Source organism: Pimephales promelas, chromosome 7, assembly GCF_988280905.1.
Source record: "Pimephales promelas chromosome 7, fPimPro1.hap1.1, whole genome shotgun sequence".
NCBI lineage: Eukaryota > Metazoa > Chordata > Actinopteri > Cypriniformes > Leuciscidae > Pimephales > Pimephales promelas.
The window spans coordinates 489,494-544,264 of record NC_142775.1 but is presented as its reverse complement, the minus strand read 5'-3'; the positions used below and the strand labels follow the sequence as shown (position 1 = coordinate 544,264).

General features: G+C 46.1%; 2 protein-coding genes and 1 pseudogene across 4 annotated transcripts; 2 read left to right on the top strand and 1 right to left on the bottom strand.

Annotated features, from left to right (window-relative positions):
- Positions 1 to 1,165: 1,165 nt before the first annotated feature.
- On the top strand, positions 1,166 to 51,275 carry LOC148978151 (uncharacterized). 3 transcript variants are annotated; one of them, XM_089133572.1, is made up of 27 exons: positions 1,166 to 1,461; positions 5,207 to 5,274; positions 5,353 to 5,464; positions 6,854 to 7,006; positions 7,084 to 7,314; positions 7,603 to 7,745; positions 8,141 to 8,336; positions 8,415 to 8,715; positions 13,492 to 13,673; positions 13,973 to 14,154; positions 14,228 to 14,351; positions 17,506 to 17,649; positions 17,716 to 17,853; positions 17,972 to 18,103; positions 19,390 to 19,584; positions 19,671 to 19,754; positions 31,539 to 31,677; positions 33,646 to 33,728; positions 33,834 to 37,461; positions 45,601 to 45,680; positions 45,760 to 45,877; positions 46,584 to 46,673; positions 46,928 to 47,007; positions 47,087 to 47,204; positions 47,910 to 47,996; positions 49,694 to 49,854; positions 51,143 to 51,275. In XM_089133572.1, the coding sequence occupies exons 1-26, from the start codon at positions 1,390 to 1,392 to the stop codon at positions 49,819 to 49,821; spliced, it is 7,008 nt and encodes a 2,335-aa protein (XP_088989698.1). In that variant the 5' UTR covers positions 1,166 to 1,389; the 3' UTR covers positions 49,822 to 49,854; positions 51,143 to 51,275. The 3 variants fall into 3 exon arrangements, with proteins under 3 accessions (XP_088989698.1, XP_088989697.1, XP_088989696.1); XM_089133571.1 differs by having other exon boundaries at positions 49,691 to 49,854; XM_089133570.1 differs by having other exon boundaries at positions 47,907 to 47,996; positions 49,691 to 49,854.
- On the bottom strand, positions 21,485 to 24,327 carry LOC148978152 (uncharacterized). The gene is made up of 2 exons (XM_089132869.1): positions 23,052 to 24,327; positions 21,485 to 22,871 (listed from the first exon to the last, which is right to left on the bottom strand). The coding sequence occupies exons 1-2, from the start codon at positions 23,883 to 23,885 to the stop codon at positions 21,855 to 21,857; spliced, it is 1,851 nt and encodes a 616-aa protein (XP_088988995.1). The 5' UTR covers positions 23,886 to 24,327; the 3' UTR covers positions 21,485 to 21,854.
- LOC148978150 (peptidyl-prolyl cis-trans isomerase A pseudogene) lies at positions 50,646 to 53,188 on the top strand (annotated as a pseudogene).
- Positions 53,189 to 54,771: the final 1,583 nt, after the last annotated feature.

Below are 54,771 nucleotides of genomic sequence, written 5' to 3'. Positions count from 1 at the left end.
TTGTGGTGAGCGACAACGGCCCATGTTACAATTCCAGGGAATTTCAGGACTTTGCTGCTCACTATGATTTCAGACACATCACTTCAAGTCCTCATCATGCTCAATCTAATGGGAAGGCAGAAAAAGGAGTGCACATTGTGAAGCAATTGTTGAAGAAAGCATCTGAAGGAAAGTCAGATCCATATCTAGCTCTTCTGAGCTATCGAGCAACTCCTCTGGAACATGGTGCATCTCCTGCAGAGCTCTTAATGAATCGCAAGATTAGAACGACACTTCCCTGCAAACATGACACAAAACGAGATACGTTGAACAATGCAGCAATAAAACAGAAACGGAAGGATCTTCAAAAGAGACAAAAAAGGAACTATGACAAACAAACCAAAATGCTGAAGGTGTTATCAAGAAATGATACCGTGCGAGTGGAAAATGCAAACTGCTGGGACAAAAAAGCTGTTGTTCTGGAAGAAGTGAATCCAAGATCATATGTTGTCAGAACAGAGAATGGACAAGTGCTTAGGAGAAATCGCAGAAGTCTTCTTAAGACGCAAGAAACGAGCCAAACACTGACTGACACTGAAGGAGAAGTAGTTCTGGCTTCACCTGAAAATGTAACACCACCAAGCTGTCAGACTTCATCTTCTTCCATTCCCCTGGACAATGGTCATTCAGCAGAAACAAATGCATCTCCTATTTTAAGAAGATCATCACGCATAATAAAGAAACCTGATCGACTTAATTTGTAAATTACCCTGTTCAGTTACAATTGAACTGTGCCACACAAATGTGTTGTTTTGAATATTTCAGTTTATTGTCAAATGGATAATTGAGTTGTGTTATATTATCCCCAATGTTAATTGCATTTCAGTTTATATTTTTCTTCCTAAAGGAAAGGGGATGTGGTGATTAGGTGTGTTTTATATGTCTATCCGCTAGATGGCAGTAAAACCAAACATACAGTTAACAGATACCCTTTGGTAAATAGAAGAAGAAACTCTAGGAAGGGGCACAAAGAGCTAATCACATGTTCGTGGAATATTCTAAAGAATAAAGAGGCTACACGCCAGTTCCAACATTTATTTGTTTGGAGTGTTTAATCAATAAACACCACATACACCTGACGCAGATTTCTTTCTTCTTCATTTTCTAGAACAAGAGTTCAAGAAACTGACTGTATTTGTGTGTAATTAATTGAGAGGAAGTAGCCTACTCCGCCATCTTACTCCGACGAAAGTGATGTAAACACACCTGTCGGGGTGTGTTCGCAGGAGGACTTGAACTTTACACACACCATGTCATTAGTGATCGTGTGTTGTTGAGCAGACATTGATCATCTAACTCGTGTTTGAATGAATCTCAGCTAAACCCGGAGAAGGAGAGCTGGACCCAGTCATGAGGAGGAATAAAGCTGAGGTGGAGCGATACATCTCTAGAGTCCACAGCTCCTCTCTCTCTCACACAGAGGTGAGTCAAGATGCCAGGGATAAGACGGCGATGTCTTCATTGGGTTTTATATAGTATGAACTGTCCTCGAGTAGTTCCTTGTTTCAAAGTCATTCAGCTTCGCATGTGTTGTCAGAAACGCCTCAGTGAAGTAGGCTCTGTTTACACACACCTGTCCACTTCAGGCGTTACTGATCACATCTGATTGATCTAAACTATTTGATTTACACATGGTCACATAAATGTGTCCCCGCAAATATACATCCGACCTTCAATTCCTGCGCTATAGGTTATGCAGATTTAATGGAGTACACGTCACCGAAAGCAACATATAGCCTACGAGCTGGAATTTATTTATCAACCGCTAATTAAAAACTAAAGACCGAAAGAAGAACAGCACTGATGAAATCATTTAGTTTCTTTACTCTTAATGATGACTGTCTTGAACATCAGTAGCCTAACTTCTGACTTTCACTTTCATTTCCTGCAGTTTGCTGAATAGATACCTAACCCGTGACAATAATGTATTCGTACACTTGACGAAATGACAACCATCAAACCTGTTCATCCATCAAAAATGTTTTTGAAACAAAAAAGCCTGTTGAATTGCACAACTTGGGAAAAAAGTGCTTGGACCATGTTTGCATTTTAATGCATTTTAATTTTAGGGTTTGCATTTTTATTGGCTGAAGTTCAACATGGTTGAATATGCCGTGAATTCGTTTCAATTTGAAACATTTCAAACACATTTTCATTATTAAAAATTCAATAATCCATATTCACCTTTCATATTTCTCTTCCAAAATATGCAAACTGTTTAGAAATACAACCTATAATATTATATCAATGTAATATTCATATTTATTTTTTTCATGTATTAACTTATTAAGTTATTTCATCTGATGATATATGATGATACAATGAAAGATGCAAGTTAAACCCGACATTTAGAAATACATGATGCACATTTTGAGTTACAAAACAACCGATTCCTTTGCTTTGCTTTATTTCATGATATAGACAGAAAGCTCTTTCACATGGAAACATGTGCTAATAATGCAGTCAGAGTTACACCTTTAGACAGCAGAGGAGCATTTGCCTGAAAGTCACTCCCTTCTGTGTGCAAGATATTTATAAACTCTTAAGACTTTGGGTTTACTTCTTTGGAAATGAGACATTTATATAATTTTATATATTTAGTGTATTCTAACTCATATTTTTCTCAGGTTAATGAAACTGTGTGAATTTGTTTATGTGCATGAGATGAGAAATAATTTGATTGTGTTTTAATTGCGTGCGTTTTAACCAATACGATGTGTAAGACTGGAAGAACTGGAAGGGATGACAACTCTCTGAGAGAACACAATACATCACCATTTGAACTCATTCTTGTAAGAGTTTATAAATATCTACAGAAGGGTGTGACTTTCAGGCAAATGCTCCTCTGCTGTCTAAAGGTGTAACGTCTGAATGCAAACTCCCAATATTTACCCTGATATGTCACTAGACATTAAGAAATCGTGTTCATTTTAAATACTTCTATCACTGACAACAGTAGTCGAGCCAGGATATTGTCATTTAAAAAGTGTAAGTTGCAGCCCTCTGCTGATGTTGATGTTGTACACCCGGATAAAAGCGTCAGCTAAATGAATAAATGTAAATGTGAATCTGCTGGAAGTAGTGCCTTTTCTTTTCCCTGTTGGCTCGTTGGTTCATCCTCCACTCCACACTTTGTTTTTAAAAGTAATGCGCTATTGACCTCTTTTATTTTGAACAACTTCCTGAATCCTGAATCCCTAATTTGCGTGTTTCATCATCAGTGTGTGTGTGTGTGTATGTGACCGATAATAGGGACTTTAAAGCTGCAGTCTCTTTAGTGGTTAATGAACAGAACTGCATTGGTCTTGTGGAAGAACATTGTAGCCGAAGCTGCTTCTCTGAGTTTGGACCGGGCCACTCCGCAGCGGTGCCGACCCGACCAATAGCGGCTTTTCCACTGTCGGCCAGTGCGAGCAGGGCTTTTAGCGGGCCGGGCAGAGCTAATATAGCCTCGGACCTGGAGCACCAAGCCCACCGTCAGGTGCTTCACTACAAACCCGCCCTGCATAGGGATTCTAGCTTAACTGAACGGCCTCAGAGTTATTGAAGTGGTTATATGACTTTTTTCGGGTTGAGTTCTGAGTTCTGACCAGTTGTCTTTAGTCCAGGTGTCTGTTTCTCCTCCTCTCACCATAATCAGGTGTTATCTGTGGTCTCCAGCTCCAGTTTAGACATGATTTCTTATAAGAATGACACATCTAATACAGATTTCCATCAATTCATCTCCTGAGTTATGAATAGACACACAAATTACCCAGCAAGACACCGATAAATTGCAATTCTGTCACCATTTACTCTCCCTCATGTCGTTCCAAACCCGTTTCATTCATCTTCAGAACACAACGCTGTTTTTAATCAAATATGAGAGATTTCTATCCCTCTATTGACTGCAAGATGACTGAAACTTTGACACTTCAGAAAGTTAATGAGGAGGTCATAAAATGAATCCATGAATCCATGAAATGAATTCAGCAAGAACCAATGAGCTTCATTCTCGTGTTACGCAGCACGTTTGCACAAATGTTACACTGTCAAGTCAAGGGTGTGGAAGTATTGTGGCTTCTGGAAAACAGATGGATCAGTGGTAAGAGATGTTGCCATTTGCAAAGAAGACTGCTATAGACTATGAATAGTATACTGTCGCTCTCTCACGTCAGCCTCGTCCTGCTCGCCACAAAGGCTTCTTCTGTATTCTCAATAAAAGGCTTTTTTTGTTGTTGTTTGTTATTTGAAGCTTAATAGACATCATGTAAAGACATCTAGTATTGAATCGAACCGAATCGCGGGAAATTCTGAAGTATAGAAAATAATCAAAATCGTTGGGTTAAGAAATAGGTATCGTATCGAATCGTCATTAAGGATCCGATATACACCCCTAGTATTTTATCTTACTGTATTACTGGTATGTCTGCCAGAGTTGGCGCCAGAGCAGATCTACTGGAGGGGCATTGGGTCATCGGGAGGGCGCCGTTTGAGAAATATTTTGACACAAAAATAAACTAAACACGTTCGGTCGGTCGGTGAAGTCCGGCCGCTGCATCACTTATCACTCACACCACCGGCCTTGCACCGTCCTCTCGCGCCGCTCTCACGCCCCTCGTCCTGTTCGCCACAGCCAACTAACTAGACATTCTGTGTGAAATGAATTTCAAACTCTGGTGGCAGCTAACATTAGTCTTGTAGACGGAAGAGTGATTTCTCTGTTTGTGCTGTTCCGGATTAATGGGTGTGGCAATGTGCAATGTGGTGCATTGTGGGAGTTGTTGTCTTACATACAAATGTGCCCTTCAGTTATTTTCTACCTTTTCTTGGTCAAGAGGGCACCAAATTCTAAAATTCTTTTACATTTCGACTACATATATGATCCACTTTCAATACAGATTAATGTTGAAATGGGTGAAATACTCCTTTAAGTGCACTAAACCATGAGTTCCAGCAACTTTTCCAAAAACTCATGAACTCTGTTGTAAACTCATTGAGGTTCATTCATTTAAATCTAATTAATGTATAATAGTTTCCTCTGCTCTGTAAGGTTATTTAATTTCAGCTTTAGGATTTACAGTGTTAAAGATTTAAGCTGAATTTTATGTTATGTTTTACAATTCATATACACATAATTACACAGATATTGTTTGATAGTGACCCTAACCTGTTTTGTGTCTTGCAGAAGTCAGTGAAAGGGTTTCTGTTCGCCAAACTGTACTTCGAGGCTAAAGAATATGAGCTTGCTAAAAGGTAGGCTAACTCCTTTACTCTGTCTTCTGTGTGTTATTCTGTGGAGTGATGTGTTTCTCTCACACCATTGGATCACAGGCATGTTTCGGAGTATTTGACGGTCCAGCCGAAGGATCCTAAAGCGCTCCGGTTCCTCGGGCAGCTGTTCGAACAGGACGGGGAAACGGACAAGGCTGTGGGATGTTACAAGGTTCGTTCCTTCGTTTACTCTGACATGTTTCCCTACTGCATAGTCTTTGAATACACACTTCAGCTGTAGAGTTTAACGCTAATAATGCTGAAAATATATATATATTAGGGGTGTGCAAAGCAGCTGGTATTTGTATCTGTATTTGTATTTGTTGAGGGGGGAAAAGTATTTGTATTTGTGTTCGAGTAAGGCCACGCCCCCTTGTCGGGCCATAGACCTTTCTCACAACTTCCGTATTAGTGACTGGAAATACGCAATTGTCGTGGTAATCTTCTTCCGCTCCGGTCAGAACAAATAGCTCAAGCAACTAGTAACAGTTGTTTCGTACCGTTCTTTTTTGTTATTCCCAAAAACAGCCATATTTGTCGTTTCATTCCTTGCCTCGTCAGTTCCCTGTTGATGAAGTTCGACGGAAATGGATTCAGGCAATCTGGCGGGATGATATTGATCCTGTGATCTTTTGTACTTCTCATGTCACCATTCACTAACCCGCCATTGTTCATGTTTATTATTTATGTATTATGATTTATATATTATGAAGTTCATCAACAACTGGACCATGACAAGTTTAAATTTTTTCTAAGTTGTGAAGACTCTGGGACTCTCGGGTATGTTTTTCTGATGTGTTGACGGTTGACAGGAACTCCGCTTCAACAACGATTATGTATTTCCGGTTGTTGTGTGAAAGGTCCATTGGATGTGCAGTTGCTGCAGCTCAGCCTATGAATGAGCCAGACCTCAATGTGCTAGCTGTGCAAATGCATTTTACATTAAAGCTTCCTTTTCCTCCATTTACAGAAGATTTCCTTTTGTTTAAAGGCGCGGGTGCCTCTGCAGTCTGTGTGTTGATAATCAGTGATATAGTGTGTTGCTGCATGTTTCAGAGTGAAGCGCAGTACTATGTTCATTTACACGCGTTCAGCTCATGATTTGGTGTTTCCAGCGTCTCAGAGCGGCTTCACAGTGAGGGAATGCAGTGAACTCCAGCTGTACATGAGCTGCCAGTCCAAACCAGCCCTGGTTCATCAGCTCAAGCTTTTATTACATTTTAATAACTGAATAATAGTAAAAAAAAAAAACTAAAAAAAACCCTTTAGATATCAATCTACATATATGATAAACATGTGTTGTGTTCATCTTTAGTAACTCTATCTTGAAACGGCTCTATGTTGAAGCGCTTACAAAACACCTGAACCAGAAACTATGAGACCTGTGTTACAGTAACCCGTGTTGGTTTATCTCGAGAGATCGTCTCTCCTCGCATTCAGTTATAACACAGTTAGTCCGGGTGAAGCACATCAGGATTATTCTGCCCTTTGTTTCCAAGGTTGTTCTAATGCACTTTAAAAGTTTAAGCATGTAAAGCTGATGTTTGTTTCTGAACTCCAGCATTCATTCGATCTGAATCCGGCTCAGTCAGACCTGGTTCTGAAGCTGGCGGAGCTGCTGTGCGGGAAACCGGAGCCAGACAACCGGGCCGAGTTCTGGGTGGAGAAAGCTGCCAAGCTGCTGCCGGGACATCCCAACGTCTTCAACCTGAGGGTCAGTGTGCACTTCCCATCCCGTCCACATCCCATCCCATCTGTCCTCTGAGTTCACCCTCTCTCTCTCTGATGCAGGAGAAGCTTCTGAGCTCACGAGGACAGAACGGCTCCGTCCAGCTGTACGAGCTGCTTCAGTCTGAGCTCAAGCTGCGACCCGACGACATCTACATCAATGGCCGGCTGGTGCGTCTGTACAGCGAGGGCGGCCGGCTCGAGGAGGCGGTGAAGCACTGTCTGGAGGTGGAGAAGACCGGCCTTCTGAGGGGCCAGCTGGAGTGGTACGAGCTTCTGGTCAAGACCCTTCAGGTCAGTGATCACCTCATCTCCTCTTATATTACACAAGCTGACTCTTATATGTTGCTTTTTGTGAGTTTACCCAAAACTCTTCATTCATTTTAACCCATAGTACTATTCTTCATCTTTTAAAACACACATATTCTTTTTTTTGGTACAATCTATATTTGAAGCAGCGAGTTCTTTTCAATTGGTGCTGTATTTAGTGTTCTGTCTGTTTTGATGTGACGTTGAAAGGTTTGAACCAATCAGGAGAAGTTGATGATATCGAGAGAGAGTGATCAGTCTTCTGTGTTTCAGGAGTATCTCCGCCAGCCGCGCGTGGTGTCGAACGAGCAGGTGTCGCGCAAGTTTCACAAGGAGCTGCTGCTGGCGCTCTGCAGCCGCGTCCGACTGACGCTGAAGGAGAAGAGCTGCAAGGAGAGCGCTGATGCTCTCTGGAGGTACGCCACAATCACAACACTGCACACGCATGCGCCAAGACTTCACAAACTCAACATATAATCTTATAATCCCTTTAATGTGTGGTGAAGGATCGCTATAGAACCGATCATCTCTTTCTCTAACTACTAGTTACAGCAGCAAATGAACATCAGAAGGAACAACTTACTGAAATCAATCATGTCTCATGCAGTCGCTCAATCAGTGTTTCAACCACGGAAAGACGTCAATAAAACAACTTGAGAGCAATGTCACGTAACACCCCATTTACCTCAGAAAAGCCATTCAGTGAACATTCGCGTCTCTGTCGGGCAAGCCGATGAACGAGTCTGGGTTTGGCTGACTGCATTGTTCGACTCGCGCATTCATGAAATGTTCACTCCATGTTTTTGTCCAGCTTGGACCGTTTGATGCAGTCTCTGAAGGACACGGCCACGAAGACTCTGGACGAGCTGTCGGAGGTGTTCACGGAGACGAGGGCTCAGCTGTACCTGTACGCCGGGACGCTGCTTCTGAAGACGGCGCAGGACAGGGCGCGGGAGTGGAGGGCCGTACGGGATTTTGCGGCTGTCTGTTACCTCGTGGCCTATCAGGTATGATGTGTGCTTCCTCTGCTTCATGCAGCTCCTGTGATCGGCCACTGTATGATGTAATATCCATGATTTCCTCAGGCTCCGAGACCCAAAGTCAAGAGGTTGAATGGTGAGAAGCTATCCTATGAGCCTTTGGAGCTGCTGGCCTCGGACCGCCAGAGTCAGGCGGGTCACATGCTGTTGAATCTGAGCCGGGACGTGGAGCAGCTGCTGAAGGAGGTGGTGGAGGCGTTCGGGAACCGGAACGGGCCGAGTCTTCTGTTCGACATGCTCTTCGGCTCAAAGGAGCACGACCAGCTCTCCTTCATCTGCAACGACGAGATGCACATGGTCAGCGCACACGCGCCCAGAGCCAAACATCTGGCCAAGTGGGACAGCGGTGAGTGTCACGCACTCTTGATCCAGTCCGGTCTAGATCAGCAAAAAAAGGGGGGAGATAAACATTGTTGTTTGATTAACATTGACATAGACAGCAGCATGTATTTATAGGCTGCTCTTACTTTAAAGGGTTAGTTCACCCAAAGATCTTAATTGTCATCATTTACTCACCCATATTTCGTTCCAAATATTGCACAGCACGTTTGTGGACAAAAGCCAAAAGCACAAGGTCAAAAGCCCTTTCAAATAAATTGCCATTGGACACGTTGTAACAACTGCTTTTAAAATAAAACTTTTGATCCTGCATAAAGAGTTAAGGGACCAGAGACATTCACCTTTCAATGAGCCATGTGTATTACACCACAAATCACCATACAGTCAGGAAACATACAACATACATAGCCATTCAGTTGCAAGAGAAACATCAAAATAGGTCAGACTTTTATAGTAGTGTTTTTAGCTACCAAGAGCTCAGTCCTAAGAGTTATAGGAGCAAGATGAAACAGTACACAAGTGCAATGTTGATGAGGCCGCATCTGCCTGAAACCGAGTTGGCTGTCTGTAATTTGAACAAACTGTAGCTTGTGAAATGAACAATAGATGACAAGGTTGTTGTTGGCAAAACGAAGGCAATTCATCTCATTTTTGGTAAATGTCCTAGCTGTAGTTGAGCTGCCTCCTCAAGCCTGCACGTTGAACCCTGTTTGAGTTAAGGAACCTCAGGTTCCTCAAATCAGGGTAAAAAACACAAGACAGCATTGGTGAGAAAGCTTCTTCATGTGTCACGACCGGCTCAAAGCCGTAACAAATGAGTGGAGGACGTAGTGAAGTTGGTCTGGTTGTAAGTGCCTTTATTAACTAAATAGAAAAATATCATAGCAAAGGAAAACAAACCCAACACAAAAAGGTACGGGAGCTTCAACTCTCACAAGAGTCTTGCAGGTCTTAAGATCTCGAAAGCTCTCTCAACATTCTCAAAGCCTAAGCTTTCATACATGTGCATATCACTCGCTAATCCTACACAGGTGCACATCATTTCCATCTTTGTTCAGCTCCTTCTTCACCACAACAGACTTTTACATCGACCGCATTACTGCAGAAGCTGCATTGGTCTGTCTGTCAATCTTCCATTCCATCCTTCCCTCACTCATGAACAAAACCCCAAGATACTTAAACTTACATGTGGGCAAGCCACCCTTTTCTGACTAACGTCCATGGCCTCGGATTTGGAGGTGCTGATTTTCATCCCAGCCGCCTCACATTCGGCTGCAAACCATCCCAGTGCATGCTGAAGGTCCTGGTCTGAAGGGGCCAACACGACAACATCATCCGCAAAGAGCAGAGATGAAATCGTGTGGTCCCCAAACCTGACACCCTCCGGCCCCTGGCTGCACCTAGAAATTCCGTCCATAAAAATTATTAACCAAACCAGCGACAAAGCGCAGCCCTGCCGGAGTCCAATATGCACCAGGAAGAAGTCTGACTTACTACCGGCAATGTGAACCAAGCTCCTGCTCTGGCCATACAGGGACCGGACCATAATCCCGGAGCACCCTCCACAGGCCACCATGAGGGACACAGTCGAATGCCTTCTCGAAATCTACAAAGCACATGTGGTTTGGTTGGGCAAACTCCCATGAACCCTCCAGCACCCTGTAGAGGGTATAGAGCTGGTCCAGTGTTCAACGGCCTGGACGAAAATCACACTGAAAACCTCTCCTGAATCCGAGGTTCCACTATCGACCGTATTCTCCTCTCCAGTACCCTGGCATAGACTTTCCCAGGGAGGCTGAGAACTGTGATCCCCCTATAGTTGGAACACATCCTCCGGTCCCCCTTCTTAAAAAGAGGAACCACCACCCCGGGCTACCATCCCAGAGGCACTGGCCCTCATTTATCAAAAGTGCATACACCAAATTTCCAGCGCACACCTTGCGTACACCCAAAACCACGGTGACTTTGAGATTTATCAATATGGTTTTGGCGTACGGCACGCTCAAATCCTACACCAGCTCAGGAGGTGGTGTACGCACGTTTTGAGTTAGTGAGGAAATGCGCAGAAAAATTCCTAACACCACATAACGCACTGACAAACTAAAAGATATCATATATTATGACCCAAAAAACAAACAAACAAAAAACCAACATAGTAATTATAAACTTCAGTATTTATTTCTGTGCAATGTGGACTTAAATGTTTAATTTGTGTGACTTTACCAAAGCATTTGATTTGTAAGCATATGTAGGCCTATTCCTTTAGTTGCGAGCCTGTGTGCTTTACCCTGACGTTTTAGGATTATCCCCGGCAGGTGCGCACGGACTGGGTTCGGTAATGAAAGGCTTTCAGTGACCAAAATATAATTCAGACTGACAAAATAATAAAAATACATTCTTCTTCTTTTAAATGATAATAATAATACAAATAATAATAATGGCATCATTCTTCAGAATAACAATAAGCGTCATTAATACAAATAGTAATAATAATAATAGTAAGAAGAAGAATATTACAAATTGTCATGCAATTATTAATGTGAATGAATGGTACTTCACATCACATCATCATCATCATCACTATACAGGTGACGTGATTCGAAACTGAATGCTGATTCAAAAGACGTGCTGTAAAATAATGCATTGTGATGGGTCATTTCGGCTCCACGTCGTAGAAGTTTCTCTTCTTTGCCGTGTCCATGGCATAAAAGGAGGGCGTGGGGGAAGTGGAGACTTGAATATTTGGGGGCGTGTTATTCTAATGACGGTCGTTTTCGGCCGCGGGATTTATCAAGGGAAGGCATTGTGTACACCTGGATTTCAAAGGTACGCACAGCTTCATAAATCAGGCGGTGAAAGGAGTGTAAGCATAATCTTAAGCCAACATATACGGCCGTTTATACGCAAGAATGATAAATGAGGGCCACTGTCCCCAATGCTGCAGAGGCGTGTCAGCCAAGACAGCCCCACAGCATCCAGAGGAGTTTCTTGACTACCTCAGTGACCTCAGCTAGGATGATGGACGAGTCTACCTCTGAGCCCTCAGCCTCTTCTTCCTCAATAGAAGACGTGACGGTGGGATTGAGGAGATCCTCGAAGTATTCCTTCCACCGTCCGTCTCTCAGTCCTTGGGATCCAGTCGTGGCTCCGCCGGAGGTGGAAGTTAAAGATCTCTCTGACAGAAGACCAAACGTTCCCAGCAAACCCTTACAGTACGCTTGGGTCTGCCGAGTCTGTCCAGCTTCCTCCCCCACAATCGGATCCAAATTACCACCAGGTGGTGGTCAGTTGACAGCTCCGCCCCTCTCTTCACCCGAGTGTCCAAGACATACGGGCACAGGTCAGATGAAACGACCACAAAGTCGATCATCGACCTAGGGTGTCCTGGTGCCATGTGCCATGCTTGAACATGGTGTTCGTTGTGTACAAACTGTAACTAGCACAGAAGTCCAATAACTGAACGCCACTCGGGTTCAGGTCGGGGGGGCCGTTCCTCCCAATCACGCCCCTCCAGGTGTCACTGTCTTTGCCCACGTGAGCGTAGAAGTCCCCCAGTAGAGCGACAAAGTCCCCAGTCAGAGCACTTTCCAGCACCCCTCCCAGAGACCCAAGGAAGGCCGGGTATTCTGCACTGCCGTAGGCCTCCAAAACTGGAGAATACCTCCAAACTCCTCCCGTAGGCTCACACGCCAGTGAGAGACCTATCCCAACCTGTAGGTGCAGGGAAATGGCCCTCTCGTTCACCGGGGTAAACTCCAACACATGGCGGCTGAGCTGGGGGGCTATAGGCAAACCCACACCAGCCCGTCACCTCTTACCATGAGCAGCTCCAGAGTGGTGGAGAGTCCATTCTCTCTTGAGGAGTGTGGTTCCAGAGCCCAAGCCATGGATAGAGGTGATCCCTCGGAACTTCTCAATCTCACGCGCAATCTCAGGCTCCTTCCCCGCCAGCGAGGTGATGTTCCACGTCCCTAGGGCTAGTTTCCGTGTCCAGGGATCGGGTCGTCGAGGCCCCTTGGGGCGGGAAAATTTGGTGCCCCACGACCTTGTTCAGAGGTTGAAAGGTCAAAATAGCGAAGGCTGAGGGAGAGAGTAGGGTTAGGGCTGAAAATGTTTTACCTTTGCTCTAGAGTCCAGAGCTTCCGGTAAATCGCTAAGGGGGCCCCCATGGACCACCATGCCGAATTTGGGGCCCCTGGAAGTTATCTATAAAAATCCCATGCCCCCATTATTCGAATGGGTTTGCCATAGTGGGTTCGTCTATTATGCCATACTGTAGTGGGTTCGCCTAGCATCCACAAAGCCACTTCCACAACCCATCAAATTTATCATGAAATGTACGCCGTGGAAATGTCTTGTGCTTCCTTGAGAAACATGAGGTTCATTCTCTGGAGTTACGCAGCACGTTTGAGCTTTGTCAAGAACCAATGGGGTTCATTCTCGTGTTATGAAGCACGTTTAAGCTTCAGCAAGAACAAATTAGTTTTTTTTTTTTTTGGTGAACTAAACCTTTAAGACAGAATGCACGGATTCAATACAATGACACACATCCAAATTTCTTTCTCTACTTAGTCAGTTAAAACCGACTGTAGTTGAGGATACTCGAGTTGTCTTTCGCGTCTCCTTGCACATGAATGTTTACATTTACAAACACGCAAATGATCAACTTTTGTTCAATGATGGTTAAACTTTGCAATAATCCACTGGTCATATGAGTGGGGCATACAGAACTGCGATCTGTTACAGCGCTAGTGCTGACAGCGGGGTGTGTGTGTTCACGCAGGTGCGGTGCTGTTGCACGCGGGCGATCTTCAGCACCTGGCGTGGCTCGGCCTGCAGTGGGCGCTGATGGAGCAGAGTGTCAACCTGCAGCGCTGGCTCAAGCAGCTCTTCCCTCGCCTCACGCTCGAGACCTCCAAACTAGACACCAACTCACCCGAGTCCATCTGCCTGCTCGACCTGGAGGTGCGTCCACCCCTCTTCTCATCCTCAATGAGGCATTGGGGAAACATTCACCTACATTTGGCTTTTATGAAACATGCACAGTCTTTTTGTATTTGTTGTTGCATAATGTAGGTATTCATTTATAACTGATAAAGCCTTTCAAAATTCTACTTTAGATAATGCAGTAATTAATGCCTGTGATTTGTATAATGCTGTAAATATCTCCCTAACATGCATATTTGGACTGTGGAAGTGGGTCGATCTCAGAGTTACGGCTCGGTGCTTCATCAGATCCGCTGTGTATATGTGATGTGTTGCAGGTGTTCTTGTGCGGCGTTGTGTTCAGCAGTCAGACGCAGCTGCAGGAGACGGCACGGATGTCCTCGTGCTCCTCACCGCATCAGCCCCGGTGTTTGCCTCTGCACATCATCAGGCTCCTGTCCTCCGCCAAGCAGCGCGAGTGGTGGGACGCCGTCTACCGTCTGATCCACAAGAGAGCGCTGTGAGTAACTACCCTGCTGTGAGTGTGAGCCTGACGCACGACTCTGTGTCTGACTGCAGTGTTTTCTGGACAGGCCTGGGACGTCGGCTAAACTGCGGATGCTGGTTCAGCGCGGTCTCGGCACGATTCGCGCCGGAGAGAAACACGGCCTTCAGCCAGCGCTGCTCATCCACTGGGCTCAGCATCTCACTGATGTGGTACGTCTGCTCGCAGCCGTTCTAGTGATGCTCGTTCTGAGCCAGGAATTTATGGGCCGCTCCGGGCTGATAAGGGTTTTAGGGGGATAACCGTTGTTCCCTTTCGTCCTGGGAACTCCAATGTGTCGTCGGGGAGTTCCCTGATGAATTGGGATCACGCAAGGGAGCCTGATTACCTCTGATAGAATTAACAACGAGCCAATAACCATTGGCATGCAATCTTTGCATTCCGCGAGCCGCCCACAAGCGCGGATATAAAAACAGAAGCAAACATTGCATAGATGCTTTTCGCTTTGGAGCCTCTCAGAGCTTACCTGCTGTTCTGAAGAAGACGAGCCTGGTGAAAATGCGTTCGGGGTGCTGGTGTGATGGTGCTTCGGTGGTCTTCGTCTCGAGTGCAGCACGCGGTTGCAGTTTCCTGTGGTGTTTCTGCAAGTTTCCTGTGATCCCTCGGCGCTTCGGCACTGAAGAGCAGTTTCTTTTTTGTTTTCTCTTACTGAAAGAGCTCCACAGTGTATTCGCGTCCTTTTCAGGATGTCGAATCGCCCGTGCGTTTCTGGATGCGGTCGATTTCTCCCTCAGGCTGATAGTCACAAGCACTGCTTCACGTGTCTGGGCTTAGCACACGCTGAGGCGGTGCTTGTGGATGAGTCATGCTCTCATTGCGGGAATACTCGCGATGCTACGTTCGAGACTGAGATCCCTGAGACATGGGGGAGTCCCTTCAGAGAATCTCCGATCTAGTTCGTCTGCTGGTTCAGTTCAGCAGATGGCTACTTCAGTGATTCATGTTGGTGAGCGTATGAGGATTACTGTGAGAAACGCGACAGGTGAAAGGTCATGTCGGGCGTCTCACGCCTCTAGCAGCACACTGCCATCTGCGCTTCCGGTGGAGCGGCCGGAGCCCCCTCGGCGGTTCCGGTTGTCTCTTTCGGTGCGCCACCTGAGGATCAGATGTCGATCGGGGCATCGGAGGAAGAGCAGTCTTCTGGTGAAGACTCTGCAGCGCTGCCCCCTTCGGGCGTGGTGGTGTCGGTGGCTGCTATGCTCGAATGGGCGGCCCCAAATGTCGGGCTTGCGTGGAACCCTCCACCGGGTCCCGAACCTTCGCGGCTGGACGATTGAGTTCGCGGAGCGGGTCGTGTGGCTGCCCCACGGCCTGCTCCAGTCCCTTTTTTCCCCGAAGTGCATGAGCAGTTGAGGAAGTCTTGGTCGGCGCCTCTGGCGCTCAGACGGCGGCAACCTCGCTCCTCCTTCCTCGCCACCCTGGATAGCGGGGCGGCGCATGGGTACGAGGGAATCCCCCCAGTGGGGTGGTCTGTCGCGATGCAGCTGTGTCCGAAGACCGCCTCCTCCTGGCGGGCTGCCCCTTCACTCGCCTCCCACGCCTGTAGGTTTACCTCTGGGCTGACCAGGGATGCCTACAGTGCGTGTGGGGACGCCGCCTCCGCCCTGCACGCCATGGCTCTTTTGCAAGTACACCAGGTGAAGGCGCTTCATGACGTGCAGGCGGGGGGTCCCGACCTGGCTCTGCTGCAGGAGCTGTGTGTGGCGATGGACTTCACTCTCCGAGCGACGAAAGTCACCGCACGTTTGCTGGGTCAGGCGATGTCGAGCTACGGGCTGGGCGACACCGAACACGTTCGCTAGATTCTATAGCCTACGTGTGGAACCTGTTTCCTCCCGAGTACTCGCTACGGCAAGTGGTGCGAGGTAATAGGTTGTATCGGCTTGCTAGGCCACTCCGTGCCTCAGCCGGATACGTGCATCTTCTGCTCCGTTGGTGCCCTACGTCGGTTAGCCTCTGGAGTTCCTCCATCACCCCTCCGTTGCCTGACGTGGCGGACCGCCAGGCACCAGGTCTACTACCTCTAAGGGAGTTGTAGTGTAGACTGGGTGTTATGTCCAGTGGTCTCTTCGGTGACCCATTATGCTACGTGCAGCCAGCCGTGTCTTCCCCTTGACAGACTCGTTCTGTCGTCCCTGTTGTGTACGCTCCCATTTCCCCTTGGATTGGGACTACCTCAGGGACTGCCATATGTTTCACTATCCCCCTTGGTTAGTACATATGTGTATTCCAGGCCTTCATCAGGCGGCTGGCTTCCGCAGCGTTCCCTTCCCCTTCCCCTTCTTCGGGTTGGGCACGCTTTCCCAGAGTTATCCAATTCCACTGATTGGGTCTTGCGGAACAGCAGTGTGACTTCCTAGCTAGCTACCATTATTTGTGAAACTGTGTGAGTAGCGTCGCTGGGCGCTGGAAGGGGCAAGCACCATGGCGTTTTATTAGGGATCCCAATTCGTCAGGGAACTCCCCGACGACACGTTGGAGTTCCCAAGACGAAAGGGAACGTCTCGGTTACGTATGTAACCCTCGTTTCCTGAGTACAGGGAACGGAGATGTGTCGTCCCTTCGCCATGCTGTTGTACCTTCGCGGAGGGCTGGACTCTGTTCGGCTCCTCAGCGAGAAGCGTCTATGCAATGTTTGCTTCCGTTTTTATATCCGCGCTTGTAGACGGCTCGCGGAATGCAAAGATTGCATGCCAATGGTTATTGGCTCGTTGTTAATTCTATCAGAGGTAATCAGGCTCCCTTGCGTGATCCCAATTCGTCAGGGAACTCCCCGACAACACGTCTCCGCTCCCTGTACTCAGGGAACGAGGATTACATACGCAACCGAGAAGTTTTCATTTAGGAAATAATGGATTTAAAAGGATTAAAAGGAATAAAGAAAAAGTAACAAAACAGCTAAATAATGTATTGTTTGTTAATCCATTGAAACTATTCACAAAAAATATTTTATTTTAAAATATGCACATATTCACTCCAAAAAAAAACTAACTCTTCTGAAGACGATAGCCTCTGTTAACCTGCCTCTGTTCTTAACTGACGTCATGTATGTGTAAATATGCCTCTGATTAGGCCAGTTATTGTCAGTAATAAAGTGCACATTGTTTCTCAGATAGTATGTCTGTAAACATCAGGAAGCAGCTCACATAGTCGATCAGGGGAATGAGGAGCGCAATGAATTAGTGCTTTTATGTGTTTGGTCAGCACATGATTCCCATGCTTCGTTCGTAGTGTTGATGACTTCGTCAGTGTGAGATTACTAGTACAGACTGAGCAGGCTTGTCTTGACATCGACGTGTTTGACAGGGGGAAAGGGTGAAGGACTATGCACGCCGCAGTGTGCACTACTGGAAAGTTGTGCTTCCCTTGCTTGAGAAAATCCGAAACAAACACAGTATTCCTGAACCTCTGGAGCCGATGTTCATGCACTTTCACAGTAAAGACATACAGGTATGTACTCTCTTCCTGCTTCTGTTTCATATGGTTGTTTGTCTCTAATGGTCTCTTTGTCTTCAGCCTTCTCAAGTGCGAGTATATGAGGAAGAGGCCGCCATAAGCTCTGCCACACTGCTTGACATCGAGGGCAACACTGACGAGGCCATCGCAAAGCTGGAGAAGCTCAACAGCACCTTGTCTAACTGGCATCTTGCTAAGGTAACCGCACTTTCTCTGGACGACATTCACACCGGTTCAGCATCAGAAGTAAAGAGATTATTATCAGTCTGTAAATGACCCTGAGCTGATGAGTTTGTGGATGTGTGTTGATGGGCAGATCTATCAGAGGCTGTCGGAGGAGGCGGGAAACAGAATGGACGAGACGCAGGGCAGGTGCACCAACTTCCTCCTGCAGTTCAGGAAATACCTCACAAAGGCTTATCAGGCCAGTCCAAAAGACATGGACAAGGTATGTTAAACACCTTTGATGTTTGCGCTGCTCACTTTACTCCAGGGTTCCTCAGATCTGACCCTGGAGGGCCACTGTCCTGCAAAGTTCAGCTCTAGCATCAAACAAACACACCTGAAGAAGTTAATTTAGTCAACTTTACATGCATTTACACAAGTGACCACTGCAGGAAACAGTGCTGATTTTAGTGCAGGGCTTACATTAGACCTGTCCGAAGATGCTTTTAAAAAGCACTGAACTCTGATTCTTCAACTATTGCTCATGTCTAGCAGCCATATCACTCTGTAGCCCAAGACTGGTTGCCCACTGAAGCTAAGCAGGGCTGAGCCTGGTTAGTACCTGGATGGGAGACCTCCTGAGAAAACCAGGTTGCTGCTGGAAGAGGTGTTAGTGAGGCCAGCAGGGGGCGCTCACTCTGTGGTCTGTGTGGGTCCTAACGGCCCACAGTAGAGTGATGGGGACACTATCACTATCAAAGAGCACCGTCCTTCGGATGAGAAGTTTAACCGAGGTCCTGACTCGCTGTGGTCATTAAAAATCCCAGGATGTCTTTTGAAAAAGAGTAGGGGCGTAACCCCGGCATCCTGGCCAAATTTGCCCCTTGGCCTTTGTCCATCATGGCCTCCTAATAATCCCTATATACTAATTGGCTTCATCACTCAGTCTCCTCTCCACCAGTAAGTTGGTGTGTGGTGGGCGTTGTGGCGCAATAAGGCTGCCATCGCATTATCCAGGTGGATGCTGCACACTGGTGGTGGTTGAGGAGATTCCCTCCCCTTCCATTTGTGAAGCCCTTTGAGGTCCCAGAAAAAGTGCTATATAAATATAACAAATTATTATTATTATTACTATTATTGTCTTTGCCTACATCAGGGTTGCGTGTGTCATGAGAAGTCTGACACTCATGTAGAGGAATAATAGTTTCTGTCACTTTTCGGAGACGGTCTGATGGAGAACCAAAGAAAACACTCAAGCTCATCAAAAGTCAAAAGTTTCAATTTTGTGACAGATCTACTACTACTCTGGAAAAGATCATGAGGGCTGTTGCTTTTCAGTAGTGTTTGTAATAACATTTCCATGATTTTTGTATTGTGATATTGTAATCAACCGTAGTTTTAATGGGGTCATTGGATGCCCATTTTCCACATGTAAGGTAACATTTCCTTCATGTAAGGTTTGCAACAGTTCACAGAGACCCGCTTCGGTGCATGTCTCTTTAAATGATAATGAGCAACTGATTTTGAATGAGCTACTAGTCATTTAATTCTGTTTTTTCATGTTTTAAGTTGCCTGTATCTATGGAGGATGTGATTGATATGCTGGACGAGGTCAACCATCAGCTTGCAGAAGATGACGAGTGGGATGAAGATCATGTGGACTATCCGCTGACGTCCAGCCCCGGTCAGCCCACTGAGCCACATGTGAAGTTCTCCACTCCGTCTCCATCCAAATGTTCCACGTCTCCATCTAAAAGATCCATGGTATGTCATGGCACTGATGCTTCTGCAGAAGCTTTGCTTGCTGTTTACATAGCGTTGTGGTACCTGACTGTTGTTCCCTTCTCCAGTTTTCGCCCAAAACGACTCCTCTCTGGGCCGAGGACCAAAAGTCCCTCCTGCAGATGCTGTGCCAGCAGTTCGAGTCCTTGAAGGTCAGTCGCACATCCACAGCTTGCAGCAGAATCAGTCAGGGCCAGATGTACTAACGCTTGTGTGCCCACTTCAGGCGTATTTGTTTCGCAAAGTGTGCATAAAACCATGGCGAGGTATGTACAAACAGGACGCACAGAGATGAAAGTGCAAACTGCCTGTGGTAGGAACTGAAAATGGCAAAATGCACTTTTTGTGTCATGCATATGCATTCATGGGATGGTCAAGGGGAAAGTGGAAGTGTCACATAAAAAGATGGGAGGGGAAGCGTAAACTGCGCCTAATTATGTATTCCGTGTTATGTACAGAAAAAGCCGTTGAAAGTGTGCCTCTGTTTTGCGCTGAAAATTCTCTTCATCTTAAAAGCAGGAGTAACTTAGGAAAGGGGGTTTCCTGGCATATGCCTCCTGGTGAAGTGGCAGCAGTAATCCAAGCAAAATGAAGACATAGGCGGACGAGATGAGCTGAAAAAGTTTTTGCCTCAAGAATCACACTTTTTCAGTTGTGAGTGAAAACAAAATCATTATTAAAGCTGCAAGCAGCGATGGGCGGGCCCTCGCACCTGTAGAGCGTTGGGGTGTGAGGCGGCCGCATTAAATATTCTGCGGCTCAGCCGGTGCGGCTGTGAATTTGGTTCACTGCTTCGTTAAAGGTCACTTACTGTTGAGTTTAGGTCATCGCTCCAAGAGACTTTTTTGTGCATCTGGACATGCTACATGTACCACAGAAATTTCGTACATGTCGGTCAAACATGCGGCGGGGGCTGCTTCGTTAAAGGTCACTTCCTGTTGCCAGCAGGTGGCGCTATGACTATGGGTGAATGTCGGCATGTGGATTTGTTCTGGGCGGGACTCTTGTCAAATGTGTAAAATTTTGTGGAGATCTGGGCATTTACAGGCAAGTTACAACAACTTCCTGTTTCATAGCGAATCATCAACGCCACGGACACGCCCATCGACAAAAATGCGCAGATAGCACAACTTTACATCGTCAATGCCTTTAGAAGGCACAGCAGAAATTTGAAGTCGATCCGACTAAATCCCTAGGAGGAGTTAGTTAAAGTACGGAGTGTGTAAATCGTCCCAAAATGGCCGCCAAATTCAAAATGTCTGACTTCCTGTCGAGTTTAGGGTATGGATTCTTGAGGCTTTTTTGTGCGTCTTGATATGATACACATCCCCACCAAATTTCGTGCTTGTAGGTTGAATGTGGACGAGGGGCTAATTTTTTGCAATTTTCTAGGTGGCGCTAGGGAGCCATTTTGCCACGCCCATCCGCGAAACCCACAAAATACGAAATTTTTCACCAGTCCTGACATGCGTGCCAAATTTGGTGAGTTTTTGAGCATGTTGCGGCCCCGAAAATGGCGCTTACTTTGCAGAAAAAAGAAAAAAAAAAATCCTAACAGTTTCAATAGGGTCCTCGCACTGTTAGTGCTCGGGCCCTAAAAATAACCTTAACAGTTTGAATAGGGTCCTCGCACTTTTAGTACTCGGGCCCTAAAAATCACCATTACAGATTAAACAGCTACGCAATGTTACATTTACTGGAAGAAATCAAAGATGACTGTTATGGTTTGGATGGAGGATGAACCCAGGCGCAGACAGAATGCAATCACAGATAGTTTATTGTAGACAAAAAAGGGGAAAACAAAGCCCACGAGGGGGCAAAACAAGACTCTGACAAGGACTATAAAGACTTACTAGACAAGGTACTGAAAAAATACTACTAGATAAACGACTGACACAAGCAATAGAATAACAGGACAAATACTCTAGATAGGTACTCACAAACTTGGCATGGATTAACAATGAACCGACAAAAGACAGCAAACACAAGGGGAATAATAAAGGGAGACACTAATGACAAGGACAGGTGAGACTGACTAGACAATAATGACGAGACGAGGATAACAAGGGGGCGGAGTAAAGAAACGAGACAACACAAGCACATGGCCAAAACAGCTGGCCATGCGCTTGCACACAAAACATGGGTCTGTCACGATCCTGCCACCATACTAGGAGAAACCATGGACATGATGGCAGAATCATGACAGAACCCCCACCTTAAGGAGCGGCTACCAGACGCTCCTCAAAGGGACACTAAGCACGGGACAAGACAGAACGAGACATGGACAAAAACCAACAAAACATAGCAAACATGACTAAAGGGATACATGAATAAACAACAACCGGGTTGGGGTGAAACATTAGAAACAACATACAAGGCAGAGGTGGTGGGGGAAACACAGTGTCCTTGGGGGGCAGTTCAGGGTGGATGGGAGGACTGGGGGTCTTGGGTCTTTGGGACGAGGGCTGAGGACGGGGAATCCGGGAGGACTTTCCTGTGGACGCTTGAGGAGATCTCTTGGGGGAAACAGTCTGAGGCTTGCACATGACAGGAGCGCTAGGGGAAACACTAGGTAGCTTGACAGGGGGGGAAACCCCCACAGGGACAGAAACGAGCGATGGGACAGGACTCTTGAAAGGGGACACTGGAGGCAACACAACAGGAGACAAAACAAGGGATGCTGCGGGTAACTGTGGATCAGAAGCCCGAACTGAGCTCCCTGAAGACGGCACAGTACCAACGCTCCACATCTCTGAATCGGAGAGATCGTCGTCAGATGCTGACTGGGGGTCGGCGCTCATGGCAGTTGACTGGGGGTCGGCGCTCACTGCAGTTGACTGGGGGTCGGCGCTCACGGCAGTTGACTGGGGGTCGGCGCTCACGGCAGTTGACTGGGGGTCGGCGCTCTCGGCAGCTGTGGACTCGGGACAAGACAACATGCCAGTCCTGGCTGGAACTTCCAGGATCTTGGCCAGACTTGACAGGTACTTGGACAAAGTTCTTGCCGCAACGGCAATAGGCAACTCCTGATCTGCTGACACTGACCGCAAAACAGCCTCAGCAGCCGAATCAGCTGCAGCCCTCTCAGCGGCGCTCACGACAGCAGGCTCAGGAACGGTGTCCTCAGCAGCGGGTTCAGGGACAGAGCTTACAGCAGCGGGCTCTGGGACAGCGCTTACAGCAGCGGGTTCAGGGACAGCGCTTACAGCAGCGGGCTCTGGGACAGCGCTTACAGCAGCGGGTTCAGGGACAGAGCTTACAGCAGCGGGCTCTGGGACAGAGCTTACAGCAGCGGGCTCTGGGACAGAGCTTACAGCAGCGGGTTCAGGGACAGCGCTTACAGCAGCGGGCTCTGGGACAGCGCTTACAGCAGCGGGCTCTGGGACAGCGCTTACAGCAGCGGGCTCTGGGACAGCGCTTACAGCAGCGGGCTCTGGGACAGCGCTTACAGCAGCGGGCTCTGGGACAGCGCTTACAGCAGCGGGCTCTGGGACAGCGCTTACAGCAGCGGGCTCTGGGACAGCGCTTACAGCAGCGGGCTCTGGGACAGCGCTTACAGCAGCGGGCTCTGGGACAGCGCTTACAGCAGCGGGCTCTGGGACAGCGCTTCCAGCATCGGGCTCTGGGACAGGTGGAGATGAAGGACGAGAGGCTCCCCTCCTCCTCCTCTTCCTCCTAGGCCGTGGCACGGACGTAGTAGACGGACCCTTGACCGGTTGGAGAAGCTCAATGGGGGCTGTAACTGGTGCAGGAAGGGCAGTCTCAGACAGCGTTGACTCTGTCGAGGATGATTCAGAAGGAGAATCCCATGAACTCCGTCTCTCTCGCTTGCCACGGAGATGAGGTGGTGTGGACGAAACCTCAGGAGAAGATACGGAGGAAACCAGATCCCCTTGAGTGACCACAGCTAGAACACGACCCTCCGGGATCACGGGCAGCTTGGCAGATGATGAGCTTGTGGGTGTCTGTGACTCTCTCCGAGACAAGCAATCCACCAAATCAGTGAACGGATAAGTCACCAGCTCCTCCCGTTCAACCAGGGGTGGAAGAGAGTTGAGACCGGCGACGAGGTAGCAGTTTAGGAGGAACTCCGGAATGAAAAACCTCCTCTCGTTCACAACCCGGGCATACTCCCTTATCGATAGCTGTCCCTGAGCGGGAATCGGGAGCTTGCCTCTCCTCGAGTTTGCGATGGTCTTGGACCACCACTCCTTCAGTTCCTCAGAGTCATGCTTGACACTGGAGGACATACCATCTGCTGGGTTCGATTCTGGTCGGTTCATTCTGTTATGGTTTGGATGGAGGATGAACCCAGGCGCAGACAGAATGCAATCACAGATAGTTTATTGTAGACAAAAAAGGGGAAAACAAAGCCCACGAGGGGGCAAAACAAGACTCTGACAAGGACTATAAAGACTTACTAGACAAGGTACTGACAAAATACTACTAGATAAACGACTGACACAAGCAATAGAATAACAGGACAAATACTCTAGATAGGTACTCACAAACTTGGCATGGATTAACAATGAACCGACAAAAGACAGCAAACACAAGGGGAATAATAAAGGGAGACACTAATGACAAGGACAGGTGAGACTGACTAGACAATAATGACGAGACGAGGATAACAAGGGGGCGGAGTAAAGAAACGAGACAACACAAGCACATGGCCAAAACAGCTGGCCATGCGCTTGCACACAAAACATGGGTCTGTCACGATCCTGCCACCATACTAGGAGAAACCATGGACATGATGGCAGAATCATGACAGATGACATTGAATCTCCGGCTCAGCGTTCACATTCCCTTCCAGCTGTTGTTAAACTCCTACTGCATCACAATTACTGGCATCAGGATCATTTCAAACAGTCATAGCGCTAGCAGTGACAGGACAAGGCCCATTCAATTGCCTAATTTACGGTATAGTGTGTGTGGTCAGGCACGGATTACCTGATGAACTGCAGGTTTGGTACGTAACACACACACTGTGGTTTCACATCAAGCGCTTTCTGCGTCTTGGCCATGGCGCCATTAACGCTGCATTCGCAAATGTACATACATCTGGCCCTCTGTGTTTGCTATTGCTTTGCCAGAGACAAATGGGAATATACCTTCTGTACTGTGAACATTATTTTGATGTTTTTTTAATGGTTTTGTCAGGGAAATCTTGTATTTGTCGGCAATAATTTGTCTACAACTCATAACAACAATAAACCCTTGAGTGTAAGGTAGCAAGAGTTGGTAGAGACATGGTAATGCACTTTGAGTGTGCAAACATTCACTGTGAACAAGAGCTGTCATAATCAAAGCTAACTGCACTCAATCTCTTATTCACCTCATAAATACTTTAGTAACAAAGTAACATTACATTTCACAATACGAGTTAAAACCTTAAAAGGCATAGTTACGTTACTATGTAATGTTTTTGGTGATTATTGTCATGTCTTCTATTGAGTAATCCATCCTTTCATGACTTATAAAACATACCTCTATATCACTGCTATTATTTCCATCCAGGTCAGGTCATACCTGCCACCGGTAACCATGTAACACTCTGCCACCTGCCTCATGCAGAGAAATGTTAAACTGTCAAAAACCTCTGCTGACTAGCAGCTACATCTCTTTTGGGGAAAGGCTTCAGGAGTAAACCTTAAGGAAAAATCTGGAGCTGAAGTCCCATAGGCACCACCCACGTGGTTGCATGCAATCTCGCCCTGGCAACTCCTGCGACAGTGCTGGTCCCAAACTGCATCGGCCCTGCTGCTCCTTTGGATCAATCAGCGCCGTGGAGAAGGTGGGACTTGCCACTTGGGCAACAGCTTGTCTTCTATATTACCCTGCCCTGGCTTGCGCCCAGGAGAGGACTCTCCAGCTTCACTTCACAGTGCTGAAACAACATTGGGAAGCAGGAGTCTACCGGTTATAAGCTACAATGCTCGATAGGCGTAGAATGTGGCACCAGTGTTGCTTCCGGCAGTAGGAGAAATATTCGCATCTCATTGGACAGCTACCGCCTGCCTTAAGTTGGGCAGTCCCCAGCCAGTAAGATGCTTTCCCGCCACGGTCTGCCTTCCTCATTGGGTGCATGGGGATAAGGAAATCCGACAAGCAGACCTCAATTTCTGCACCAAGCAATAATACACCAAGAAAAAAAAAAGGATTAAAATTGAGACCAGCTCTCAATCTGGGATGCTGGAACATCCACACCATGACAACTGGACTTGACGACCTCCTGAACATCAGTGATGTAAGAAAGACAGCGGTCATCGACAACGAGCTACTGAGACTGAAGGTAGATATAGCCGTTCTGAAAGAAACACACCTGGCTGAATCGGAATCTTTGAAGGAGAAAGATTACACCTTCTTCTGGCAAGGAAAGAGTGCTGTGGACCGCAGGGAGCATGGAGTAGGGTTTCCAGTGAGGAACACCTTGCTGAAGATGGTTGAACCAGGTGACAAGGGATCAAAACACCTGCTGACCCTCCGCTTCCATACCTTTGAGGGACCAGTTATACTCATCAGCGCCTTTGCCCCAACCTTGACATCCACACCTGAAGCAAAACACGATATTTACACTAACCTGACTGACGCCATCAAGAACATCCACTGTAGTGAACACCTCATCCTCCCTGGCAACTTCAAAGCCAGAGTAGGTGCAGACCATAACTCTTGGCCTTCCTGCTTGGGTTCCTTTGGAGTTGGCAAGATAAACGAGAATGGGCAGCGCCTGTTGGAGCTTTGCTATTATCATGGCCTCTGCATGACCAACTCTTATTTTTAGACGAAGCCACAACACAGAGTGTCATGGTGCCACCCTCCATCCAAGCTCTGGCACCTGCTTGACATGGTCATTGTCAGATGTACAAGCCTCAAGCATGTGCTTCTTGCTCGCTCATACCACAGTTCTGACTGTGACTCCGATCACTCACTGGTATTCCGCAAGATCAAACTGCTGCCAAAGAAACTCCACCACTCCAAACAAGAAGGGAAGCCATGCATTGACACGACTAAGAAGCAACATCCAGAGAAGCTCGAGGAATTGAGGAACCCTTCAAGCACTCAGATCAGCCAGGAGCAAAGTACAGCAGACAGCAAGAAGATGCGCCAACGAGTACTGCCAGGAGCTCAGTCATGACATTCAGAATACAGCAGCAACAGGTAACATCAGAGGCATGTACGAGGGCATCAAGAAAGCTCTCAGACCAACTCAGAGCAAAACTGCACCCCTGACAACCAGCTGCGGAAAAGCGAAAAACCAAGCAGATAGAGAAATGGGTGGAACACTATTCAGAGCTCTATTCCAGAGAGTTTGTCCACATTGTTGTCAAATCAGCACTGGAAGTCATCGATCATCTGTCCATCATGGAGTAGTTAGACGCTGAACCAACACTGGCAGAACTCAGCAAGGCTATCAACAGCTTGGCCTGCAGCAAAGCCCCTGGGATTGATCAGGCACTGCAAGACCAACCTTTCGCAGCCTTTATTTAACATCCTTTGACAGTGTTGGAGTGAAGGTGGTGTTCCACAAGACATGAGAGACGCCAAGATCGTCACCTTGTACAAGAACTAAGGTGACAGGAGTGACTGCAACAACTACAGAGGCATCTCCCTCTTAAGCACCTTAGGAAAACTGTATGCAAGAGTGCTGTTAGTGCGTCTTTAACAGCTGGCAGAATGCGTCTACCCCGAGTCCAAATGTGGCTTTAGAATGTTCTACAGTGGACATGATCTTCTCCTTTTTGCCAACTACAGGAGAAGTGCAGGGAACAGCAGAAACCCTCTACATGGCCTTTATAGACTTGACCAAGGCCTTTGACCTGGTTAGCCTGGATAGGCTCTTCAACATCCTCCTGAAGATCGGTTGCCTCCGAAGGTTCACAGCATGATCAGATCATTTCAAAAGTGTATGAAGGCAACCACCCAGAATAATGGCAGCATATCCGAACCATTTGACATCAAAAGCGGCGTGAAGCAAGACTGTCCTTACTCCAAACCTCTTCGGCATCCTCTTCTCCCTTCTTCTGAAACATGCTTTCAGGAATTCAACCGAAGGTGTGTACATGCACACAAGATTAGACGGCAGACTCTACAACATTTCAAGACTCAGAGCAAAAACCAAGGTGCGTGAGATCATCATTAGAGAAGCAGCAGTCACCTCTCACACTGAACAAGGTCTACAGTGTCTGATGGATAGATTCTCCCAAGCCTGCAAAGACTTCGGACTAACCATCAGCCTGAAGAAGACCAATGTGCTGGGTCAAGATGTGGACACACCACCTGTCATCACCGTCGACAACTACGAACTTAAAGTGGCCCACCAGTTCACCTACCTTGGTTCTACAATCAGCGACAACCTGTCCTTGGATGCCGAAATCAACAAATGCATCGGAAAGGCCGCAGCAACACTAAGACGACTGACCATTAATGTCTGGGAGAACGCCAAGCTGACCACCCAAACCAAGATGGCAGTGTACAAAGCCTGATAGTCAGCACACTCCTGTATGGGTGTAAATCCTGGACAACATATGCCAAGCAAGAGCAGAAGCTGAACAGTTTCTAGGGGTGTAAGAAAAAATCGATACACTTGAGTATCGTGATATTTTATTTTGCAATACTGTATCAATTTTCAGAAACGCAATTTTTTTTTGTGGCTATGCATAGACGCACCACTAGCCTAACGTTTTGCTAGAAACAACATAGCTATGGCTGAACCCCGTGTCAAGACCGGCTCCTGCTCTATTCCTTTCGGCATGTTAATCAATGAGTGCGTTCATTCACACCGCAAGCAGTAGCCGCGTGTTGCGTCGAGCAGGGCCGTCGCGTGAGCAATAGTGCTCACGGCGGAGAGTCTATAACGGCGTCGCACACCAGACGAGAAGCTCAGCGCCACATCTTTACCAACCTTTCGTGAACTTGCTACAACAGTGGCGCACTGGGCGCTTTCACATAAACTCAGGTCACGTTCAAAGAACACTCTTTACACTTTAAAATATAACTTTTTCTGCTGCATCAGCTTCTCTTTCACTTCAGCTTTTCACCAGTTGTTTCTCACGTTGTGTACGAGTTCCCAGGCTCTCTCAATCTGCTTTCCCAATCCAGCCTGCTTTTATGCACGTCAATTACTGCAATCAGTGACAGGTGTTCGTCATTTTGCACTTGACCTACTTACTCACCACTCGGCTCCATCCTCACTCTCCCGCTACAGACTTCGCTTAACCCTGCACCCCTCTCCACATACCCCACCACTCGACTCAGGCTGGGGAGCCATCCGGGAGAGGAAGTCGGCCACAGCCATCTGTGCACCCAGCCTGTGGATCACCTTGAACTTGAAAGGCTGTAAAGCCAGATACCAATGGGTGATCCGTGCGTTGGTATCCTTTATGCGGTGGAGCCACTGCAGGGGAGCGTGGTCCAAACAGAGGGTGAACTCACGACCCAGGAGGTAGTAACGGAGGATAAGAATGCCCCACATGATGGCTAAAGCTCCCTTTTCAATAGTGCTGTACAAAGTCTCTCTCTTCAAGAGCTTCCGACTAATGTACAGCACCGGCCGCTCCTCACCGTCTATCTCCTGGGACAAGCCTGCGACTAGCCCCGACGCGTCGGTCTGTAGGGAAAAGGGAGAGAAAAGTTAGGAGCCTGTAAGAGCGGTCCGCCACATAGAGCAGCCTTTATCTGGGTAAAGGCCTGCTGACACTGCTCCGTCCACTGGATGGTATCTGGTGCTTCCTTTTTGGTCAGATCAGTCAGCGGGCTAGCAAGGTCCGAATAATTAGGTACAAACCTTCTGTAATATCCTGCTAGCCCCAGGAACTGTCTAACCTTCTTTTTGGTCTTAGGTCTCGGGACAGGTCGCAACTGCTGCCGTCTTATCAATTTGGGGACGCACCTGTCCATGACCCAAGTGGAAGCCCAGATATCTAACTTCAACACGCCCAATTGCACAATTCTTTGGGTTAGCCGTGAGCCCTGCCCCTCACAGCATCCTGAGGACAGCTCGCAAATGCTGCCTATGCCACTGCCAGTCGTTACTATAGATGATAATATCATCTAAGTACACCGCGGCATATGCAGTATGCGGCCTGAGAATTTTGTCCATCAGGCGCTGGAAGGTTGCTGGAGCCCCGAGCCATTGGTTTTAGGCAATAAAACTATCGGGCTTGACCAGTCACTTTTGGACTCTTCTATTATTTCTATTATGTCCAGCATAGGCTCTAATTTATCTTGAACTATTTTCTTTTTGTGTTCAGCTAATCGATACGGCCGGCTGTGTACCACTACGCCCAGTTCGGTCTCAACATAGTGCTGGATGAGATTTGTCCGACCAGGTAGGGGCAAGAACACATCAGCAAACTCTGCTTGTAAATTATGGATGTCAGCGATTTGGGTCGGTGAGAGGTGGTCTCCTCCAATGGCCAGAGTAAGAGATTGGGATTTTGAACTTGCCTCTGGACAGAGATGCTCCTCCCCACTCATAGTTGAGATCCCCAACTCACCGTGTGACCACAAATTGCCCTTGCCACTTTGGGAGTAATTTTAAGCTGGATGTGGGAAGCAATTTTTAGCGTCTTCCCGGATGAATTTACGAATCATGGATTTTGGTCCACCAAGCAGTCTGATGTGGCTGGTACGGATCGATTTAACGGCCAACAATTCATATTGTTCGCAAATGATGCATGACATAAACGATGTGCCTTGATCTGTGAGAATCTCTTTTGGGATTCCCACCTGGGAGATTAACTGAAACAGTACGCTCGCCACGCTCTTAGCGGAAATATTGTGAAGCGGCACTGCTTCGGGATATCGCGTTGCATAATCCACCAGGATTAATGCAAAGCGATGCCCCCGTGCAGATCATTCTAATGGCCCAATGAGGTCCATGCCAATTCTCTCTTGAAGGGGACCTCCATTAAGGGGGAAGAGGGCACAAAGGTGCTTTTGGGTTGGCCGGTGGGTTCACCAACTGACATTCACGACAAGCCGCGCACCACCTGCGCACATTGTCATGAATTCCCGGCCAGTAAACAGGTCATTAAACGATTTAGTGTAGCTGCTTGCCCTAAATGTCCAGCCATTGGATTACAATGAGCCGCCTGGAAAAGCATTTCTTAAGAACTTTATTACCTTTGGGTTTATTTCTTAGGGAACGAGACATTTGTACCAGTCGCACTGAGAAATTTAAAATGATACCAAAAATGTATAAAACTGTATGATAATTGTTCACATACACACATAATATTATGTATAAAACCATATATATATATATATATATATATATTGGGTGAGTTTCAGGTGATCTCAGCACAAGAGAGAGAGAGAGTGGGGGGAGAGCGCAAGAGATGTAGATCAGAGTGATTCTGAGGTGAGACTTGCGTCTCAAATGGTGTACAAGAGTGAGTTCAAATGGTAATTTTCTTTTGTTCGGGTTAGGGTTAGGATTAGGATTAGGGTTAACTGGTTCTCTTCCAGTTCTTCCAGTCTTACAATAGTTTTGAAGCAAATGATCTAGGTAATGATTTTCAAAAGTCTTGTGAAGAAATAATCAGTATGGGTTTCATGCCTTATTTCAGTGAAATTTTTTTTCCCACAAACCACACATAAACGTCATTTTCTCAAAACAACAAACTTTTACATACATGCTGCTGACATATTACTGTAGCAGAGTTTGTGCTGAATACAGTGTAATCAGTCTCTAGCAATGAAAATGTCACAAGTAACAGAAATAAGCACAAATGCCAGAGCATGTCTGAACACCTCAAGGGCCCAGAAAACACCTCAGACCTCAGACGGATAAATGTTGTTTTAGAAGTTAGTTTTTGACAAAGTGGTACAATTTTTTTAGTGGTTTTAAATACACCTATGTAAAATTGGTCAGAAGCTCTTTGGGGTATTTAGGGTTAGTAATATCATGTTTTTTTTCCCGTCTCGCACAGAATGAGGTTCGTGGCCTGCTCCTTATTTCCCCTGAAGCGACAGCATCCTCATATAGGATGTACAGAGATAATTATCCTGCAGAAGGACCTCAGCACGGATACCCTGGACCACAGGCCTTCCATGGTGCTCCTCTTACTGGTCAGTTCATCAGTTGCTTCATTCCTTTTCTCACTGCACTTGATGTAATTAAACTTTGTAATTTGATGGTGGATCCAGAAAGGTTCAAATGACAATCCCCAGTGACAACTAGAGATTCACCCACTGTAAAGTGCACTAGACTAATTGTACTTCGGGTGGCTACAGAAAAAAAGAGACTGCAACAGGGCCCATCCGACAATGAGGATAAATATGCATCTGATTACAGTTATGCGTGTTTGTAATTTAATGAGTAACTGTTCTAAGGAACGTTGATTTGCTGGTATGACAATTAGAAATTAAACTGCACAGAAATGGAACCTGAAGTACACAGGTAGCCCTAATACACAATAAATGTAGTAACGCACTGCTAATGTTGTTAACATTAACAATTTGAGAACAAAGTATAATTTGCATGGTTTGACGATCGTTAGATTTAATCAGCGCGATTTACTGCAAAGCTTTTATCCCTTAGTTGTCAGAACAAAAGTGGATTTTACTGAAAATTCTCATGTTTGTCATACTTTCAAAAAAGAGAATCTGTGATTGCGAATGCCAGAATTCACGCCGGCGTGGTGTGCCGTGCCGAAGCACAACACACGTATAGCTGATAATACCCTGGATAACTGAACTGAGATGCCGACAAAGAGGAAGAACTACAAACTGCAGCTCAATGTGTCTTTTGCAACAGAAAAAGCAATTATGTAGGTCTACTTACAAAAGTTAATTCAGTTTACTTTATCAGAATAAAAGAAAAATATATAGCTGGAAGAAGATGTACAGCAGTTTTTCAACAAAAAAAATATTGTATTGGCACATAACGAGGCTGTTTACACCTGACCACTTCATGCGTTTTCTCAGATCGAATATATCTATCTCATGTATCAAAACGATTCCATTTACACCTGCTCACATAAATGTGTTTATGCAAAACGGATATAAATCCGATCTTCAATTCCTGCGCTATATGCAGATTTAATGGAGTGCACATCACCAAAAGATATGAGCTGCATTTTATTGACCATCGGCTAAAATTTCAAAATCAAAGACAGCAATAAATAAGAGAACGGCAACAGGCCTGGTAAGATCATTTCGTTTCTTTACTTTTAATGAAGATGATTGTGTGTTTAGCGTCTGTGACTTACTTTTACTGATTTGCGATAGTTTGCGGCGCGTTGGCTTGATGAATAGATCCTCATCTGGAGTGATGCGTTCTGCAGTATTGCCGTCATATCTGGCTATAACATGACTTATAGTGTATAACACGCTCTCAGACGTTTATTTTTTTTAGCATTTTTGGGAGGAGTACAAGTTAAATATGTGGTTTCAACAACCAGACGCATTTACACTTGTCCGGTTTCGTCTGGAATGTGGCCCAGACCTCCTCCTGAAGTGTTTTGAGCGATCTGATTCAAACCCATCTCGGATGCGTTTCGGAGGGCCTTTACACCTGGTCTCTTTGCGATCGGATAGCTATCACAGATAACGCATGAAGTGACCAGGTGTAAACAGCCCCAAAAACAATCCAAAAACCACTAAGGGGCTGAGAGGAAGAATAACGTACGTGACACGTTTATCCTTGAAGCTTGCTTGTTGTTTTATTTTGTACAGGTTTGGACGGTCAACAAAATATATGTTCAGGCACTCACCCCCATTCTTCCATACTAACACACACATACAACAGTTGTTTTAACCCCACTTAATTAATGACAGTCCATTTGGTCACATGACTTTCCCATTACGTGGCTCCTACAATTATATTGTTGGCTTCTGCTTTTGTTTTTATTTGTAAGTGTCAGATTTAATATTGGAAAAAATTTTTCATTCATATATGAGTGTACCGCAAATGTTTTTTGGGGTTTTTTTTGCTTCTAAATGGTGACATCACCAAAAAAATTATAACCACTTGTGTGTACAATTTTTAAGACATAATTAAAACGCATTCCTCTTTTTCCTCATTTGCCACTACAGGTCCCTCTGCGTACTACAACCAGTCTCCAGCATATAATTCACAGTATCTTCTACGCACTGCTGCAAATGTTACACCAACAAAGGTAGTGGAGTGATTTTCATGTAAATGCAATAGACTCTACTTGTTTTAGTTACCAGGAAAAAGCACAGAGAACCAATATCAAAGTATTGTTTGTTTATTTCTGCAGGCCCCAGTATACGGGATGAATCGTCTTCCTCCACAGCAGCATATGTATGCCTACCAACAATCAACACACACACCACCTCTTCAGTCCACTCCTGCATGCATATATCCTCAAGAGCAGGTCTTTGGTGCTCCCATCCGGTTTGAGTCACCAGCTACATCCTTACTCTCCCCATACAGTGAAGAGTATTATGGTCACAATTTTCCTCAACCTACAGTCAATCCAACATTACCAGAGCCTGGATATTTCACCAAGCCATGTGTCGATACATCCACGCAGCCATCCAAGAGCAGTGAAAACAAGGCTGTTGACCCTAAGATGAGTCTTGGGTCGCAGTTCACAGGTGAACCTCCTAAGGTTCCAAACTTTGGCGGTGTGGCCGGTGCCCCATCAACATCAGCAACAACTGCCTTCAAGTTCAACTCCAATTTCAAGTCCAATGATGGTGATTTCACCTTTTCCTCAGCTCAGATGAAAAATAGTGAAAGCCTTTTGGGACTTCTGACGTCAGATAGTCCTCCCAAAGCGGAAGGACCATCAGAACCGAAACATCAGACCCAAGACCAGCCGCCTAGCCAAAGCGGAGTCTTTACTTTTGGAAGTAAAAGTGCCACAGGATTTTCATTCACCGATGCTGCTCAGAGCAAAATGAATAAAGGCTCTGCTCCTGTGGCTCCTCCTGCCAAATCTTTTTCTTTTGGACTTACTGGAGACACTGATGTCAGCTCAAAGGGTTTAGCATTTGGGTCTCAAATACCTGTTTCTTTTCAATTTGGATCAAATGATTCTGCAGGAACCGCTGTTGACCTTACAGCTCAGGCTGATAAGAAAACTATTCAGGCTGAAGCACCACAACATGTGAAAGTGCCAGCAACTCCAGTTGTCCCTTTTGGCTCTGGTTTTGGCTCTCAGTTTGTTAAGAAAGAGGGTCAATGGGACTGTGACTCCTGCTTCGTGAGGAATGATGCTTCCGCAACTGAATGTGTTTCTTGCAAAGCCCCCTGCAGCATTGAGTTAGCTGCCATGTTTGGTAAAAAAGAGGGACAGTGGGATTGTGACACTTGCCTGGTAAGAAATGAAGGTACAGCTAGGCAGTGTGCTTCATGTCAGGCAGCAAACCCAAATATGAAAGGCAAGACCTCTACTGCACCATCAAGGTCCTCTTTTTCTTTCAGTTTTGGTAGTTCTAGCAAGCAACCTGCTGCAACAGGATTTACTGCCAATTTCAATCCAGGCCCTGCTTTTCAGTTTGGTACAAGTAAAGAAAAAGCATCCTCACAAGGTTTTAAGTTTGTAAAATCCTCTACATCTCAGCCATCTGAGCCCTTAAACACTGGTAGTCATGATAATAATCCCCTCATTACCGCTAAGCCTGACTCTAGTAGTTTTGCTGAACTTGACCGAGAGAAGGAAAAAGAGGAAATCCCAAGTTCCTCAGATGAGCCCTTAAACACGGGTAGTCTCGATAATAATCCCCTCATTACTGGTAAACCTAATTGCTTTGGTTTCGCAGAATTGGCAAATTCTTCACAGGGTAGTTTTCAGTTCGGCCAGAAGGATATTGCTGAACTTCACAGAGAGAAGGAAAAAAAGGCAATCCAAAGTTCCTCAGATGAGCCCTTAGACACTGGTAGTCACGGTAATAATCCCCTCCTTACCGGTAAGCCTGACTCTAGTAGATTTGCTGAACTTCACAGAGAGATGGAAAAAGAGGAAATCCCAAGTTCCTCAGACGAGCCCTTAAACACGGGTAGTCACGGTAATAATCCCCTCATTACCGCTAAGCCTGACTCTAGTAGTTTTGATGAACTTGACCGAGAGAAGGAAAAAGAGGAAATCCCAAGTTCCTCAGACGAGCCCTTAAACACGGGTAGTCATGATAATAATCCCCTCATTACCGCTAAGCCTGACTCTAGTAGTTTTGATGAACTTGACCGAGAGAAGGAAAAAGAGGAAATCTCAAGTTCCTCAGATGAGCCCTTAAACACTGGTAGTCACGGTAATAATCCCCTCATTACCGCTAAGCCTGACTCTAGTAGTTTTGATGAACTTGACCGAGAGAAGGAAAAAGAGGAAATCCCAAGTTCCTCAGACGAGCCCTTAAACACGGGTAGTCATGATAATAATCCCCTCATTACCGCTAAGCCTGACTCTAGTAGTTTTGATGAACTTGACCGAGAGAAGGGAAAAGAGGAAATCTCAAGTTCCTCAGATGAGCCCTTAAACACTGGTAGTCACGGTAATAATCCCCTCCTTACCGGTAAGCCTGACTCTAGTAGATTTGATGAACTTGACCAAGAGAAGGAAAAAGAGGAAATCTCAAGTTCCTCAGATGAGCCCTTAAACACGGGTAGTCATGATAATAATCCCCTCATTACCGCTAAGCCTGACTCTAGTAGTTTTGATGAATTTGACCGAGAGAAGGAAAAAGAGGAAATCTCAAGTTCCTCAGATGAGCCCTTAAACACGGGTAGTCATGATAATAATCCCCTCATTAACGCTAAGCCTGACTCTAGTAGTTTTGATGAATTTGACCGAGAGAAGGAAAAAGAGGAAATCCCAAGTTCCTCAGACGAGCCCTTAAACACGGGTAGTCATGATAATAATCCCCTCATTACCGCTAAGCCTGACTCTAGTAGTTTTGATGAACTTGACCGAGAGAAGGAAAAAGAGGAAATCTCAAGTTCCTCAGATGAGCCCTTAAACACTGGTAGTCACGGTAATAATCCCCTCCTTACCGGTAAGCCTGACTCTAGTAGTTTTGATGAACTTGACCGAGAGAAGGAAAAAGAGGAAATCCCAAGTTCCTCAGATGAGCCCTTAAACACTGGTAGTCACGGTAATAATCCCCTCATTACCGCTAAGCCTGACTCTAGTAGATTTGATGAACTTGACCAAGAGAAGGAAAAAGAGGAAATCCCAAGTTCCTCAGATGAGCCCTTAAACACGGGTAGTCATGATAATAATCCCCTCATTACCGCTAAGCCTGACTCTAGTAGTTTTGATGAATTTGACCGAGAGAAGGAAAAAGAGGAAATCTCAAGTTCCTCAGATGAGCCCTTAAACACGGGTAGTCATGATAATAATCCCCTCATTAACGCTAAGCCTGAATCTAGTAGATTTGCTGAACTTCACAGAGAGAAGGAAAAAGAAGCAATCCCAAGTTCCTCAGATGAGCCCTTAGACACTGGTAGTCATGATAATAATCCCCTCATTACCGGTAAGCCTGACTCTTTTAGTTTTGCAGACTTGGCAAGACAAGGTAGTTTTCAGTTTGGCCAGGAGGATCCCACTTTCAAAGGCTTTGCTGGTGCTGGCCAGCAGCTGTTTACAGCAATTAATTCCACCCCCAAGACCGATACCTCTGCTGATCAAGAAGATGAAATGTACAAAACAGAGGATAATGACGATATTCAGTTTGAGCCAGTTGTTCAGATGCCTGAGAAGGTTGACCTTGTTACAGGGGAAGAAGATGAGAAAAGCTTGTATTCGCAGAATACTAGAGCACCAGAGCTTGCAGAAGAGTCCAAGCCAAAATTTGAGGAGTGTCAGCGGCTGCTATTGGATATTCATTTGCAGATCCCTCACAAGCTTGTGAATACTGGCAGAACGGATCAACTTCTACAGAAAGGTATCAGTACCTTTTCAGTCATAGTCAAGCTTGAACTTGAACATAGTTAAATCTTAATTATGAATCCTAATCATAAATACAGTGCATGTTCACAATAACAGTTTAAATAAATAAAAAAATGATTTAATCTATGTTTTTAAATATGCCATTCTAATTAATGGAGTTAAACACTTAAACTACATGAAATCATTACTGAGAAGTTACAACATTTTTTATATTCAATAAATAGAAGTAATTGTTGTGGATAGAATGCTTTTGAACACCTTTCCTCTGGCATGCAGTTTTTTTAATGTTTTAACTACAGAAAATTATGCGCAATATTTTTTTGCATATGCCATCTTTTGCTTTCGGCCGCACGTACACTTTTAGCAAAGATCCTACGCAGTTTTATAAATGAGACCCCAGACCTTGGATGAATGATGTGATAACTTAAACATTTCCGTGGCATCTGAAATTGGCTAACCTTTGGCTGTTTGTTTGAACTTAAGAGGAATTTACAATTAAAATGGACCAGTGGCTTCAGAGTCCCAATTTTTCAGCAGTGAATGTCTTGTAAAGTTATTTTCCCATCTTGAAATGTGATACCAACAGGCGTCCTTATAGGAATGGGCTGTTACGAGATTTTTTGTCTCAGCTTTATGTTGTACATGTAGCAGACATTTCCAACATTGTAGATGGCTACTTAGACTTCTGTTGATGTAGTGAATAAAAAATAGAGCTATTTGGATTTCAGTTATGATGCGCTAATTCTTTACTGTCTTAAATTTACATGTAAGAAATCAGCAAAGCACAATAGAATAGGTTAGAATAGAATACAATAGAATAGGCAAGTGCTAGTGTTAATTGGTCAGGTGCTGGCGAAAATGATGTGTCTTTTTGAAAATGGCTAAAAACTCAGCTGTACGGATGGACTGGCTGAAGACTCAGTCTTAAACGCGGTGGTCAAGATACATGATAGGGTTGCATTATTTCTCTCTAAATTACTCAAGAACTGTTGACTCGAGAATCTTTGACTTGAGAACTGGTGATTCGAGAACTGTTGACTCGAGAACTGGTGATTGAACAGCGAGTCCAGTTCCACTGCAGGTACACGTGTCCTCCTCACTTCTACAGCAGCGCTGCCCTGGACACACTCCAGTTTAACCTCTAGTACTGTAAGAGCAGAACAGCAGACGGCGTTCACCTGCCGTATTAGAGTTATGACCTGCATTTATAATGAAGGATTATATAAGAAGGATTAAGACATCTCCAGATTTTAGCCTTGTGATCTAAACACTGATAACTGAAAGGAGACACACATGTGTCTCAGTCCAGTGTCTCAGTCCAGTGTCTCAGTCCAGTGTCTCAGTCCAGTGTCTCAGTCCAGTGTCTCAGTCCAGTGTCTCAGTCCATTGTCTCAGTCCAGTGTCTCAGCCCAGTGTCTCAGTCCAGTGTCTCAGCCCAGTCTCTCATCCCAGTGTCTCATCCCAGTGTCTCAGTCCAGTGTCTTAGCCCAGTCTCTCATCCCAGCGTCTCATCCCAGTGTCTCAGTCCAGTGTCTCAGTCCATTGTCTCAGTCCAGTGTCTCAGCCCAGTGTCTCAGTCCAGTGTCTCAGTCCAGTGTCTCAGTCCAGTGTCTCACTCCAGTGTCTCAGCCCAGTCTCTCATCCCAGTGTCTCATCCCAGTGTCTCAGTCCAGTGTCTTAGCCCAGTGTCTCATCCCAGCGTCTCATCCCAGTGTCTCAGTCCAGTGTCTCAGTCCAGTGTCTCATCCCAGTGTCTCAGTCCAGTGTCTCATCCCAGTGTCTCAGTCCAGTGTCTCAGTCCAGTGTCTCATCCCAGTGTCTCAGTCCAGTGTCTCATCCCAGTGTCTCAGTCCAGTGTCTCATCCCAGTGTCTCACTCCAGTGTCTCACTCCAGTGTCTCAGCCCAGTCTCTCATCCCAGTGTCTCATCCCAGTGTCTCAGTCCAGTGTCTCAGTCCAGTGTCTCATCCCAGTGTCTCAGTCCAGTGTCTCATCCCATTGTCTCAGTCCAGTGTCTCAGTCCAGTGTCTCATCCCAGTGTCTCAGCCCAGTCTCTCATCCCAGTGTCTCATCCCAGTGTCTCAGTCCAGTGTCTCATCCCAGTGTCTCATCCCAGTGTCTCAGTCCAGTGTCTCATCCCAGTGTCTCAGTCCAGTGTCTCACTCCAGTGTCTCAGCCCAGTCTCTCATCCCAGTGTCTCATCCCAGTGTCTCAGTCCAGTGTCTCAGTCCAGTGTCTCATCCCAGTGTCTCAGTCCAGTGTCTCATCCCAGTGTCTCATCCCAGTGTCTCAGTCCAGTGTCTCATCCCAGTGTCTCAGTCCAGTGTCTCACTCCAGTGTCTCAGCCCAGTCTCTCATCCCAGTGTCTCATCCCAGTGTCTCAGTCCAGTGTCTCAGTCCAGTGTCTCATCCCAGTGTCTCAGTCCAGTGTCTCATCCCATTGTCTCAGTCCAGTGTCTCAGTCCAGTGTCTCATCCCAGTGTCTCAGTCCAGTGTCTCAGTCCAGTGTCTCATCCCAGTGTCTCAGTCCAGTGTCTCATCCCAGTGTCTCAGCCCAGTGTCTCATCCCAGTGTCTCAGTCCAGTGTCTCAGCCCAGTCTCTCATCCCAGTGTCTCATCCCAGTGTCTCAGTCCAGTGTCTCAGTCCAGTGTCTCAGCCCAGTCTCTCATCCCAGTGTCTCAGTCCAGTGTCTCAGCCCAGTCTCTCATCCCAGTGTCTCATCCCAGTGTCTCATCCCAGTGTCTCATCCCAGTGTCTCAGTCCAGTGTCTCAGCCCAGTGTCTCATCCCAGTGTCTCAGTCCAGTGTCTCATCCCAGTGTCTCATCCCAGTGTCTCAGCCCAGTGTCTCAGTCCAGTGTCTCAGCCCAGTCTCTCATCCCAGTGTCTCATCCCAGTGTCTCATCCCAGTGTCTCAGTCCAGTGTCTCAGCCCAGTGTCTCAGCCCAGTGTCTTAGCCCAGTGTCTCAGCCCAGTGTCTCAGTCCAGTGTCTCAGTCCAGTGTATCAGCCCAGTGTCTCATCCCAGTGTCTCATCCCAGTGTCTCATTCCAGTGTCTCATCCCAGTGTCTCATCCCAGTGTCTCAGCCCAGTGTCTCAGCCCAGTGTCTCATCCCAGTGTCTCAGTCCAGTGTCTCAGCCCAGTGTCTCAGCCAAGTGTCTCAGCCCAGTGTATCATCCCAGAGTCTCAGTCCAGTGGTTCAGCCCAGTCTCTCATCCCAGTGTCTCATCCCAGTGTCTTAGTCCAGTGTCTCAGCCCAGTGTCTCAGTCCAGTGTCTCAGTCCAGCGTCTCAGCCCAGTGTCTCATCCCAGCGTCTCAGCCCAGTGTCTCAGTCCAGTGTCTCATCCCAGCGTCTCAGCCCAGTGTCTCAGTCCAGTGTCTCATCCCAGTGTCTCACTCCAGTGTCTCAGCCCAGTCTCTCATCCCAGTGTCTCATCCCAGTGTCTCAGTCCAGTGTCTCAGTCCAGTGTCTCATCCCAGTGTCTCAGTCCAGTGTCTCATCCCATTGTCTCAGTCCAGTGTCTCAGTCCAGTGTCTCATCCCAGTGTCTCAGCCCAGTCTCTCATCCCAGTGTCTCATCCCAGTGTCTCAGTCCAGTGTCTCATCCCAGTGTCTCATCCCAGTGTCTCAGTCCAGTGTCTCATCCCAGTGTCTCAGTCCAGTGTCTCACTCCAGTGTCTCAGCCCAGTCTCTCATCCCAGTGTCTCATCCCAGTGTCTCAGTCCAGTGTCTCATCCCAGTGTCTCAGTCCAGTGTCTCATCCCAGTGTCTCAGTCCAGTGTCTCATCCCAGTGTCTCACTCCAGTGTCTCACTCCAGTGTCTCAGCCCAGTCTCTCATCCCAGTGTCTCATCCCAGTGTCTCAGTCCAGTGTCTCAGTCCAGTGTCTCATCCCAGTGTCTCAGTCCAGTGTCTCATCCCATTGTCTCAGTCCAGTGTCTCAGTCCAGTGTCTCATCCCAGTGTCTCAGCCCAGTCTCTCATCCCAGTGTCTCATCCCAGTGTCTCAGTCCAGTGTCTCATCCCAGTGTCTCATCCCAGTGTCTCAGTCCAGTGTCTCATCCCAGTGTCTCAGTCCAGTGTCTCACTCCAGTGTCTCAGCCCAGTCTCTCATCCCAGTGTCTCATCCCAGTGTCTCAGTCCAGTGTCTCAGTCCAGTGTCTCATCCCAGTGTCTCAGTCCAGTGTCTCATCCCAGTGTCTCATCCCAGTGTCTCAGTCCAGTGTCTCATCCCAGTGTCTCAGTCCAGTGTCTCACTCCAGTGTCTCAGCCCAGTCTCTCATCCCAGTGTCTCATCCCAGTGTCTCAGTCCAGTGTCTCAGTCCAGTGTCTCATCCCAGTGTCTCAGTCCAGTGTCTCATCCCATTGTCTCAGTCCAGTGTCTCAGTCCAGTGTCTCATCCCAGTGTCTCAGTCCAGTGTCTCAGTCCAGTGTCTCATCCCAGTGTCTCAGTCCAGTGTCTCATCCCAGTGTCTCAGCCCAGTGTCTCATCCCAGTGTCTCAGTCCAGTGTCTCAGCCCAGTCTCTCATCCCAGTGTCTCATCCCAGTGTCTCAGTCCAGTGTCTCAGTCCAGTGTCTCAGCCCAGTCTCTCATCCCAGTGTCTCAGTCCAGTGTCTCAGCCCAGTCTCTCATCCCAGTGTCTCATCCCAGTGTCTCATCCCAGTGTCTCATCCCAGTGTCTCAGTCCAGTGTCTCAGCCCAGTGTCTCATCCCAGTGTCTCAGTCCAGTGTCTCATCCCAGTGTCTCATCCCAGTGTCTCAGCCCAGTGTCTCAGTCCAGTGTCTCAGCCCAGTCTCTCATCCCAGTGTCTCATCCCAGTGTCTCATCCCAGTGTCTCAGTCCAGTGTCTCAGCCCAGTGTCTCAGCCCAGTGTCTTAGCCCAGTGTCTCAGCCCAGTGTCTCAGTCCAGTGTCTCAGTCCAGTGTATCAGCCCAGTGTCTCATCCCAGTGTCTCATCCCAGTGTCTCATTCCAGTGTCTCATCCCAGTGTCTCATCCCAGTGTCTCAGCCCAGTGTCTCAGCCCAGTGTCTCATCCCAGTGTCTCAGTCCAGTGTCTCAGCCCAGTGTCTCAGCCAAGTGTCTCAGCCCAGTGTATCATCCCAGAGTCTCAGTCCAGTGGTTCAGCCCAGTCTCTCATCCCAGTGTCTCATCCCAGTGTCTTAGTCCAGTGTCTCAGCCCAGTGTCTCAGTCCAGTGTCTCAGTCCAGCGTCTCAGCCCAGTGTCTCATCCCAGCGTCTCAGCCCAGTGTCTCAGTCCAGTGTCTCATCCCAGCGTCTCAGCCCAGTGTCTCAGTCCAGTGTCTCATCCCAGTGTCTCATCCCAGTGTCTTAATCCAGTGTCTCAGCCCAGTGTCTCAGCCCAGTGTCTCATCCCAGCGTCTCATCCCAGCGTCTCAGCCCAGTGTCTCATCCCAGCGTCTCATCCCAGCGTCTCAGCCCAGTGTCTCATCCCAGCGTCTCAGCCCAGTGTCTCAGTCCAGTGTCTCATCCCAGTGTCTCATCCCAGTGTCTTAATCCAGTGTCTCAGCCCAGTGTCTCAGCCCAGTGTCTCAGTCCAGTGTCTCAGTCCAGTGTCTCAGCCCAGTGTCTCATCCCAGTGTCTGTCCAGTGTCTCAGCCAATTGTCTCAGCCCAGTGTCTCAGTCCAGTGTCTCAGTCCAGTGTATCAGCCCAGTGTCTCATCCCAGTGTCATCCCAGTGTCTCAGCCCAGTGTCTCATCCCAGTGTCTCATCCCAGTGTCTCAGTCCAGTGTCTCAGCCCAGTGTCTCAGCCCAGTGTCTCAGCCCAGTGTCTCAGCCCAGTGTCTCAGTCCAGTGTCTCAGCCCAGTGTCTCATCCCAGTGTCTGTCCAGTGTCTCAGCCAATTGTCTCAGCCCAGTGTCTCAGTCCAGTGTCTCAGTCCAGTGTATCAGCCCAGTGTCTCATCCCAGTGTCATCCCAGTGTCTCAGCCCAGTGTCTCATCCCAGTGTCTCAGTCCAGTGTCTCATCCCAGTGTCTCAGTCCAGTGTCTCAGTCCAGTGTCTCAGCCCAGTGTCTCCACCCAGTGTCTCAGCCCAGTGTCTCATCCCAGTGTCTCAGTCCAGTGTCTCATCCCAGTGTCTCAGCCCAGTCTCTCATCCCAGTGTCTCAGTCCAGTGTCTCATCCCAGTGTCTCAGTCCAGTGTCTCATCCCAGTGTCTCAGTCCAGTGTCTCATCCCAGTGTCTCATCCCAGTCTCTCATCCCAGTGTCTTAGTCCAGTGTCTCAGCCCAGTGTCTCAGCCCAGTGTCTCAGTCCAGTGTCTCAGCCCAGTGTCTCAGCCCAGTGTCTCAGTCCAGTGTCTCAGTCCAGTGTATCAGCCCAGTGTCTCATCCCAGTGTCTCATCCCAGTGTCTCATCCCAGTGTCTCATCCCAGTGTCTCATCCCAGTGTCTCAGCCCAGTGTCTCAGCCCAGTGTCTCAGCCAAGTGTCTCAGCCCAGTGTCTCATCCCAGTGTCTCAGTCCAGTGTCTCAGCCCAGTGTCTCAGCCCAGTGTCTCATCCCAGTGTCTCAGCCCCAGTGTCTCAGCCCAGTGTCTCAGCCCAGTGTCTTAGCCCAGTGTCTCAGCCCAGTGTCTCATCCCAGTGTCTCATCCCAGTGTCTCATCCCAGTGTCTCATCCCAGTGTCTCATCCCAGTGTCTCAGCCCAGTGTCTCAGCCCAGTGTCTCAGCCCAGTGTCTCATCCCAGTGTCTCAGCCAAGTGTCTCAGCCCAGTGTCTCATCCCAGTGTCTCAGTCCAGTGTCTCAGCCCAGTGTCTTAGCCCAGTGTCTCAGCCCAGTGTCTCAGCCCAGTGTCTCAGTCCAGTGTCTCAGTCCAGTGTCTTAGCCCAGTGTCTCAGCCCAGTGTCTCAGCCCAGTGTCTCATCCCAGTGTCTCATCCCAGTGTCTCATCCCAGTGTCTTATCCCAGTGTCTCAGCCCAGTGTCTCATCCCAGTGTCTCAGTCCAGTGTCTCAGCCCAGTGTCTCAGCCCAGTGTCTCAGCCCAGTGTCTCATCCCAGTGTCTCATCCCAGTGTCTCATCCCAGTGTCTTATCCCAGTGTCTCAGCCCAGTGTCTCATCCCAGTGTCTCAGTCCAGTGTCTCAGCCCAGTTTCTCAGCCAAGTGTCTCATCCCAGTGTCTCATCCCAGTGTCTCATCCCAGTGTCTCAGCCCAGTGTTTCAGCCCAGTCTCTCATCCCAGTGTCTCATCCCAGTGTCTTAGTCCAGTGTCTCAGCCCAGTGTCTCAGCCCAGTGTCTCAGTCCAGTGTCTCATCCCAGTGTCTCAGTCCAGTGTCTCAGTCCAGTGTCTCATCCCAGTGTCTCAGTCCAGTGTCTCATCCCAGTGTCTCAGTCCAGTGTCTCATCCCAGTGTCTCAGTCCAGTGTCTCACTCCAGTGTCTCAGCCCAGTCTCTCATCCCAGTGTCTCAGTCCAGTGTCTCAGTCCAGTGTCTCAGTCCAGTGTCTCATCCCAGTGTCTCAGTCCAGTGTCTCAGTCCAGTGTCTCATCCCAGTGTCTCAGTCCAGTGTCTCATCCCAGTGTCTCAGCCCAGTGTCTCATCCCAGTGTCTCATCCCAGTGTCTCAGTCCAGTGTCTCAGTCCAGTGTCTCATCCCAGTGTCTCAGCCCAGTGTCTCAGCCCAGTGTCTCAGTCCAGTGTCTCAGTCCAGTGTCTCATCCCAGTGTCTCAGTCCAGTGTCTCATCCCAGTGTCTCAGCCCAGTCTCTCATCCCAGTGTCTCAGCCCAGTCTCTCATCCCAGTGTCTCATCCCAGTGTCTCAGTCCAGTGTCTCAGTCCAGTGTCACATCCCAGTGTCTCATTCACTTATCAGCTCACACACAGCAGCTATGTTGGCATATTTTAATTTGTTTAATATTCTACTAAATAGATACTTTTACTTTATAGACATCTTTGTCTGATATCTCCATTATATTGTCTGTTTGCTCTATTATCAGTGTTTCTTTGTCTTGGCACAAACACTGTGCACACTCTGCGAGATATCGGTTTTATGTATCCAAGCATTGTAGTGTACACGTGCGGTCCAATACGATACTGGTATTGAGTCATTTTTGCATTTAATAATAATGGATATCCTCAAAGTCGGAGAGTGATGGAGAGTGTGTGTTTGCAGACTGCGGCGTCAGCAGCGACTCCGACTCCGAGCGACCCGACGACGTCAGCGCAGAGCTACACACACTGCAGCACGCTCAGGTCAGAGGACTTTCTGAACACTGACATGAGACGTGATTAGCAGCACCGGTTTGACTTGTGTCTTGTTCTGGACACACAGGTGAAGCCGGAGCCTTCCCATGATGCAGCAGCGGAAGAGTCTCCCGTGGACGGCAGCGTTGACCCCATTGACCTCTCCACGAAGAGGAGCAGCGAGAGCGAGTCCAGCTCCACTGCAGGTACACGTGTCCTCCTCACTTCTACAGCAGCGACACACTCCAGTTTAACCTCTAGTACTGTAAGAGCAGAACAGCAGACGGCGTTCACCTGCCGTATTAGAGTTATGACCTGCATTTATAATGAAGGATTATATAAGAAGGATTGAGATCTGGAGGATTGGATCTCCAGATTTTAGCCTTGTGATCTAAACACTGATAACTGAAAGGAGACACACCTGTGATTGGCTGACACCTTTGCATATGAAATGAGTTCTACATGTTCTGAAAACTACATTTCTACTCGTACAGCTGCAGAGATTATCTGTGGTGAAAGGTGTTGACTACAGCATTAGATTTACAACTTCTCATGTTGCATAAAAGAGAGCCAATCACAGTGATGTTTGCTGAACTCTCACGAATGCTGTCATCATAACACACAGAGCAAACACGATATGAATGAGAGATTCGTCTTTCATTAATTATAACGAGAGAGCAGATCTCACTGAATGAAAACACACTGACACGACGATAAGACAATGAAAAACAGTAACTACTTTGGTTCAGGGAAATATAAGTTAAGTGTTTGAATCCAAAAATAAGGAACATTTATTATTAGAATGACGTGAATGAAGTCCAGCCGAGGTCAGAGAGTGAAGGACAGGGACGTTCAGTCAAACTCGTCCAGCATTTGCCTTTGGTATCGTCTGACGTCTTTGCTCTTCTCCAGCAGGTCTTCCTTTTGCATTCGCATCTGAGAGTGCGGTTTCATTTGCAGAATTGGCGAAGACTTCAGGAGAATTAGATTTTTCCAAAAAAGGTGAGTTCTGTTTATGGCTTGGCCAATAACATCTTTGTCTGATATTTCCATTATATTGTCTGTTTGCTCTGTTGTCAGTGTTTCTTTGTCTTGACACAAACACTGTACACACTCTGCGAGATATCGGCTTTATGTATCGAAGCATTGTAGTGTACACGTGCGGTCCAATACGATACTGGTATTGAGTCATTTTTGCATTTATTAATAATGGATATCCTCAAAGTCGGAGAGTGATGGAGAGTGTGTGTTTGCAGACTGCGGCGTCAGCAGCGACTCCGACTCCGAGCGACCCGACGACGTCAGCGCAGAGCTACACACACTGCAGCACGCTCAGGTCAGAGGACTTTCTGAACACTGACATGAGGCGTGATTAGCAGCACCGGTTTGACTCGTGTCTTGTTCTGGACACACAGGTGAAGCCGGAGCCTTCCCATGATGCAACAGCAGAAGAGCCTCCCGTGGACAGCAGCGTTGACCCCATTGACCTCTCCACGAAGAGGAGCAGCGAGAGCGAGTCCAGCTCCACTGCAGGTACACGTGTCCTCCTCACTTCTACAGCAGCGCTGCCCTGGACACACTCCAGTTTAACCTCTAGAACTGTAAGAGCAGAACAGCAGACGGCGTTCACCTGCCGTATTAGAGTTATGACCTGCATTTATAATGAAGGATTATATAAGAAGGATTGGATCTCCAGATTTTAGCCTTGTGATCTAAACACTGATAACTGAAAGGAGACACGCCTGTGATTGGCTGACACCTTTGCATATGAAATGAGTTCTACATGTTCTGAAAACTACATTTCTACTCTTACAGCTGCAGAGATTATCTGTGGTGAAAGGTGTTGACTACAGCATTAGATTTACATCTTCTCATGTTGCATAAAAGACAGCCAATCACAGTGATGTTTGCTGAACTCTCACGAATGCTGTCATCATAACACACAGAGCAAACACGATATGAATAAGAGATTCGTCTTTCATTGATTATAACGAGAGAGCAGATCTCACTGAATGAAAACACACTGACACGACGATAAGACAATGAAAAACAGTAACTACTTTGGTTCAGGGAAATGTAAGTTAAGTGTTTGAATCCAAATATAAGGAACATTTATTATTAGAATGACGTGTGAATGAAGTCCAGCCGAGGTCAGAGAGTGAAGGACAGGGACGTTCAGTCAAACTCGACCAGCGTTTGCCTTTGGTATCGTCTGACGTCTTTGCTCTTCTCCAGCAGGTCTTCCTTTTGCATTCGCATCTGAGAGTGCGTTTTCATTTGGAGACTTGGCAAAGACTGCAGGAGAATTTGCTTTTGGCAAAAAAGGTGAGTGTTCTGTTTATGGCTTGGCCAATGACATCTTTGTCTGATATCTCCATTATATTGTCTGTTTGCTCTGTTGTCAGTGTTTCTTTGTCTTGACACAAACACTGTGCACACTCTGCGAGGTATCGGCTTTATGTATCCAAGCATTGTAGAGTGCGAGTACATGAGCGGGCCAATACGATATTAAATAGTGTGTAATGTTGCTGGTGGTGCATGAACACTATCTCCAAAGTTCAATGTAAGCAGAGATATCATCTTTTAAAAATCAGGAAGTATATTGCCTACAAAAACGACTCGATCGGGACTACAGCTGGGTTTTAGACGTCACAAACCCACACATTTACATCAACCCTCCCTCCGGAATATGCAGAAAACGACATGCACATATTTCAGCAGCTCCAGCTCGTTGAGTGTGTTGTGTTCACGCAGCTGTCAGGTCTTCTGTGTTCGGCTTCCCATGGACGCTGTACTTCGTCAACAATGGATACAGTTTATGTTTGATTATGTTCCTGAAAATGACGATGGTAATCTAGCTCTCTGTGCTGCGCATTTACGGAAGACAGCTTCCAGAATCTCCACGAGTTCAACACCGGATTCAACAAGAAACTGTTACTAAAACATGAAGCAGTTCCGACTTTAAAACCAGAGGCAGCAGTTGTTGGGCCACAACCTGTAAGTAGGTTAAGACTTCATAATTTTAAATGTATTTGCATGTATAATTCCAGACGTAGCCTTGTGTTTTATTTGTTTTATTTTTTTCAAATAGCAGCGCTGGGTTTATAGCCACTAGGCTACTAGTTATGCTATTTTGTGTCTACGACAAACACGTACAAACATTATGGACCTGAATTTTGTATAAGTACTAATGTTGTAAATGTATTTTTCATGTATATATGTTTTATGACGTTATTTTCGATATGATCAAGAACGTAAACTTGCCAACGCTGTTTGAGTATGACATTAGTAGCCAGTCAGTTGCTATCGTTGCCAGTCAGATGCTATTGTGTAAAACAAACGTGTATATGGTTAAAAAATGTAGCAAATTATCATTCAGAAACGTTTATTAAGAGCCGTGTGTGGTGAGGTTCTGCTTGACTCTCTTCATCGCCGCTTTCTCGGTCTGATTCTGCCTCACTGATACTGCAGTCTCGACATCATTATTAACGTGTATCCACCATCTATGGTATCCACCTTTGGCATGCCCGTTTCACCCGTAAAGGTAATGGCCGTTAACCTTCCAGACAACGTGAGCGACAGTTTGGCCAATCACAACACACCGAGCCAAACTAACCAATCTGAGCCCACTACGTGTTTCTGAGGGAGTGTTATAGACTCATAGACTCAGGAAGTCAACCGCTCGTTCGAGGACAGAGGAGAGCGCGGCTGACAATAAAGGTGAAGTTTATGAAAAATAAGACTTTTAAAAAAAGAAAAACCACAAATACATGTTATATTGCACCCCATAAATACAATCATGCAAAGAAAAAAAGCAGTCAACCCCCCCTTTAATAATACTGGATTTCACCAAAGGCTGTATTTTCTGATTGTCATCCTAGTCCCAGTATGCAATTGTGCCGGACACTAAAAGCATTTTGTGTTTTTATAAGTCTTTCATGTGTTTGTTCACTGCTGCTGTCAGTGTTGCTGTTGGCAGTGTAATGTTTTTATTGTTTTCACATGCATGTTTATTTCAGTAGATGCTAATTTTTCTTGGTCAAACGCCGGAGCCCCGGTCTTTGTTAATGCACCAGTGCGAACTGAAGGAGGAGAAGCACACGATGAAGGAGAAGAGGGCAGTGATGACGAATCTCCACGTAATGAGTGAATCCACTTTGAGCCGATCGTGTCCTTGCCAGAGGTGAGTGTGTGTGTGTGTGAGGTTAATCAAGGGCCAAATGATTAATTACTCGGTTACTATCGTAACCTCAGTTCCCTGAGAGAGGGAACTAGTATTGTGTAGCTATACGCAGTGGGGAAACTCCCTTTTCCTCGATTTACTGAAGCCTGTACTGTATGTAAAACGCATTTGCAGCTGCACACTGAGCATCTGACGCGCTCATAGGCTATGCTGCAGCAACGGCACATCCAATGAGGCGGGCGACTCTGACGTGCAACCAATGAGCTAGCCCAACGTCAGAGCCCACTGAGGGGGCGTGGCCTAGCCTATAATAGACCCCCGAATTCGCCATTATAGCAGGTTTATACGACTGAAGCGACAACTTCACCAGTTTCTCTAGTGCGGCTGGCTCAGGGAACTGAGGTTACGATAGTAACCGAGTAGTTCCCATTCGAACGGTCACTTCGTATTGTGTAGCTGTACACAGTGGGGACGCCATGCAAAACGCTGCACCATAAGTAACTGGTTTCACCTCAGGACCCCTGAGCTAACAGAACCAGCCAGAACCCAATTATATATATTACAGACCAGACACTGTCGGGCCTGAATAGTATATGGTCGCTGAACGACTGGCCACAGACTGAGACACGTTGACGGGGTCGAGAGAGCCCAGCCACTCCTCCTCAGAGGCGACGATGGACAGGCTGTCGTCGCGCTCGAGAGACCCGTCAAAGGAGACGAGGCCCGCCACGTGGGAGGGGGGGTGCTGGTCTCCTACGAACAGGACCATGATGGTGTCCGAGTAGGGGAAAATGAAGCACACAGGGACGCGGCCGGCGTGCGTTCACCAACTTCCATACTCTCCGGGTGCCATTGGCTGCGACGCTTCTTCTTCCTCGGAAAAGAAAGTGTGGTTGAATAAATGTCTATAATTTCAAGAGGTCTTACATTTGGGGACAGATAAAACATTAACAAATAAACAAAATTATTTAATGTTTCAGCGGCTATGATTTAATTACAGGAGTTTCACAGTAAAAACGTGACGCTGTTGTGCGTTCTACAAGCCCAGACTTTCACAGTCATATGATTGTAATCAGAAAAGTTTGGATGGCATTTTTCCATCTTAGCTCTGTATAATCGTGTCAAGAAGCGCGGCGCCAGTGTACCGACGTAACCGCTGTATTTCTGCATAAGCGCCATCTACTGTCAGAGAGGGGAGTTACACTTTCATTCAGCGCTTCAGCAGGTCTTTAAATCTAAATCACACATTTTAAATGAAAAATGTTTCCTTTTCTTAAAAATGTTTGAGGTTGGACGGGAGGACGGTCCATCTACGGAGGGAAGTTTGAGGACGAGAACTTCGACGTGAGGCACACGGGCCCGGGACTGCTGTCCATGGCCAACCGCGGCAGAGACACCAACAGCTCGCAGTTCTTCATCACCCTCAAGAAAGCAGAACACCTGGACTTCAAGCACGTGGCTTTCGGCTTCGTCAAAGAAGGCATGGATGTGGTGAAGAGAATAGGAGAGCTGGGTGGGAAGGACGGCAAACCCACTAAAGCCATCACCATCTCAGACTGTGGACAGCTCTGAACGTTTGGAAAACTTCTGTTCATGGAGGAAATTATGTTTTGTGTCACTCCTTTTTTTCTCTCTCTTCTTCTTGGGGATGACCTACATGAAATTGACCATAAATGCATTGACTAAAGGGTTAGTTCTCCCAAAAATTTAAATTCTCTCATCACTCTCCCTCATGTCGTTCCTGACCCGTAAGACCTTCGTTCATCTTCAGAACACGGATGAAGATATTTTCGATGAAATCTGATTGATCTGATCACGTTTCACCCGTTTCTTCTGGAGAACTGCAGACGTTAGTTCAGTCGTGAGATTGGACATTTTCCACATCCACCATCAGACGCTACTCATATAATCACAACATGGCAACTAAACAATGTTGGTGTAAGGAAATGTAAAAGTCAAGCTTCTTCATTAAAGGGTTAGTTCGCCCATTTAAGACATGAAGTTGTATGCAATCCTTCCCAGCACTACAGTGCATACACACTGACCCACTCTGTTGTCAGAGTTCTGACCGCTGGAAGTTTTTCAATGAAGTACTCCCGGTAACATCAGCTTGTTTACCGTACAGTTTAGACATGGGATCATAAAGTTAGTAAATAGAGCTTACCCGTGGTACTGCTACAGCAAAACTCTTTAAAATCTTTTTTTTTCCTTTTCCTCCTTGGTTGGGGATGTAATCGTCTTCGCTGAAGTAAGCACACACACAAAAATCCTTTATTCAGGATATTTTAGCTCCCGCAGAGTAGCCGATGGCAACCAGCCAAAGCTGTCTCATAATTATATTAGAAACAGGAACACGATGGAATCTGAACTTTGATCCCGGCACATCCTCGTCACAGCCTGGGAATTTACAAGTTCGCACCATTGTTAATTTAATACTTTTACCTAGTTGTCAATCGATTGTGTAAACACTATGAACAGCTGATCGTAACGTGCGCACTGTTGACGTTACGGCAGCGCGGATTGATAGAAATGGATAGAAAATAGTGCTGCATTAAAACTGAGGTATGAATTTTGACCGGCGTGTTTTTTGTGTGGTAAATTAATCAAGCTTTGAAACGCAAATCATTTTTTCACGTAAAAACGCACAGTTTTGTGGCCCCGGAAAATAACCGGGAGTACCGGGAGTAAAAACTTCCAGCGGTCAGAACTCTGACAACAGAGTGGGTCAGTGTGTATGCACTGTAGTGCTGGGAAGGATTGCATACAACTTCATGTCTTAAATAGGCGAACTAACCCTTTAAGCCAAGCGTCACTGGATCAATACTGTGAAGAGTCATTCAGTGCCACTGCCGGACGGATATCCCAGTCCCAAACTACTGTTACTCCCACCTGAAAACCCCTATCTCATTCGCTAATGTGTTCTGTTGTATTTATTTAGTTGTGCTATTGCTTGTAGTTTAATTATTCGTTCTTATTTTAGTACTGATAGTTTACGCGTCTTTAATAATCTTTGAAATATATTTTAGTTAGTAGTTTCATCTGTGGAATCAAAACTGGAATGGAGAAGTGTTCAATTTCACTGGTGTCTGAAATGTGGGGTGTCTTAACTTTATTTACAGAACAAGAATACATTACTTTTTTGTGGTGGGGCCAGTGAACATTTACTTATTGAATACATTGAGTTTAATTGAATTGAAAATAGAAAATGGAATTGAATTGAGATCGATTGAATCGGGAATCTGTATCGATACCCAGCCCTTATTGACAAGCGTTGAAAATCAAGTTTGAATAATTAATCAGTATATTTTTAAATAAAATAAATTAGTAATAATAACGGCTATATTATTCTATTGATTGTTATACATTTGCTTTATTTTCCCTTTCATTTCATTCATCTCTTTACTTAACATTTTGTATATTATTATCATTCCTCAATGAAAGACCTCGAATTACATCTTTATAATTATACTTCCTAATATATCCTTTTAATGACTTGCCAAAATGAAATAATATAGTAAATAAATAAATAATATAGTGCAACATGTTCATTCATTAATTCATTAAAGTTCACAAATCATTAATTGCCACCTAATAGAGTCATATAGAATCAGATTTATTTTTTACATTTACGGTATTTATGAAACATATACAAAAACATATGGTATTTAAGTAGGCCTATTAAAATAGACAATACAGAACGTTAATTGTGTAAAGAGATAAATGTGGAAAATAAGATAAATATTATACACAGGTAGGCTACTAAACAAAATCATCAGTAAAGAGATTTGAAAGACGTTGTGGGATGAGATTAATAAAAACATTTGTACATGAAGAGTTCAGATGCAAAAGCCTCTAAATGCCATTTGAAATTTTCTTCTTTAATGATGATTTTTATCAAGCTTGTATATTTAAGTTCAGTAATTTCACTTAAATGACAATTAACAGGTAATCTTCATTGCCATTTAAGTGAAATTACTGAACTTAAATATATAAGCTTGATAAAAATTATCATTTTAGAAGAAAATTTCAAATGGCACTTAGAGGCTTTTGCATCTGAACTCTTCATATACAGTATATACATATTGAAGTTTATCTGTTGATTCAGATATGATAATTTCAGATATGATAATTAGTTTATTCAGCATAAGTCTCTCCTATTAACATACATTGAAATAAGGGTCTCCTTCCCCACACGAGCATAAAGAGGCTAGCCTACAGCGTCTGTGATGCTAATCACCTTTGAGGACAGAGCGCCCCCTGCTGGTGTGTGTTTGCCACACAGAGAGGAAAGGACAGTCCAGGACAGGAGAGAAACACTTCACCGGTCAGCTTTCGTGTCTCTGATGGACAGGACTATCACGGAGAGAGGTATATCACTCTCCGTCCGCTTTACAGCTTCACTGTATGACAGCCTGACATAATATCATTGAATTACATTGAGTATACTGTACTCTATGCAATCAAACATATAACATTTTTGTTCTACACTGTAAAAATGAATATACTTTATCTAATCAATACAATTGTGGCAACAGATTACAAGCAATTTATTAAATTGAACAAATTAGAATTGAGTAATAGTTAATCAAATTAACATTCTAATTAATTCTAATTTGTACAATTCGATTAATAATATTGATTGTAATATGTTGCCACAATTTTATTGATTAGATAAAGCATATTATTTTTTTCAGTGTATTATTATTAGCAAACATGTTTAAAAATGACATGATATTGTGATAATAACCTGAACACACTTCAGTCAACTGTTCACATGATGTTATGAACCCTACCTTTGGGTCGGGATATATTTATAGGGTTCGTTTATTGTTCATTTATTTCTCTAACACCCATTACTACCTGTAGTAGAATGATATATTTCTTTGATGAAGGACACTGAACTGCATTTGATGCAAT

What these genes read in the sequence shown, in the direction of transcription:
- LOC148978151 (XM_089133570.1), top strand. Translation starts at nt 1,390, where the DNA reads ATGAGGAGGAATAAAGCTGAGGTGGAGCGATACATCTCTAGAGTCCAC. An exon ending in CCAACGTCTTCAACCTGAGG is followed by an intron (nt 7,007 to 7,083) that starts GTCAGTGTGCAC and finishes TCTCTGATGCAG; the next exon opens with GAGAAGCTTCTGAGCTCACG. An exon ending in ACACACTGCAGCACGCTCAG is followed by an intron (nt 47,008 to 47,086) that starts GTCAGAGGACTT and finishes CTGGACACACAG; the next exon opens with GTGAAGCCGGAGCCTTCCCA.
- LOC148978152 (XM_089132869.1), bottom strand. Translation starts at nt 23,885, where the DNA reads ATGAACCGACCAGAATCGAACCCAGCAGATGGTATGTCCTCCAGTGTC. An exon ending in CTGTCCCAGAGCCCGCTGCT is followed by an intron (nt 22,872 to 23,051) that starts GTAAGCGCTGTC and finishes TCTGTCCCAGAG; the next exon opens with CCCGCTGCTGTAAGCTCTGT.